This window comes from Sinohyriopsis cumingii, chromosome 13 (genome assembly GCF_028554795.1).
Source record: "Sinohyriopsis cumingii isolate HCF-2022 chromosome 13, ASM2855479v2, whole genome shotgun sequence".
Lineage (NCBI taxonomy): Eukaryota > Metazoa > Mollusca > Bivalvia > Unionida > Unionidae > Sinohyriopsis > Sinohyriopsis cumingii.
This window is the reverse complement of record NC_142973.1, coordinates 15,623,726-15,695,814: the sequence shown is the minus strand read 5'-3', so window position 1 is coordinate 15,695,814 and position 72,089 is coordinate 15,623,726. Positions and strand designations below refer to the sequence as shown.

Sequence of the window (72,089 nt, the reverse complement as noted above, 5' to 3'; positions counted from 1 at the left end):
CGCAACCATACATTCGCAAACCACGACCTGCAAGGGCGGTGACCGCGTCTCCGGTAGCCTCAGGTTCATCCACTTCTCCGTTGATGACACCACGGAAGCCCGTGTCTCCAAGAACTTCTTCTCCAGGGGTGACACCCTCCTCCTCTTCCTTAGTGCCAGTGGCCGCTGCTCACAAAGTACCTGCTCCCAAAATCAAAGTCCAAGAGAGATCGGGCATGTTACAGAGTTTACTGGATTTGTCCAAGCCAGAACTGACTCGATTTAGTCCGTTGCGAACCCCTCCACGACGTGTGATGCCTGCCCTCAAGTTGATACGAAGTAATGACAATCAGTGGCGACGCGTTCCAGTATAAAAATGACCTGAGACAAAGCCTGGGTATCAGTGTTTTTGTGCTCCTGAAGAACCAAAGATGCCACCCCCCAGAAAACATCCCTCTTCTAAACCCCAAGGAAAGAAAAGGAAAGGACTACCTCCTCGTTTAGTCAAACATGGGGACATGTTGTCTGTCCTGTCCAAAGCTTCTCCACTCCTACGAAAAGAACTCATTCCATCAGCCTCCAAAGAGGTCATCGATATCGTGTGCGAATGTTGTTTGAACGTCTTGAAAGGCACGATCCCTTTGTCCAAACACCAGAAACAATGCTTAGGCAAACATCGTCACGTTCTTCGCCAAATGGTTCAAAAGAAAATTCCCAATGGACAAAAGAAGAAGATGTTGGTGCAACGTGGAGGAATTTTACCCCTCTTGTTAGGCCCATTGCTGAAAGGAATCTTGGGAACCATGTTGGGAGGACTGGTGGGAGCAAGATAAAAAGGACCTCTGAAGTCCCAAGACCTCAGAATTGATCCTTGACATCGAATGGAAGGACGAAAACTAGCTTTGGTGCCTTACAAACGATGGATGGAATACCATCGTTGGCAAGAACAACGCACCCCGCATTTACCTCCCAATCCCCATTTGAGCGAGATGTCCCAGTTACAACACGAATTGCAGTCGTTAATGCATCGCCACGATTTGTCCGAAACAGAAAAATCGCAAAAGTATGGTCAACTCTTGCAACGGCTGCAACTCTTTCACCAAAAAGCTTTAGACGAAACATCTCTACCCACTCTGAAAGATTTTAAGACCTTGATGAAAAGTCCATCCCAAACGCCACTACCACCACCAGTACCACCACCATCCCCAGGGATTGTGAGAGACGATACCCCACGAAGGCCTGAGGAAGAAGAGATACGAGAAGTCTTTCAAACACCGTCAGCAGCTCCCATTTCTAGTAAGATTCCAGCGTCCTTGTTGACCCCAATCCCCCACACCCCAACGAGAAGAAATGAAAGCCTGGGTTAAAAAGATGATGTCCACTCCACCTTCGACAGAAGTGAAAAAGAAAGAAGGGAAACCAGAAGTGAAACAAGAAAAGAAGGCCAAAGCCATTCCATTACCACCTCCACCACTACCTTCGACTTCTACTCCCGTAGCCCATCGGACACGTAAATCCGTTTCCAAACCACCCTTTCGGCCCGCCCGCAGTAGCATCGCCGAAGAGTGGGTGACTTATTAACACACACACAAAAATGGAGAAGGTGTTAACCAGCATTTACTACGATCCATCCCATCCTGCAGGTTACGGAGAAGTTCAGAAATTGTATCGTGCTTCCAAAACTCGACTGAAAAGTCTCCGTTTACCTCAAGTGCAACGATGGTTACAAGAACAAGCTACCTACACTTTGCACAAACCCATTCGACGCAAGTTTTCTAGAAGTCGCACCCTAGTGGAAGGCATCGATCATCAATGGCAAGCCGATTTAGCCGATGTCTCTCATTTGGCCACCTACAATCGTGGCTACAAATATTTATTTTGTGTCATCGACGTCTTTTCCAAATTCGCCTAGGTCGTACCATTGACTTCCAAATTGAGCAGTGTTGAAACAAAGCGGTCGTCACCCTCTTCGATGGCAAACGGACAAAGGCACCGAATTTCTGAACCAAGCTTTCCAAAAAGAATTAAAGAAACGTGGCATTCACTTTTTCACCACCGAGAATCCCGAAGCCAAAGCCAGCATCGTGGAACGTTTTCAACGCACTTTGAAAGAACGCATGTGGAAATATTTTACGCATCACCACACTCTGAAGTACATCGATATCTTACCCCACCTGGTGCAAGCGTACAACCAATCTTACCATCGAAGCATTGGACGTGCCCCGCAAGAGGTGACTCCAGACAACGAAGTGCTGGTTTCTGATCGCCTGTTTGGTAGGTCCCCGACGGTGGCTGTCCCCAGGAAAGGTGAAGTGTTAACCGTAGGAGACTGGGTGCGCATTGGCAAAACCAAACGCACTTTTGACAAAGGTTACTTACCTAAATGGACCACCGAATTGTTTCGTGTCACTGGACGAGTGCATGGCCGTCATCCTGCCGTCTATAAATTGAAAGACATGAACGGAGAAGTGCTCAAAGGAACGTTTTATTTGCCCGAGTTACAACGTGTCACCAAAAAAGAAGACGACGTGTACGACATCGAAAGCATTCTCGAACGCAGAACCCGTAAAGTGGGCAAACGACGTGTCAAAGAAGTCAAAGTACGTTGGAAAGGATATCCACCCAGTTTTGATTCTTGGATCGACGCTTCGCAAGTCATCGACTATAAAAAGAAGTGACCATCATGCCCTTTCACACAGACTCAGCTATTGCGACCACTCCTTCACCCAGTTCTTCTCTGCAAGATTTAGAAAAAGAACCCTTGTGGGTGTGGTGTGGAGAACGTGTGCCTAAAACGCAAATGGTCTTTTTCTGCCAAATCTTCGTGGTGTATTGTGTTATCGGTGCAGCCATTGCCAATTTGAGCTTGCAACAAGGAGACAAACAATTGTGGACCATTTTATTGAGCAGTTGCATCGGTTACCTGCTTCCCAATCCCTCCCTGAAATTCTCCTCGAACGGGAACAACGGGAACCTTGTGTCCAGTGCTAGTGCCAGTCACCACTCCAACAACAACAATAACCCCATTTTGGGCGTAGACACTCCTCTGACTTCCAGTAACCCCTCGGACAGTCACAGAACTCTGGAATTATGAGTCACCCTAACCAATTTTACTTAACCTTATCCAGTGACAGTTCTATGGAGGTGTTTCCCAACAACACTTTGTGCTGTTACAAAGCCAAATTACCTCAAGCCATCCAATTAGATCACGAAGCCCATTGGGAAGTGGCTTTAGTGGAAATCATTCACCCGACCCAAGTCCTCAATGTCCTTCCCAATCAAAATTTTTTACGGTGGAAGTTCATGACGAGCAAATGCAAAAGTACTTGAATACCCATGTCAAATATGACAATAAAACCTATGATGACAAAACTCAAAAGTGGACCTACCACTTGTTCGTTGCCCCAGGCTATTATTTTAGTGGTCATCATTTGGTGAGCACCATAGCCTCCATGTTTAATGGCGTGTTTCTTAAAGCTTTGGAGAGTGTCAGAAAAAGTGTCACCCTGGAGTACCACAAAGTAGCTCGTCGCTTCCTGGTGAAATTTGAGGGAGGTAAAACGATGTCTATTTTATTTTGTCCTGAATTGTTTGGCATGTTGGGCGTGGACATGGAGATGAGAAAGAAATTTGAGCAAAAAGGTGAGCTAGCAGTCATTTCCGACAACGATTCTTTTAGCAAGTTATTTCGTTCCCCGGTAGAAATGAGCCAAGGACTGAATTTGATCTTTGTGTACTCCGATGTGGTGGAGTACAATGTGGTGGGACACACCTCCGCACCGTTACTGCGTGTCATTCCTTTCAAAGTGGATTCTGCCACGATCGCTGACGAGAAAGGTGGAAACACTTATCACGTTCACCGCGAATTTGTACATCCTCATTATCTGCCCGTCAGTAAGTCGTATTTGGACACTGTCAACATTGCTATAAAAGGAGATCTGGGACAAAATATTCCATTCACCAAAGGAAAAGTCACGGTGAAACTTCATTTTCGAAAACGGTTCTCTCACGACTCGTAAGTCATGTATCCATTGTACCAAGGGGTTGCTCGACAGCGAGGACACGGTTTAGGAGATATGTTAAAATCGGCCTTTCGTTCGGTGGCTCCCGTCTTGAAACCGATGGTGACACGAGGATTGCACGCCTTGAAAGATGCCGCACTGACGCAAGGTAAAGAATTTCTCCAAAATGTCATCATCGACAAACAAAACCCTAAAGAAGCCTTCTTGAGGGCAGGCAAAAATGTCTTGCTGCAAACGGGTAAAGACATTTTGGGTCGACGAGAAACACCTATAAATGCCCTGAACGCTACCGATTCAGGCATTCCCGCTTCCCTGACTCCACAGCAAGGACACGGCAGAAAAAGGCGACGAAGAAAACACCCCTTCACCAGTCTTCACACTTCTAAGGCTAGAAAGACAAAGAAAAGAAGAACCGTTCGAGACTTAGACGTTTTTGATTACTAAAAATTATTGAGACACAGAAAAATGATGCACCGAGAGTCTTGTGCCTGTTCCAAGTCGGAACTAGATCTCTTTGCCATGCCCCTACCATGATGACGATGCAAGAATCCCAGTGGGTCGAATTTCATCCCGTCTCCTCTTTGACGGAATCAGCTCCCATTGAGTTTGATATCAAAGGTCAACCCGAAGATTACATCGATCTGAATAGCAGTTACCTGTACTTGAAAGTCAAAGTGATCAAAACGGACAACACCAATCCAGGAGCCGATGCTAGAGTAGCTCCCGTCAACAATTTTATGCATTTCTTGTTCAGCGAAGTGGACTTGTACTTGAATAACAAACTGGTCAGCAGCAGCATGGATACTTACCCTTATCGAGCCTACCTGGAAAATCTCTTGACGTACGGAAAAGAAGTCAAGAATACTCATCTGGATGCTTGCGTGGTATGGAAACCTGACAGAGCGGGTGAGAACACGTTTAACGGCACAGTCCTGACAGCAGATGACGATCCTCACAATGTGGGGTTTAATGACCGTCGTAAGAAAATTCTGCAAGGGCGAAGTTTAGAACTGATGGATCGTTTGCATTTGGACATGTGGTTACAAGAAAAGTATTTGCTAAACGGAGTGGATGTCCGCCTGAGACTGAATCGTAGTAGTGCCGCTTTCCATTTGATGGCCCATGCCAACGAAGACAAAAATATCATCCAAGAAGCCAGGCTCTACGTGCGTCGTGTGGAAGTGTTACCTAAAGCTGGAAACGACATCAGTCACACTTTGAGCAGAACCACCGCCAAGTATCCGATACGAAGAGTGGAAGTGAAAACGTTCACTATTCCTGCTGGACAGCGATCCATGATCGATGATCATCTCTTCCAAGGACAATTACCCAAACGTTTGGTCGTTGGTATCGTCAAGAATTCAGCCTTCAATGGACTTCACAACGAAAACCCTTTCCAGTTTCAACATTACAACGTAGCCAAAATCGAAGTCAGTCGCGATGGCAAGACCTTGTGTACCAGACCCTTCGAACCTAAGTTTGGTGACAGGAATTATTTGAGATCGTACTTGTCCCTGTACGAAGCCACTGGTCAGTTAGGAACCAACACCAGTCACGGTATTACGTACGAGGATTATGCAGGAGGCTATGCTTTGTGGGCTTTTGATTTCACTCCAGACCAAGGCAGCGACGAGGGACATTTCCACCCTATAAAATCCGGCCAGATTCGTGTGGAACTTCAGTTTGCAAATCCACCTCCAGATCACACAGTGAACGTCATCCTGTATGCCGAATTTGACAATACCCTAGAAATCAACAGTTTGAGAGAAGTCATTCTAGACTATTAGAAGCATGGAAGACTGTTCTCCCTCTTTACCTAGTGGAGAAGCTTTGAAGATGGAATGTGAGGAGACCGTGGAAGGAGAATCCCAAGACAAAGACGAAATGGACATCGTGATCAAGTCGAGATGTCCAGAACAAGAACAGCAATTGGTCTCCTACTGTGCTACATATCTGGCAGACACAATTACGATATGGATGAAGCATGATTACTATGGATGTCAAAACATCAGTCAAGAAGAAAAATTCAACGAATATCTGGACGAAGCTTGGAGTCTGTTTAAAAAAGACGTGTTACGTTGGTGGTATAAAGACTTGCGTGAACATTTCTGTCCCCCATTAACGACTCAAGAAATCCATTACATCAAAGCCCTCTTTGACAAATTCAAAGAGAAAATCGAGATCGAAATTGATCACTTATTATCAGCAAAAGAACATTTAGTGACTTATTTTGATCGTGATTTTTCTAGAAACGATGAGAAAGTAAATCGTTGATTTTGTGACTAGTATGCTTATTTTGTTGTCTTCAGCTAGGAAACATAGTGTCCATCCATGACTCAATGACTTGCAACAGTGGAAATCTCAGTTTCATTCACCATGTTGTCTACCTAAAAGAGTGTGAAAAAATGTTTGTTATTGAATTGAATGATTATTGTTGAAAAAATGTTTATTGTTAAATTGAATGATTATTGTTGAAAAAAAATTGTGAATTGTTAGTGTTAAGTGATTTGAATAAAAATGTTGTGTTTTGAAAAAAAAATGCCTTTGTCGTTTGTTTTGCTATGGGTATCATGATTCATGCTCTTTGACTTCTCTCTATTCCTCCCATGTCACTAATTTAGCGTTCCCACTCGGTCTGTTGCTGCAAAAGGAAATATCTAGAGCAAAGTGCTTACATTTGTTCAGTTTTTTATTTCAAGCCCTACAAAAGGATACAAGTTTGTCTTGAAAGAGGGTTGAAACTCTAAGTTAAACGGACGTGAAGGAAAACACCCCCTTTGTTCCTACAGTTAGCTGCCAATGTGTTCATTCTAATCATGCTTGCCGTATATCTTTGTTATTTTAGAAGTCATATTTCTTCTGAAGTAAATACACGCATCAATAGACAGACAGCTTGGGTCACGATCCTTGAGGTTCACTATACCTTAGTTTATTTATTTCATAAAAACCCCAGATTCACAATTTAAAAAAAAAAAAACATGCCACTCAGTACACTTCTGACTCCACCTATGTGAGTGTGTATGTCAAAATGTTTAAGTGAGGTAAAAAAGAAATTGACAATTTCAGAAAAGTGAACCAGTACTGTGACCTTTCAGTAGTTGATACGGTTAGAAGAAATGGTACAATACACAACAGAGCGATTCAAGCTCATATTCAGTCTGTCTGCACTGCAATGGTAACAATGCAAGAGCGTAGGCATTATTTTGCCAAACTAACTTCGAACAAAACAAAGCATCGCTCATCATAAACGATTTCATTGGCTAGACTTATTTTCTGACCGCGTTCGCTACGAATTGACTTCAGTATCTCTTCACACAGTGTCGAGATAAGTCGTGTCTCACTGCTAGTCGATTAATAAAATAATTAAAAAAAGTAAAACTAACGCAAGAACAATCGTACCCTGGGCGATCCCGCAGAAATTGTATCAGTTTTATAGTCAAATACATCACAGCATATTTTGGATGAACTATTCTGTGAGAACTTTACATCCACGTTATCAAAAAAGGAGGGAATTTTAGTTGCCTAAATCTGCAGTTCACTCTGGTGATATTTAATAATGGTGAAATTTTTCTATGGCTGTGATTATCTGAGTGGAATGAGTGTTTCTTTGAATCTTTCTTCACGAAATTAGACTGTAAAAACAAACGTAGTGTCTTGATATGTTCTACAGTAGGAATAACTCTCTCTCTCTCTCTCTCTCTCTCTCTCTCTCTCTCTCTCTCTCCGTCATAGTAGTGTTGTTTGAAATCTTAAAGGTATCTGTTCCCGTGTGAAGATACCTCTCCAAAATTGTGACCAGTAGTCACCCTATTTCTGTGAAATGTTCCGTTTGTCATGTAATTTTTTTTTTTTTGAAACACTTACATCCTTACAAATTGTAAATCAGTAAATCGGTGGATGAAATAAAATCTGGAGTGGACGAGCTTGTACAATTCAGGTATCGTAGCTTTCTCTTTATTTTGGCACTGCAATGTGTCACGGAAAAATTCTAACCTTAGATCTACCGTTTTTTCAAGAAAGGAAACAAACACAAGGCTTTTTCAAGAATGACGCGAGTGACATTGCGCTGTATAACCCTGCCTATGGTTAACTCTGAAATCTAAAACCAAAACACACGTTCGGAAAAAAATTGTAACAATGTTGAAGAACGACGCGAGCAGCAGAGAGGGTGAACAGACCACTTAGGGGAATGGTCACCCTTGTGTTTAACCAAAAAAAAATAGTGACCACTCATAGAGGTCAATTATCACGTCTACGATTATTGTTTGTCCCAAACAGAATTGTAGACGCCCCTCTCTGCTGCTATCAATATTGGGAATCATCATCTGAATCATGGGAATCTTCATCTGAATCATCTTCATCTGAATCTTCGGAATTTGTTCTATGTTTCAAGTAATATTCAAGTTCTGATGGTGGTTTTTCTATTTTGGGATTTATGTTCTTTCTTTTTCTGTAATAGTTCATCAAACTTCGATATCGATCTCCACCGCAATTTTTGCAAATCTGATATAATCCTCTAACACCGTTGTTACAACCAACACATCTTCGTGGACCAGCATGAGGGTTTTTCTTTATAAGATAATTATGTTTCTTGCAATATTCTCCACGGCACCTTTTGTTGCATTTATCTGTTGTTCCTTGACGCAGCCACGCACAGTTGTTCATTATATTAATGATATCTGTTTAATTAAATTTAATTTTATCATCACCCCTGTTACCCAAATATTTTATCAATACCCACACGATATCTTGTTCTTGGATCATGTAAATTTATTGTTATAAATCCATGCGGGGTAGCTTGCGCTCGTGAGAAGAAATTTTTGAATTTAATTATATCCATGTCACCACCACACCAAGTTTGATGAATATTTCGCAACGTGTGTGTGTCTACGCCATTAAACACAACTAAAATGTTGCAGTTGTCTCTGATCACTTTTGGTATTTGTGTATATCGTTGAGTAACATAGATCACGTCTGTATTTTTATGTCTCCTTTCGGGAAAATATTCTGGCTGGATTTGATTGTTTATCTAGCATCACATCGTCGTATACAACTAAATTATTAATAAATCCGTCTATGGAATCTACGGATGGTGCTTCATCAATATCGGTTATAAACTCTATAACATCATTATCCTCATCCAGTAATCGCGCGTTTTCATTGAAATCTTTAAGTACATCATAACATCGTTGATCATCAACGGATGGTGCTACTAAATACAACTTATCCCATTTCAACCATCTCATTATCAGATTAAGTAATAATTGCGTCTTACCCGATCCAGATGGTCCTATGATAATCATTCTGATGGAGTTCGGTAGCGCAGGATGATGGTTAACTGGCTCTCGTTGTCGAGTTGCTGAGAAATCAATTATATCCATATATATTATAACATGAATTTATATTGTTTACGCTGTAAAGTTAAAACTCCAACTATTGATTTAGCTACAGTTACAACAAAAAACAAAAAAATAGCGTACGGTGGAAAATGTTCTATGTGCTGTAGAAAGAAATTTTCGTTTTTACCTAATAAGCGCGGTGGTGATATTGCTAATTTGATGTCAAAGTTTCCAGGTGCTCCATGGGCTAAATACAGCGGAGAAAAACATCTACCAGGATATAATTATTGCGGTCCTGGTACCAGACTTGATATCAGGCTCGATGATCAAGATCAACCAAAACCAGGCGAGGAACCAATAAACGCTATTGATCGAGCTTGTCATGCTCATGATGTAGCTTATAAAAGTCAAAATCTACAAGATAGGCATATTGCAGATGTAAAATTAATTCATTCATTAAATTCTATAAAAAATAAAAATATTAGAGAATCATTAGCTAATTGGTTAGTAAGATCCTCGATGAAAGGTAAATTAGCGATTGGGGCTGGTAATTAATAATGGAATCAATTTATTATTCACCGAGAGGATACTGGAGAGGCAAAGCAGCAATTGGTAAACTCGCTGATGCAGCATCGGTTAAACATTCTACTGCTAGCGCGTGGTTGTCCAGGCAGGCAATATGGCAAATTTATCTACCACGTCCTAAACAAATTCAGTACGCGTATTTCGATGTCAGTGTTCCTAATGAAGTTCATCAAGCTGATATTCTGTTTTTACCGCATGATACTGTGCGTGGAAAAACGTACAAGTACGCGCTAACCGTAGTTGATGTTGCAAGTAGATATAAAGAAGCAGAACCGCTATCAGCGAAAACATCATCTGAAGTAGCCGATGCGTTTGAACGAATTTATCAACGAGGACTTGGACCACAAGGTGGTCTACGATGGCCACAGCTACTACAGGTTGATCCTGGTAAGGAATTTCTTGGTCCAGTATCATCGTTGATGAAACAACATAATACCAAAATACGACGAGGTCATACTGCAATTCATCGTGATCAAGCAATTGTTGAGCGATTTAATCGAACACTTGCTGAGCGGTTATTTGGATATCAATACGCGAGGGAATTTATTCAGGATAAAAGATCTCGCGAATGGGTTGCAAGATTACCAATCGTGATAGCTGCATTAAATAATGAGATCACACGAACAACCAACATGAAACCCATTAGCGCGGTCACAAAAAAAAATATACCAACACAACGAAAAGATGCTGGAAAACAAAAAATATTAGGTGATGTTACAGTCAGATATTTATATGAGCCTGGTGAACTTGAAGGTGGTAGCGCGAGAGCAACTGATCCTATTTGGAGTGTTAGAACGCACAAAATATCTACCGTGACAAGATCCACTGGAAGAAATGTAGGCGTTTCCAGACCTGCAATCTACAGATTAGATTTGGCCGCTCCTCAACGTGGATTTACACGTGAACAACTACAAATAATTCCCGCGGATACACAACTACCACCGCGATCACTCCGGTGATTTCGATCACTTAACTGGCGCCTCTACGTCGATTACACTCAAGACAGGTTAACATGGTATTTTCTCGTGTATGACCGCGACTATTATCTTTTCTATCTACGGTAAATTGTCTTGAATCATTACTCGAATACCGCCATAACATTATACAATTACAACTTGCGCAATGATTGTTCTGCTGTTGTTTTAACTCAATAATAAATTCAACATCAAGATCAAAGTCACGTTTATTTTTTTTGTCAGATTGTTTGTATCCGATTAATTTTTTTCTTATTATATCATCATCGATGATGTTAAATTTATCAACGATTTCAGGAATTATGATTCTACGTAATTGAGATATATTTCTGACCCTCGATACCGCTAAATAAACTAAATTTGACCACTCGATGCGATCGTCTACAATCCAGACTCGTGTATCAGAAATAGTTAATCCCTGAGACGAGTGGATTGTCATGGCGTATCCCAACACCCATGGAGATTTGTCAGCGCGTAATGCATCTTCGACCACACTGATATCAACGGCGACAATATCATTTAATACGAGAATCTGTTTCCTTGACTCTGTCAAGGGTCCTGGAATATCAACATTAATATTCTGTTTTCGTGTATCTGATGGTCTATAACACAACGGAACGGGTAGTTCTGAATATTGTTCTTTATGTAGTTGAAATAACTGTTGTTGTAAAGCGTCTCTGATTATTTTTCTACTTGCTACGATCAAATCGTTGGGTCTCCATGAGTTCAAAAAATCACTCATTGATGTCTCTGAGATCACTCCACGTATTATTTCACACTGAATTTTGTTTGATTGTAATCTGATTAATTTTTTAAACTCCTTTAAATTTGCATCAAGAGCTCTATGATCATCATCTATTTCTTCGTAATAATCGACGAAATTTTTTAACCAATCATGTGGAGATGGTCCAACAAAAGGCGGCGGTTGACCATGATCGCCACACATTATTATGGCGGTATTTTTCGTCAACAACCAATCAAGAAACATTTTTAATGTATCCAATGAGACCGTGCATATCTCATCCCAAATAATTATTTTAGGTATATATTTTTCTCCCATTCGCTCAGGAGTCCATGTATCCCCGCGCCATCGGAAGAAACTATGATACGTACACGATTGTACTTGCCGCTGTTTCATCTCACGTGCAAGTCTATGTGTGGGTGTCAGCACGATTATATCTGAATTTCTAAAAACATTAATCGTTCGAGTTGTTTTGCCGCATCCACCAGGTCCATTGAGATATACTGTCTTATATCTGGTTATTGGATCACTCAACGATGGTGCCTTCGACATTTCTGATATTTTATTACCCTCACGATAAAAATCTCTCACTGGAACATCTGCTGATTCTGTGTAATTGTGTAATAGTTCCTTTTTTATTCTCCACGAACCCCATCGTTCATCATTACTTGTAAATTTCATAACAGATTCTAAATATTTACTTGAAATATAAAACGAGTCCGTTGCGACTCTGACTGCGGTCTCAGGAAATCTATTAATCATCGATAATAAATTTATAGAAACATAAGCCAACATGGAAGATCTTAGATGAGTATATTGCGGGGATACGTCATTTATGTAACTAACGATCGTACCTAATTTTGTTCCGTCGGATAAATAAACACTCTCTCGATTTACAAATGTATTTTTCGCCGTTGTATCAGCGATTATAAAATCGTACTCGGCATCATCTAAAATTAATCGTGCGTGATGTCTTTTATAATCATATGCACCACCTTGAGTAAATTTACCTATAATTTTTCTACCGAGATCTTTTGCGGTTTTGAGTTTATTAGGAATATCATCTTCGGAAATATCAGGATATTTTTCCTTAAACTCGCTAATAACTTCAGAATCTGACATGGGCAACCAAACTTTGGTCTGTGCATGATATGATATAATTGCCTCACTGACCACCAACGATGTCAGTATCGCACAATCTAGTATATATCGCAACAAAACTATAGGTGCCCAACGTTTTTCACAAAAATGTCTACCAAACCAAACATAACAAATCTTGTGAAGATTTTCGTTAAACTCGAACGACTCAATACAGGCGAATCCAGTCAGATCAAAATCAGGTAATGGTCCATTAATTGCCACTCGCGTCATCTCGTTTGTTGGATGACCAAATCTTTCAAAGTACACAGAACAATCTTCGTATCCCAGAAAACTTCCTGGATAACATGCAACCATATCAACCGAAATAACATCATTGTAATTGTATTTGGTATTCCATAATCCGCCATGTCCATATTCGACGCAACTTGCGCGTACGTCCTCGAGTAAATCAAATCGTGTTGGTTTCCATGAATTTCGTTCTCTGGCGAAATGAGCCGCAACAGATGGAACGGTAAAACAATTAGTTAGTAATTTGTCAGTATTTTCCGCGTGCTTGCACTGTAAAAACGTCGCAAGATTTTTCATCTCGTCATGGAGGGATTCTGTGCGATATATTTCACCGTTCGGTTTGACAAACTGATCAAATTCACCCTCCTCATTACTTTTAAATAACCATACCGATACAGGATCGGTTTTACTTATTTCGTTGATAAAATCAAACATACTATCTGCCACAGAATTATCTGCCACAGAATTATCTGTGGGGTAAAATCTAACAGTTCGATCACGTGGAAATATTGTTACTGCGTTAGTCCATGCGTGTGCGTTATGATCGATAATATTTATTGGAGCTCCTTTCGATTTATATTTCGACTGGTACAGTACTTCTCCCGTTATTGTCGCCACAGTTATTGGAAATTTTAATATTTTTCCTAACCCAGCAACATCTTTTATTGTAGCACCGGTATCCTTAACTGAATCAGCCCACGAGTTTATTTTTTCACGCCTTAAATCAGTTAATCCATTTCCACGCATCGCGTTTGTAAAGTGTTCTATTACTCGCTCGGCTACACAATTTAACCTTGAAAATTTCATCGGCGCTAGTTTATCAACGTTAGGTTTTTTATTTATCTCATAGATTCCATAAATAACTGCTGTTACAGGATATGCTCGTTCATAATACGGTTTATCAATACCAGTCAATAGACCCGGTCTGGAATTTTTACTTAATATGATAGTTTTATTATTACCAAGGACAGGATCATATTTGTCACGGATAATCCAACTATCTGTTTCTGTTAATACAATAAATTTTACTCTGAAGAAATATTTTTGATTGCCCTCGTATTCAGCGATGTAGTTAATGATAGTTGCCGCTCGCTTGTCGTTCATTGTGGCGTCCGTGACAGTGTTGCGTATAATCTTGAACGTTGACCATGTATGAGATGCACCATCCGTGTAAAATTCTTTCTTGGCGTCGTGAATTTTCGAGATCAAACTTTTATTTTTCGGATCAACCAGATCTCGTACTGGCAAGTCAGAAGATAATCTGTCAAGGTTGAATTTATACTTAACAGGCCTAGTTTGGGATAATCTCTCAAACTCGTTCATATAATTAAAACAAATATTTAAATAAAGAAAATTATATATATATATACAATGTCCCAATGTAGATGGTTGATGATCGGCTCAGTAAATCGATGCAACAAATCCTGTAGAAAGGAATTTTGTTGGATGCACTCACAAAACATACGACGAGGAAGTCTAGGACCAATACCATGTCTACGGTGTGGTATTGGAGTGCGAGGAAAGACAGAATTATGTGGAAAGTGTGGCGGGAAACGGTTCAGAGAACTCAAAAGATATTATGACAAAAAAAATAATAGCGGTGAAAACGCTATAAAATCCGTGAGGGATTATATATCAAGATTTCAGACAAACAATGATTTAAACATATAATATTATTATAATGGAGCAAAATATATTTGTCCCACATCCTGTCATAACAAACTATGAATCAAATATTAATGGTATCATCAGACACTGCAAGTTGAAGAAACAAGTTGGTTATATTACTAATGCTGGTTATCTAATGTTCACATGCGGGGGGGAAAAGAAACATTATCTGTGTCATAGATTTACGTATGAATGTTTCTTCGGAGTGATCAATGATGGTCTTGTTATTGATCATATTGACGGGGACACTCAAAACAGTAATTTATCCAATTTACAAGCTATCTCTCACAGCGAGAATAATACACGCGGTAATACAGGAAGATGTAAGACAATCGGAAAGAGGGCGGTAATTTCCTCAAACATAGAAACTGGCAAAGAAATTATGTTTCGTTCAATATCTTCTGCTGCGAAATATTTTGATATTCACCCGCAATCAGTACAAAAAGTCGCAGAAAATATATATAAAACAGCTTTATCGAAAAAATATAAACAGAAAATTATCTTTAAGTATCAATAACTATCATCACCACATTGAATTAATTTTTTTAATTTATGTCACAGTAGGTCCTCCATACACTACTGAATTTTTGATTACATAAGGGGAGATTACTTTGTAATATATAGTTTTCTTCGTAGATGGTTGGTTTTTTATGATCGTAATTAGTCAGTTTAACTAATTACATCGTAACTAATTACATCGTAACTAATTACTCGTAGAAGTATTATTTATGTTTTTTAAATATTTCCCCATCATACAACACATGATAATGTTATTGATCCGTAGGAAGCTGTGTGTGAAACAGAAACCGTTGCTCATTGTAATCGACCTGCAGTTGTGTGTTCACTGAACTTACATTCTGGAAAGTTCTTTGACTGGTGCATTAATGCCACTGTTATTATTGATTCTCAGTCTACTTAGGAAAACCGCCACAAATACAGAAACTATTATTCAGAAACTGTTATAAATACAGAAACTGTTATTATTCAGAAACCGCTACAAATACAGAAACTGTTATTATTCAGAAACTGTTATTATTCAGAAACCGCTACAAATACAGAAACTGTTATAAATACAGAAACTGTTATTATTCAGAAACCGCTGTTTAGTGTAAATATTGGTTCCTTAGCTATATATTAACTTCCGAAACATATGTTCGTAACAATGTTTGATAGCTCGATCAGTATGGTATTGGACTGTGACGCTCGCGGTCCAGGATCGAATCCCCATGGCTGACAATTTGTCGGTGGTGCGCATAATTGCGATTTTTATAATAGTGGGGGGAACCGCAAGAACCTCCCCGCTCAGCAAATTCCCAACCACAATATTGACTTGTGGTTGATACATATTTTCGTATCACCCACTGGATTAATTATTGTGGGTGTGATTTTGCTGAGCGTACATGTTTGTACTGTCCTTAGTTAGTGCCGTTTCATTCATAATCTGAGCTCGCTAATACACTCGATAGGGGCTCTTCATTCATTGTATATATCCATTCATTGTATATATGTATATCCTCTAAACTTGGTAGATTGCGGTGGCAAGCTACGAGTTTAATGAGGACTGTGCTGTCCTTGTACTGTCCTTAGTTAGTGCCGTTTCATTCATAATCTGAGCTCGCTAATACACTCGATAGGGGCTCTTCATTCATTGTATATAACCATTTCATTGTATATATGTTATATGTATATCCTGTAAACTTGGTAGATTGCGGTGGCAAGCTACGAGTTTAACGAGGACTGTGCTGTCCTTGTGCTGTCCTTAGTTAGTTATATGTATATCCGATAAACTTGGTAGATTGCGGTGGCAAGCTACGAGTTTATGCTGTCCTTAGTTAGTTATATGTTATATGTATATCCTATAAACTTGGTAGATTGAGGTGGCAAGCTACGAGTTTAATGAGGACTGTGCTGTCCTCCCTCTTGGGCCTCTAGACCGTTGTTTGGCGGGTTAGGGGCTCTCGTAGAGGGAATATTTGCCTAATGAACTTGGTAGATTGCGGTGGCAAGCTACGAGTTCTTGGTTGTGCTGTCCCTGAAACATCCCGACGAACACGCTAATACACTCGATAGGTGTTCTGGGATATTTTTTTTATTTTAAAGATTTATATATTATATAATGAACCATGAAAATATCAATGACGTAATTGTCGCTATTAAAAAATTAAAAAAAGATGGAATTAATATATCTGATGAACTTAATCCTGAAAAAATAGTTTCTGACTTTGAGATTTTACAAGAACGTAAAACCATGGGGACACACACACTATCATCTGAATACAGGCTCATGAAACGGATTCAATCGGCAATGTTTCAGTCGCTAGCTACCGTAGAAGATGATCATGTGAAGGAGTTCGTTCCTCTTTCTACCGCCGTAGAAAGAATTAAGTTGTTATTATCCCACGAGTATGAGGCAAAGAAAACGATTAGTACTCGCATAAGACTATTAAGAAAAATTATGTTAGATCGTGAAACGATCCAAGGTAACTTCGTTACTGGTGAAACGATCCAAGGTAACTTCGTTACTGGTGAAACGATCCAAAGTAGTAATTTTGAAGATGACTGAGATCTTTGATCAGAAATATTATTTCTGAATTTGATGGGTTAGTAATTTGTTTTTTTTTTACTGAAATTTAACAAATTTGTACAAATTTCTTAATTTTGACTACCATTTACCCCATCAAAAGCATAAAATTGTACAAATTTCTTAATTTGAGTACCAGTTACCCCATCAAAAACATAAAATTGTACAAATTTCTTAATTTTGACTACCATTTACCCCATCAAAAACATAAAATTGTACAAATTTCTTAATTTTACAAATTATTTATTTCTGAATTAATTTATTTATTTACTGAGGATTTATTTTTTTTTTTACTAAAATCAAGAAAAATGCACAAATTACTTGATTCTGACGGGGTAGTTGGTAGTCAAAATCAAAGAAAAATGCACGAATTACTTGATTTCTGACGGGGTAGTTGGTAGTCAAAATCAGGAAAATTGAGCAATTTCGTTGTATTTTAGTAAAAAAAAATAAAAAATCTCAGTAAAAATAATATTATTAATAAATAAAATTAATTTATAATAAATAAAATTTGTTAGGAACAATTTGACAAGGTTAGAACTTTCTTGATTCTGACGGGGTAGTTGGTAGTCAAAATCAAGTAGTTCGTGCATTTTTATGTTTCTGACGGGGTAGTTGGTAGTCAAAATCAAGTAGTTCGTGCATTTTTATGTTTCTGAGGGGGTAGTTGGTAGTCAAAATCAAGTAATTTGTACAATTTCAGTAAAAATCAGGAAAATTAATAAATATTTTTTTTTTTGTGATAGAAATTTTAATTTTACTTTCATCGACTAGCTTTTTTAGTTGCCTGGGCCGATTAATTTGTACCAAACACAAATTTGTGCCAGTAATAATAAAATATTTTTTTAAGTTGATCGAATTTGATTCTGAAGATCTACAACAAAAGTCCTTAGACAGAAATCCTTACGACGGAAGTCCTTAGACAGAAATCCTTACGACGGAAGTCCTTACGACGGAAGTCTTTACGACAAAAGTCTTACGACGGAAGTCTTTACGACTTTACATACAGATTTATTACAAGCTCTTCTTCACGTATGTCAATCAAGCGATTAAGGTGGTCTGTGAGTTTAAAATTGATTCGCGTTAACATATTATTGTGACACCGCAAATACACGGGATTAGTTGGTTCTTGCACGATTAAACTTCCAGGGGGAACTTGTGGTGTGAACGTGTACAGGATGTATCCTTGTTGAGCTTGATTTGATCTTCCGAGATCTATTTGATAGCTGCCATCGATTACGTCACAAACCAGATTGACCGCGACCGTCGGTGTTATATTAACGATCCCCGGAGATACGTGTCTTCCACCGCCGTGTGGATCATTATCATATCTAAGAACAACTGCTAATGGTGCTAGTTTTTTCCATGCATCGAGTATTTTAGGGAGGTTTTCGTTGATAATTCTGTCTATTTTATCCTTTTCATATTTTGGTAATATAAATACGATATTAACCCCCCCTGCATACTCTTTTTCTGATATTGTATAATGATCAAGAAATGGTCTTCTAGGACGGGGGGAGGGAAGAGCATGTTTAGATGCTGCTTCAGAAAAAACATCATTAATATAATTAAGATCTGATCCTACTTGATTTAGATGCTGTATTGACTCAATAATTTGTTGTTTTATATCCTCAGAATAATGTTGCGATAACAATGAAAACAGATTTTGTATTTTGTCGATTGATTGCTGGATCTCAAAATTAATGGGATTAGTATACAGTCTAAAAACATTTATGTAGGTTATATCATCACTGAAATTATAAACCCAGTACGCATCACCGGCTCTATTCCATGGAAATTTTTCTCTATATTCTGGAGTTGTTATAAACCTAGTTTCGTCCGTGATAAAATCACCCCTCGTTGGTTCTGGTGATCCTTCATGCACCGGGGAATTTCAGGCCATCCTAGCACGGATCTGATTGAAGATTTATAAATATCAACGGCATAATCAAGCGAGTTTATTTCAATCGTCGAGGACAACGTCGGCTCATGAACATTAATTGATATTTTTGATTCTTTTCCCGTTATTGATTTTATTCTACGCGCAAATTCCTCACTGATCTCTTCAATCTCATAACTGCCAGTTGGTATTCCAACAACAACCCAGTCAGGTGTTCCATCGGGTTTGTTCTTGTTAGTAAATACGAGCGAATTATTTGCTGGTGTACCATTAAATGATTTTGATCTGATATTTGGCCAGCTGTAATATACTCGTAATTGTGCTAGTGCTATTTCTTTTACTGGAATTGCAGTAGGAAAATTAATACTAAATTCAGGATTAGTTGAACTTACCGAGATCATCGTTATCTTTGGCGGAGTTGTGTTGGTCACGATCTGCTGGAGTAATTCTGTCATTATTGATACTTGTATCTTTAATACCGATACCTTCGTCGTATATTTTGGTCATCATTGAAAATTCGAAATCAGATATAATTCCATCACTGAGACTCGCTGATAACAACGAGGATAATTTCGAGTATGCTACCGTCGTTGTGTGTAATTTTATTTTGTAATCGGATAATTTTTCGTTCGTACAAGCACATATTTTTTTTGTGATGATACCAAGCACACCTGCAATAGTTGTTGCTGCTGAAATACAGATAGTTACAGCTACTGGTGCCATCGTTGTCAACGCTGATAATATTACACCGGTTCCAGCAACAACAGCGGATACTGAATAAACAATCACATCAACGATAACCAATCGTCGTCGATATTTTTTTACTTTTACTGTACATTGATCAACTTGATCTTTTAGCGCAGCCTGCCATTCACGCGCTTGATTGTATCTGTATTGTGCACCGTCCATATATATTTTTATGCAGTAACCAATTGAGGTGTTTCAGCTACAAATTCCAAACACCACCAGTAAGATGTTGCGGTTAATGTCTTATCATCTGCTTCCAGGATAAATATTTCTTTGAATCCGATATTTAATATAACAGATACAACCCCGGAAAACCTGTCTGTGGAATGACGCCATGGAAACGTTGTAAATATTTCAAATTTTGCAGCACTGAACACAGACAACCTGTACACGCCAGTGGTTGTTGCGATATATTCGATAGTATTATTCTGTTTTGACCATGTTGCGAATCCCGATGATACCGTGTATACGATGTTTGTGATATGCCCGGGAGATATTTCAGCTGGAATTTTAATCAGATTGGTTTTATTGATAATCTCAGGAATTCCCGCTACGATGTCTAGCTGTGTTCGTTTGATCGTGTCTAGGTTACTTTTGATATCAACGAGTTTCATGTCAATGACGGAAGGAGTTCCAAAGAACTTATTTATGGCATCATCGGTTTTTTGAAAATTTCTTCGAAGCCTTGTAAAACCGGTTACGTGAACGTCATACTCGGCCCGCAGCGTGGATAGTTTTCCATCCACGTCGTCGACGTATAGTTTGTTTGCGACGTCGTTGTCAGATTTTGGAGCTGTTACAGCTACTATTTTGTTCCCGTTCATGCTAAGTTCACCTGTCATCGTGTCACCGGTGTTTCTCACGCGATTAGCAACACTTTTTGCAATTTCATCTCTAATGGTTTTAAGTGACATACTTGAATCTCTGATTCTACCACCGTCAGTAAACACGGGAATATTATCCGTAACTGCACCAAGTACTCGCCGGACTATATCATTCCATTTGATATTGCTGGTTTTTAGTTTACCATATCGATCTTGAAAAATAACAACTTCATCTGGGTCAACTCCAGCAAGGTTCATAATATCAGCGAGGTCATCTTTAGTCGCATACTTTGACAGATCAACGTCGGATTTTATTTTCTTACTAGTAGAAGATCTTCCGTAAATGTCAACCATTATAATAAGATCCGTTGTTTAAAATGCTTTACGCGCAACAAATCGGTTGCTTGTATAATCGTGCACGACTTTATGTGGCGGCCTGGATGATTTTGATATAGCGTCGAGTACATTAATTACTTCACGGCCGCATATTGGCGGATCTGTCATTGTTTGTGTGGGTAGCGTTGAATACCAAACTTTGTAACCAGAAGTTGTTGCGTGGAGTGGTGCGACATACTTGATAAATTCAACAGGTGGAGCTAACCCGTACGAATCAAAATAAACAATTCCACGCGGATCAATCGCGTATGATACCCAATGAGTACCAGGTCCAGAACGTTTGTCAAGATTAATAATACCTGTTTCTAGTTTGTTTGGTTGTTTCGGTAATTGATCTCGCATAAAAACACCTCTAAAGGCGGATATTTTTAATTTTTTAGCAGCATCAAGTAAATCAAAATTTGATGCTGGAACGTCTAACGAAATGATCCTGGAAGCCTTAGGCCTCTCCCCCAACGAGATCCCGGTAATCTTAGACCGCGTCCCTTTTTTTTGTATCCCCGCCCTGTTGCTTTCTTTAGTGCCATTCCAGCGGCTGTTCCAACAGCTCCTAACGCGGCCGCTTTTGCTACGGCTGGAGCAGCCGCAGCTATTAATGCCGGAATGGCCGCAAGAAGTGGAAATATACCACCCGTTTTAACCATGTCTTTGATGGCGCTCGGGGAGAGATGGAATTGAACTCCAGTTTTTGATTCTAGGGCTTTATTGAAATGTTTAATCTGATTATTTGTCAACGATAATTTGTTTGGACCACCACTAATATGATCTCGTTTTAGTGATATTTTAGTTCCGCATTTGTTGGCGGTTTTTGATTGAAGCTTTTTTACCTGACCCGGGGTCAGAGTAACATTAACATGACTATACGACATTTTTATATAAAATATATTTTTCTAAATAAGACGATTAAAGATTTTCCACCGGTGCATCAACAACTCTCATTCGACCACTGCCACCTTCAAGTAACATGGCCTTGTCGCTAAGTATGACCGCGATCGCTCTGTAAAAGGCACCACCAGCTGGTGGGTTAGTAACATGAGCTCGAAAGTGTATATCAACAACAGATTGTTTGGATAAATCAAGATGTTCTAGTGAAAAATAATAAATCGGATATAGACCTGTAAAATCTAGTTGTGATATTTGCAAACCAGTATCTATATTTTGATCACGTCCCATGAATGACATTAAACGATGATATGCGCGCGCTACATGATTTTGTGCATAATTTAGTTGTATATTTTCTGTTGGTTCTTGATGTCCATTTATCCGTAAGGAAACTTCATTAACTCCAAGGTTATCAAATATCATATGTGATTGTTCTTGATCATTTATCCGGTTAATATTTTGCAATGCAATAAAAATATGTCGTGGTGCAGAAACACCCTGTTGTGATGCTATATGCCATGTAAATAAACCATTAATATTGCTTTGAGCAGCATCTGTGGTTACTGTTAACCATGATAGCAATGATTTACCGCCTTGATCCATAAAAGATAGTAATTTTTGTTCCTCAGTAATAGATGGAGTTATTACTGGCATCCACAATGAAAGTTTTGTTATATCTACTTTACCAGCATCAGCAACACCAGCACCTCGCCAGATTGCATCATTATCACCACCTTTTCTTACGAGCACAATTGTGTGTTTAGCTCCAAAGATGACTTTTCTAACATTTCTGCAAAATCCAAAGATGTGAGACAGCGGAATTGCACATGAAAAATTTCTATTATTTCCCGACAGCGCTGATCGGCGTGCTGCAAACCCTAAGTTGTAAGTCATGGCAATATCTTTTATGATTTCAAAATCACCTGCTGGTCTAGTTTCACGATCGGGGTTGGCAGCTTCTGCCTGATTAGCAACAGAAACACCCTGTGGTGAAAGTAACTTGATATACTGATTATGGTTGGCGTTGTCGGTGATATCCTTGGCAAACATCATTGTTGGACCAGCTGATCTTGTAAAGTCGTCAGAATATCTCGCCAGACCATTTATTGTTGTAGCAACATCAACATCCTTCTGAATTGATTCAATATTTTTTCCATCAATCATGTATGTGGCGCTATCAAACAGTGCCATAATCCCGTTGTTGACAAAACCAACACGTAAATTAGCACCATATGCCGTATCATCATCCTTTACAAGTATACCTTCTACTTCAATAAACGCTTCAGCGGGCAAGAAATATCTACTTGTATCATGAACCTGTAATTCGATTCTCCCTCGCTGATTTGGTAGTCTTGCGTCATAGGAATAAAATTGATAATCACGTACAGATTCGTACTTAAGGACAGGTGCCTCCATATCAAATACTGGGTCTGATTCGCGCCTGAACATTTTTATTATAGTTACCATTTTTCCAAATGATGATCATCGTCGACGAAGACCACTTCCTGCTATTAAATTTGCTGTTATATTTTTTTCTGCTTCTTCAGATATCGCCGCTAGTTTTTGATTTGCAGCCTGATTTATTATTTTACTTACGTCTGAGGGCATCACCTCAGTACTTGCCAGTTTCACCGGTGGTTGTTGTTTTCGTCGCAATAATCGTGCTAGTCTTTCCTTGATCGCCGAGAACGCCTTACCAGCAACATTGACAATTGCACCAGGAGCTTTATCACGAACAATATCAATAGCCTTCATCGATAATTGTTTTGCTACAGGTGCTACTTTTGGAGCTATCCTCGTGAATAATCCCCGAATGACATCACCAAGTCCATCTCCGTAAATAACACTATAGATTGGTAATCGTGAGTTTACCGCTCTAACCTGTGTGGGTTTACGATGATTATCATGCACAATCATCTTATTTTATTTACCATTTATCTAACAACTAGTCATCAACGAGCTCATCAATAAGTTCTCGGTAAACGCCAATATCCATGATACCACCTTGAAATAGTCGCCGACAAATATCAGCTGCTTCATTGGTTATTTCTGGTGAATTATTTCCGGCACGTTTTCCTCCTATGAGAACCTCTAACCGTGACACGTCATTGATGATATTATCAGGACATAAACCACGTCCTGTTTTAGGTTCATCTTGGGGTGTTTTAAATACTGGTGGTTGCATTACCGGAGTAAGTACTTCAGTGGTGTCCGGGGGTGATTCAGATGGTGAATCTGTCGGTGTAAATGTCATTTTCGGTGCAGAAATTTTACGTAAAGGTGAAGGAATTTTCTTCGAGGAGGATGATTTAAGTGACTCTTTAGCCTTTTTAATTTCCGACATCAACCTTTGCTGTGGCGAAGAAGATTGTTGTTGTTGTTCTATTTGTTGCAGAGGTGGAGGAAGCTGATAATGGAAGGACTCTCCTTGTTTTGGTTGTTCCCGTCTCCCTCTAAGTCTATTTACTTCTTCTTTAAGTCTTTTAAATTCTTGACCTCTAGCTTGTTTTTTATTGTAATATACGCGATATATCCATTTAATGAAATTATCATCATTTGTTTTTTCATGACCGGGTTTTAAAATACTAGATTTATTAGATATATTTTTTGATATCATCTCAGGTAATCTCTCTCTTTCAATATTTCTAATTTCCTCAACAACTCCTTCGTTAAATCTTGCAATTACTCTTAAGCTTTCTTCTGCTGTTTTGGGTTCAGATGCAAGTTTTTTTCTCACATCGGCGACTTCAGCACGAAGTTCTCCAATACCTTCAAGTATTTCCTCACCAACAGGTGGAGGCTGAGCTGCAGCTATGTCAGTTGGAAGGTCTCGTAAAATCTTCTTTGCCTGTTTAGTTCTTCTTGCTATTTTTACTGATACCGGAAGAAGATCTTCTTTGATGACAGTTGCAACTTTCTCAGTAGCTGCAGTGACGGGCTTAAACAGTTTTTTAGTGTCCTCTTCATACTCAACTTTTGCTTCTTGCTGCGCTTGTAGATTTTTTCTAGATGAGTCTTTGACAGGAAGAAATTTTTTAATTGCTTCTAATCGTTCTCGAGCTGTTCTTGCAGTATGAGATTCTGGATGTACCATTTTTATTATAACATAATAATTTAATTAATATCAGCAAAAGAGGAATACAGAAGTTTGATGATATATTATAAACACAGAAAAAACATAAATCCCAAAATAGAAAAACCACCATCAGAACTTGAATATTACTTGAAACATAGAACAAATTCCGAAGATTCAGATGAAGATGATTCAGATGAAGATTCCCATGATTCAGATGATGATTCCCAATATTGATAGCAGCAGAGAGGGGCGTCTACAATTCTGTTTGGGACAAACAATAATCGTAGACGTGATAATTGACCTCTATGAGTGGTCACTATTTTTTTTTGGTTAAACACAAGGGTGACCATTCCCCTAAGTGGTCTGTTCACCCTCTCTGCTGCTACGCGAGTGACATTGCACTGTATAACCCTGCCCATAGATTGTGGTTATGTTTTTTGCTTGTCAGCGTGTGAATAGTATATTGGGGTTTGATTTGGCTGCTTAGCGTGTGTGGATCGTAGATTAAGGTTTGATTTGGCTGATTAGCGTGTGTGAAAAGTATATGACTGGGTTTTGTATGCCTTCACGTACGTTTGTGTTGATAGTATATGATTGGGTTTTGTATGCCCTCACGTACGTTTGTGTGGATAGTAGAGTGTGTGGTTATTTAACCTTCCCCTTCTGTGTGGATAATAGAGCTTGGGGTTAGATTTGGCTTGTCAACTCAGTGTTTGTCTCTTGTCTGTGTTATTTCCATCTCCCATGTTCATTTTCCCTTGACGCTATACAAACCCAAGATATATTCCCATGTTCATTTTCCCTTGTCGCTCTACAGACCCATCCCTGTTCAAATTCCCATGTTAAATTCCCATTGTCGCTAGACAGTCCCTGGCGACAAGGGGAAATTTAACATAGGCAATACACCCTGGTTAGGGGCTTGTGAATAGTAAAGCAAGAGTTTGTTTCGTTTCTAGCGTGATTTTTACCATTGTCCCTAGACAGTCCTAATACCTTTTGTCTCTCTATAGTCCCACCCATGTTAAAGTCCCATTGTCCCTAGACAAACCCACCATGTTACAGTCCCATTGTCCCCCAAGTACCGGTCCTGTATTCCTATGTTACATTTCCATTGTCCCTATACAAACCCATCCATGTTCCATTCCCTTGGGACTGTAGAGCCACAGTGGGAAACTAATGTTATTCCCCCCCCCCCCATGTTCAATTTCCTTGTCCCTATAATACCTATGATTTTTTGTAAAGTTATTTGTACTCTAGGGACTATGGGAAAATAACATTATGTTGTCCCTATAGTACAACGGATTTTTTCCTATAGTCCCTACGGTACAAAACCCATGTTTTTAATGATAAGTCCCCTAGTCCCTACGGTATCCCCATTTGCTACTCACACACACACTAAAATTATGATATAAAATGTTTAGTAAAAACAACAGGTATACTTGGCAACTCATGTGGAGTTTTCAAAGGTCTATGCTCAGATTTAGGTAAACATTTTAACTACAAACCAAAATCAATGATTCGGGTCAGGTAGAAATTGAACTTAAGTTTGGAAAAAGTCAAATCCAACATACAATGTCACATTATCAATAAAAATATAATGAGGTAAAAAAAATGAAACATATAACCCCCCAAAAATGCAAATTAAATATGCATAATATTTACCTGACTATTTGTTTGGATTGCACAATAAAAGCATGATCAGCATTGTCTATAATTATTTTCAGTATGATACGTTACTTGCGAGAGAGCTGGACAAAATGTTTCTTTTTGTTGTGATTTGGCATTAGTAGGTTTTTGATATCTGCCTTTTTATCAAAAGTGTAAAAAATTCAGCTAAAAGTGTAAAAGATTAGTAACATATCTTACAACTTAGGCAGATCAGCTCCCACAGCAATGGGTATCAAAATAAATGGTTGTTTGTTTATTTAATGGTGAATTTTTGACGTCTCTGATTGTAATGTGTCCTTTTAACGTTTGGAAATCGGAGAAAAACTTATATATATTCGGTTTATTGTCATACTATCACATCTTGTTTATCAACTGATGGAATACAGTTATTTATTGCCTCTGTCTCTGTACTGAAGTAAACTTTTAACCTCATTTTAAACGACTAACGAGAGCTTTGTATTTTAGTGTTGTATACGACGATAAAATTCATTTTCAGCAAGAAGCCACTCGGTAACAAAAATATACAATTCCCACCAACAACATAGTCCAATTTCAAACCTTTACCATCAACGTTTCGTCTGTGTTAGAACATTGCTGTCCAAAACACCAGTAGCTCCATTGGCTTTGGAACAGAGTCTGTACTCGTGCACATACAATAGAAACTGCATACCTGGATCAACATTGCGATACCTTCAACTGTCACTCCACTATTATTTTTGTTGAAAAAAGTGAACCAAGGCAGAAGATTGATTTTTGTTTGCCATTAAGTAATTTCATCAGCTGGCTGTATTCTACAGCATTTAACGGTACTAACTCTAGAACTGTCGTGAAGTTCGAAAGCAGATTACATAATAGCAGGTGTATGCTCTTCATAATCATCGTGTAAAGTTATAAGTTCTTATTGACTATCATTATATATCAAGTATTGCAGGGTGGTATCTCCAATCACGCTGATGTGTAATTTTAAATTTATTACGGATCAAATTAAATTATTACATATCCATGATCTGGTTGCTTGATCTGAATATACAGTGGTCAGATGAAGTCATTTTTATATTTTTTTAGTTTTCGCATCTGCATATAAACATAAAAATTGCATAATAATGTGATATTTTTCTCTTGCCCTTATGGATCACATGAAATAAGAAAATTAGATAGCCAGATGTTGCTATCCACAAAATCCCACAGCCAGATGTTGCTATCCACAAAATCCCACAGCCAGATCTTGCTATCCACAAAATCCCACAGCCAGATCTTGCTATCCACTAAACTCCACAGCCAGATCTTGATATCCACAAAATCCCACAGCCAGATCTTGCTATCCACAAAATCCCACAGGCAGATCTTGCTATCCACAAAATCCCACAGCCAGATCTTACCATCAACGCTTCTCAGTTTAGTAGATTCTGATAAATTTGATGTCATACAATGATCATAGAGTAATCATTGTCAACTTTTAAGGTGTATATATAAAAAATGCTTACCGGATTGTCTGTGAACCATTCAGTTTAAGTTTAGTTACTTTTATTTCGGTTAATTTTTTTGATATGTTAACACGGTTAAAGTGAGATAACAAATTTATTCCATAAAACAGAGCTGCAAGACGACAGTAAGGTGAGTTACTGGTTAGTTTTATCAATCTATTTGAAATCACTAAATTATTCTGCTAAAAATGACCATCTTTATTTAGTATCTGAATTGGGCTTTTCTTGTGCAAATAAATTGATAATATACTGATTTTCCACATTCAAAGGTAATTCTCTGATGATTTCTTTCTCACTAATACGTTTATTTACTCCACTCCAAATTAATCTAGTTTATTTCCACAAAGTTTTGCATCTCTGGTATTTTGCATTTTTTTGTTGTTGAGAGTTTTCCTCTCTTTTTTGTTTGTGACATTTTACAGATGCTGTTGTTCTTCAAGACACATCTCTTATGATGACGGCTGCGCCATTTATTTCAGTAATTTTATTTGAATCAATACGAAATGACTGTTCATTGAAAACTCAATATTCAATATCTATATAATTGTACACCATGAAAGGTGTACTCGTTTTTTCTTCATGTACGGGATGTAATAATATCCTTTATGTCAATCGATTTTGGTTAATTTCCTGGTAATTCTTTATGCTTTTAGTTTTCATCCAGGCATTAAAACTGTTCGTAGTGAACATTTTGTCATGTGAAACATATAATTGATTGCGAATTTTTGTGAATCGCTAGTGTATTAATTTTCTCTTTATTGGCTGGCAGGTTGGTTGTTTTGTGTGTTGTTTTAAATTAACTTTGCAAAAGTTAATATGTCATGATTGTGATTATTCGTTCCCTTTCATCTTGTTTAAAATGTCGCAGACTAGCTTTTATGTTCTTTCAGATTGTTTTTCTTTTCAGTTTTGTAGTTAAATTTATATTCTGTTATTTCTTGTTTGATATAATTTATTACAGTGGTAGGACATAACCTAAAATAATGTCGCCTAAAATGTTTTTCACTTTAACCGTTTTGTTGCTTAACTGTTGTTTTTTGTTTTTTTGGGGAATGCGCATTCTTGTTTTACACTAGTTTCGTAATCAATTTTTAAATTTTCATAAATCTTCCAATCTAAATTAAAGAGATTTGAACGAACAAGTGGTTTCTTTATTTGTTTTACTGGGGGAAGGGGTGTCGGGTAACGTACTTAACGTCCCTTATTAGCGATTCGAATTGCGCTAGTTGTATGTGCCCACCACATTTCCATATGGAATCTCCTTGTCGAAAGGACAAGGACAACCCCTAGAAAATGCATGCAAGTGTGCAGGTAACCTTGAATGAACAGTTACGTGTTTTTGTTGTTTTTGTTTATTTTTAGTGGGAGGGTAAATGTGACTTTCCACCCTTATATTTGAACTAGTTGCATACGCCCATTACATTTTCAGGTGTAAATACCCTTTCCGAAAGGAAAATTCAAAAAAATACACGTGAATGTGCAGGGAACTTTAACTTTCTATCCTAAATCAAGCGTTTTGGATAAAGGTAAATGTATTTTTCTTTCTTCTGTTTGCTTTTTATTCTTTTTGTGCTGTCTGTTTTTATGGGGAAGATGTGGTAGTTCGCCCGTAAATTTGGTGTTAATCCTCTTTATAAGCATTTCAGTCTGAACCAGGGGTGGGGTTGGGGGTGGGGGTTCGCAACAATATTGTACTTTCTCTCTATAAGTCTTTTATCTTGCGTCTTTGTGATTCCTTCTCTACATTTGTTTACTTGTTACGCCCTTGTTATCAGAAACATTTCCTGGTTTGAAATGGCAGTGTCTCCTTTTAAAATAACCTTTGATTCTCTTCTTCACTTTTGTCATTTTTGACACTGTAAATATGACTGTAGTTTTTAATCTGAGTTTCAAAGTGTAAACAAGATATTTATTCTGTACTGGATTTATAGTATGCATTGTTTATTTTATTTCTTTACATAAAAAACGGAATTAGTATCACCTGACAGTCTGTCCAGAACGTACTTTTGGCCCATGATTGCAAACCCCTACATTCATTCATGTCTCATGTGATGCATAGCAAAAGGAACCTATGATAGTCACTTCTTAATTTGATTCATTAAAACGAATGTTCTCATCAAAAACAATTTAGGCATTCAAAATATCGTCTTTGTAACATATACTGATGAAAACTGGGGGGTGGGGGGTAATTTGATACCCCTTATTACATAATGTCAATAGGTACATATTTCATACATGTACATAAGTATGACAGATACAGAAAATTGAATAAAACACGAGACAACGTTTCAAATCACTGCATTTATTAAGTTATCTACATATATATAATATATGAGCACGGTAAACAGTTTTTAAATGAAACATTTATTCATATCGTCTATCGGCATTACATAAACGTCGATATTTATCAGTTTGTGTACTTCAAATATCTCCCAAAAAATAGTAAATTATATTCTTGGTGTTTGAGGTTGTCAATACACAATAAAATGAAGAAAAAAGTAAATATTGTTCAATCAATATAACAGTCCATTTATTATATTACAGCCAGAGAACCAGCCTCCTGGTGGAGGCATCAATCATGGAGTACTAAATATTCTGAGATGCACTCATTGGCAAGTCAATGGATTTAGTTTTCTTTGATTATAAATTTCATAAATATCAATCTGTGTATTATAGGTGACAACAAATTATCCTATGTTTAATGTTCAACTGGGAAAATAGCATAAGGGCTTTTGTTTCGATGTTATATTATCAGGTGCAGACCAGAATGCCCCCCTGTTCAGCAGCAAGAGGTTCAAAATGCTGCTTCGTATCGCCTGTCTTGCAAAGCTGATTTCATTGATTTATAACGTATTAACATTAATTAAGTTTTATGGTAACTGATTCAAGGACCCATTCCCTGTGTACTACCTGAAAGGTGAACTTCGACCTGAATGTATGCCCATCTATTGCCACTGAAAGTGGAGCACGTTAATGTTGAGTGTATCGACTTCCACCCTGTGAGATAGTTTTTATGTAAACTCATTTGAGACACTTTTCATGATGTGCCACCAGAACTAATCTCAAACGTTTGAAAAGATCACGGTTTGTATACCAAATTCTTATCTTAAAAAAACCCAACACATTTTAACATTTTTCCCTTATATCTTTCTTTCACGAGCACAAGTTTACTTTAATTTGGAAAGGTTTATATATATATATATATATATATATATATATATATATATATATAATTTGGAGCAGACTCGTCACCACCATCCATCACATTCTTACCCTCCCCACCCCGACGAAATTTGAAGAAAAATGCCTTATATAATACTTTTTCCTATATAATTCTCCAATTACCTGAAGCAAATTGTACTTTTGACTTCGAATCAAATGACCCCTGGCCAATCAATGTTAACTTGTCAACGTTCAACATCAAACCAAATGAAGAGCATATAATTTTTAGTGAAATTGTATTGTAGCAAGCTATATGAACACCAGTTAGATATTATTTTTTAAAGGTCTTAGATAAAACTAAAACAGAGGATAAATAAACATATCAGGACGTCTGATACGTCGAGAAGGAAAGTAAATTGTGATAAACATCAACATTTTTCACCCCACCCACCCCGCTCAGACGATCAGTCCGTTAGTAAAATGTAGGCAGATAATATACATTTTTCTTGTTTCAGATTATGAGTGACTCCTTTTGTCTATCATCACATTTTTTGCAACATGTCCCAAAGATCAATCGTTATGGAATTCACCCAACCGCAAACCCGACTAAGTTCTTGAGACAACCGGGATTATGCCCCAGCATAAATACTATTGTAACATGCCAGGTATTATCCTATTGTAACGTGCCAGGTATTATCCTATTGTAACATGCCAGGGGTCTAAAAATGCTAGTATAAGTTCACATAAAGACCGAGTGAAGAAATAATGTCGAACGCACTGCACGAGTTAGGACTGATGTCGATGTTTCCTATTTCCAAAATCCTCAATTCACGAGACTCTAATTAATGCTGGTACGTACTACGAAATAGGACCCAAACACCTAATGCACAAAAATATTACTCTCTTAAATTACTTAGCACTTATACGAGAGAATGTCTCTAAAATTCCATATTTTAAGAAACCTGACTGGGGCCATTTTACAAAATGTATCCAAGCTATCGTAAAGGCCCGTGAATACAATTCACCTTGAATGACACCTGTACGTAATAAATGACTGATTACATCATTTTGAAAAAATATCTTCCCGACTCCGATTCTCTATCATCAAACAATTAATCACTAGATTCTAGCAAAGCTAGACGGATACATAAAAAATAGCACATGCACTAGGTTTGTTACCATAATTCTTCTGTCGCCAACTCTCAGTATAGATTCATCCTTGATGCAAGCTTCCTATCTCTCACTCACTCATCCTTCATGCAAGCACACATCTATCAGAAGTGACTCATCTTTAATGCAAACTTCATGTCTCAGTAAAAACTCATCCTTCATGCAAACGCAGTATAGACTCGTCCTTGGTGCAAACTTATTTTTCTCAGTATAGATTCATCCTTGATGCAAGCTCACATCTTTTAGTATTGATTCATCCTTTACGCAAACTTCATGTCTCAGTGACGACTCATTCTTGATACAAACTTATGTTTCTCAGTATTGACTCACTCTTGATGTAAACTTACATCTCTCAGTATTGACTCAACCATAATGCAAACTTAATCTCTCAGTAGAGACTCGCCTTTGATGCAAACATACATATCTCATTATAGACTCATCCTTGATGCAAACATATATCTTTTAGTATAGACTCGTCTTTGATGCAAACATACATATCTCAGTATATACCATCATTGATGCAAACTTACATCTCTCAGTATAGGCTCGTCCTTGATGCAAAGTTACAGTTCTCAGTATGGACTCATCTTTGATGCAATCTCCTGCGTGAAGAAAACTATATAAGCTGATGCAATTTTTTTCTTCATATGTTTCAAACGTGTTTTTAATTCCGCAGGTGAATAATCAGGTACTAATTGCAGTACAAAATGTTCCAAAGTCAAGTCAGTAAAACGTACAATTTGCATCAATTTAACATTGTCTCTATTTTTGTCACTTAGAAATAAAATAAGCTCTCTTAAGTGGATGTGCTAACTTAGAGCGATTGTGCAGAGTAAATTTTAGACTGGTTCCCATATTTCTATATAATAAGTACCGTTAGGTCATAATCCTCTTCCTCTTCTTATATCTTTAATAGTTAGTGCTGTTGTAGCGGTCTGAGTTAATACGACTAGGATATTGCTAATCACAACCTTTCTGACAAGTAAAGACGAAGTCTGAATATAAGAAAGTGCATAAAATGTAAAATTGGAATGATTACAATTGCAATTCCAGCCATCACGCCAATGGCTATTCCTGGCTGATTCCAATCTAATACATTTTTGTACAATACGTTACGAGTCTTATCAGCACTCCAATAAATAACACTAAATGCACAGTACAACAGTCCGTATATTACAGCGTCAACAAAGTGGAGCAGTCGCACGGGTCGTGCAACGACTACCGAATCTATCAGTACGAGTAAGGTGTTGAATGCGTGCATATTCAGATCGTTTATATTTGTTCCTGCCATCCCAAGAGTGGGATATATAGCGCTGAAGTAGATGATGGTGACGATGATGGAAAAATCATAGACGACGTTTGCAAGAAGCCATGTAAGTTTCATGTACCATGGTAGCTTAAACGATGAGCTGATACTCAAGGTGCTATTAATTATTGGATCCTTGGAGACAATTCGAACATCTGCTTGACCGGAACAAGTATTTAACGCAGCCTCTTCTATTATAAATGACTTATTATCCAACGGACCCGTTTTTATATGAGACGAATGCAAGTTACAAACTTCGTTTCTATGAGTATCCTTGTACATATGGCAAAATAGAGCCAGGATAGCGGCCAGCACAAAGTACAGGGTGAGGAGTAAATAGGTCCAGATGGTCAGGTATACCATGATGTTGTGATCGCCTGGCTCGCGAATAGACGTTACTATCACAGCAATCAAGCTACCTGTACTGTAGAAAGCCGCCAAAAGCCGATACACAATAAATATCCACGGGTTCCATCGCCACTGGAAAAAGAGAAAGAAAATATAAATGAATTCCTGAAACTCAGATGCCCACCACGATACATGAAATGATCCAAACTCGTTGCGGGCGGATGAGAGGAAAAGGGTAACAATATATTTTCGTAACACTGTTATTGTTGGACATAATAAAGCAGTAATGAAGCAATATTTTTCCATATGAGAATTGTTGCTTATTAACAAAGTCGTTTGAGACGCATAACCAGTCTGCAAATCCCTTTGTTCACATGCGCAATCAACAGTGTTTGTATAGGTTTTTTGGTTGTTTTTTTTTTTTTTTTGGCAACACTACAAACTATACGAAGTCGATACGGTATACATACGTTACTGTGCGGCACAAAAACGGTCAGAAACTGTACGAAGACGAAACGGTACGACCAGAAACCCAATGTGAACGGTCCGAAACGGCACGCTGAATTAGTAGAATAGAATCTATTTGAACGAATGATATTTGGAGATGTTTAGTATAGACCGCTGTATGTGCAGGTAGCGTTAGAGTCACTAAACCAGAAATAACTCGCACATTTAACGATTTTGTATTTGGAGCATTAGAAAGGCACGAAGTGTAAAATATTATGTTGGTCCCTGAAGTTTTATTTTGTATACTCATTTTAATTTCTTATTTTAAATTAATAATGAGTTCCATCAAATTAAAATTGCATTCCCTTAAATTATTAATTTGTTCCCTGAAATTCTAAATTCTTTCCCTGAAGTTATTATTTTCCCTCAAAACAACAATTCTTTCACCTAAATTTACAGTTCGTCCCTTTAAATTAACACTTTGTTTCTTTAAATTCACAATATTGTCTCTCTTTTTTTCTTCCTCAAATTACATTTTCGTTCCTCAGATTTAGAATTTGTTTCCTGGGATTAACCATACTAAGAAATAATAACTGGAACGATTTGTTAATTTACGGGAAATGTATGCTTACTTTAAGGAACGAGTTATCCATTGGAGGGAAGAAATAATATCGTGTGGGTATAATAACAAGAGAGAACATTGTTTTACAATGAGGACACTAAACACTAATTTAAGCGAACGCAAAACATTAATTTGAGAAAACAATTTCGAACTAACAGCTGATTTAAGAGAACAAAATATTATTGGTGACAAGACAAAATGGTAATTTGGGGAAAAGAATTTGTTTTCTAAAGGGAAAGGTATTAATTCGAGTTAACAAAATATTAATTTAAAGAATCAATAATAGATATAAGATGTGGAAAGAAAGTTTGTCTATCCAACATATGAACAAATCCGAGAACAGGACCTTTTACAATGTGTATGATGTGTTGTTCTCCGGGAGCTGCGATGTTCCAGTTGGTAGATCGTGATACTCGTATTCAAGGGTAGTGGGCTCGATACCCGCCCACGCCATTCCGGTTCAGCTGCCTCACTGTGTCCTTGGAAAGCACTCTTAGCTCCCATTTCCTTATTTTTGGTAGTGGTAATTACTTTTATGTTTTGGATCGTTTGTTTTAAATCATTTTTTTCTTAATAGGTCACTGACACTATAACCTATGACTTTTGCACATGGATAAAAAGCCAGAAGTATATGTGTAACCAAATGATTATAATCAATGAAAAGTGAGAGTGACCAAGCAATAGAACAGAATCATGGGGTATCGAGACTGTTACCTATATCAGCAACCAACAAAATACCCTTTACGACACTACTATGGTGGACACTATTTTTAATATGAGAATGACCTGCGTGGTGAAGTTTTCAGTCAGGTCTATATTATTGATTGTGGCTATACCAGCAGAAAATATTTTGTACCGGCAGGGAATATTATTACATTAAAGACTTGCCATAGTAAATAATGACGAAAATTCACAGACAGATGCGTATAGTATTTTGAAAAATATATGGAAATATCTAAACGCGGTATAATTTTGCCAGATGGTTTGAGTATAAAAAAAAGTTGCAAGAAAAGATTAAATCGCTGTTTCTTATGAATACATCACACATATTTATCAAAGAGGCCCTATAGATATTATATGCGTTTCGGAACATTTTCTTCAATTACCTGACTTAGAAATTATTTTAGAACAACAACGAAATGAGCATGGTAAACAGAAAAAAAATCCGACAAGTCATTATTCAATATTGTGCAAGAAAAAATAAAGGAACAAACGCTAAGTACATATGATGAAGATGACGTGGGTCATTTTTAAACATCAAGTGAATGTAGCCTGAGTATAGAAGATCACCAAGGGTAAATGCTTTTGATTATATGAGATGGTGCCTGGAGAACAAATTATTTTAATGCCCTTTATATTTGCTTACAGCAGAGGTTAAAGCACCCTCAATTAAAAACGTATGTGATGAAAAACCACAGATGATTTTTATCATAGACATGAAATCTGTAAACATATAAGAAATTCAATGTCATTAGGAAATAATACGTGTAATGGCGTATGCATGGGAAAATATGAACAATGTGGCAGAACATATCATGATAAAAACTGAAAATCACATTTGCTGGTATTATGTGTTGGTACAGATGAGTGACCATGTCGTAAATGTGGCATCGGAGTCAAATAACATAATCGCCTTTGCGGACCATGTGGATCTGTTCGAGAATATTATCTTGCATCATTGTTCCCAAAAATACCCGACGATGTTAACACCGTTGAAAAAATCTAAAAATGTCAAGAAGGTCGATGAAGCAATTATAATTAAATTATTTTGGTTTACTCTTGATGATAAAATCGGTCAAGCGTTTTCGTTGTGTTTTGATGCGAAATGAACTTGCATTGATGGTGCGATGGTACCACAAACACGTGAAACCAGTATTGTTAATTTGGATTTGACAACAGGACCTGGCACTCATTAAGTTGCATATGTGGGGAAACCTAATAATTTACCGTATTTTGACTCATATGGACTTGCACTACCACTTGAATTTAGTGACTATTTACCTAGACGTAGACATGATTTCGTCTACCATTATTTCATTCAATTATAACTGATACAAACTTTGTTGCCGGCCAGTACGCGGCCATCTTGTTGTTAAAGCGTTGCATGTATTTTTGGGAAGCAAAACTTTCTCAAGACAAACTCAACCAACACTTGTTGATTTCACATAACAGTATGTTTAATATTATATTTTATTTCAATTACAAAACGCGGTGATAATGTGGATCTAGGCAGGTTTACAAACAAAACGGATATGACAAGTTTACTGGTCGGATTGTTGTTGATGTTGACCCTGATCAGCATGTGATTTTTCTACATCCTACTGGTAAATTACAAACGTCTAACGTAGACATGCAAGTTATTGCTATCGGGTTAAGAACCTGTCTGAAATTACTGAAAACGGTTGATCAATGGACCCATTATATCGGTTGCGTTTATTAAAGACTGTTTATACCATTAATGAGGGCATACAATAATATGGGGATGAACAAATCACATATGTGACCCCATCATCGCGTGCAGTAACATCATCGAGTTGAATTCAACGAATATTAATTTAAGAAGGAGAGGTAAAACACAGACGCAACTTTAGCAAATTACCGAATTGTATTCGGTTTCTATTGCAAATGGTTTTGATAGAAGTAAACGTCACATCTTAAAAGTGCGCGTGTTCGGATCATAATTGTTTGTCATAACTTGAACTAAAGGCTCGTGGGGTCGAGTGTGAATGTTGATGAATGATAAGTGATATTTTGGTCATGAATGTGCAACACTAATGTCACGCACTGAGAAACCGAGCAGTTTCGAATTTTATACATTTGCATTATCAACATCATTAGTCACCGGAGATGAAATTCAGGTCGAATGATGCAATATTTATCAGGAAGGGTACTCAGCTGCTTTTGAACACCTTTGTATTTAAGATTACATTATCATTATATACGCACTAGATTCTGACTGCGGTGATGAAGTAGCAGAATATACTGACAATAATCTACCAAAAGATACTAACATTGATAGCAGTTTCGTTACACTTGTCGAAGAATATCTGCTTTAAAACGGTGTTAACAAACTATCATATACATTGACATAATTTTATTAACAGTCAACTAATTAACAGTCAACTAAAAGTCAACCGTTGGGGCCACCTTTTATTTAATAATACCAACTCGAAGCTAAGTTGGAATCGTTGCATTAGCACGCGAAAGCGCATAATCATCGACTGCACCACCAGATGAGAAATTATGCAGGGATTGTTTCTAAACGATGAAGCAGAATTCACTGCTGCATCCAACCCGATTACCTTTTCCAATTAATATTTTATACAAACATTAACTAAAATTGAGACAAAAAAGATCTCGATTATTATTCGTTAAAGGCGCACGTGATCGGGTGACATTTATTGTGCAAAGTTGAAAGCGATTGTTTCATGCACCAGACACGGGTGAAAGCAGTATATATTTTAATGAACGTAATGCTGGGCCCCATTAATGTAGAATGTTGATAACTTAAATGTTCTTCTGGCAGGGATTTAATGCGTGATTGTATGACAATTGTGCCGGTAAAAAAGGGTATTTGGTCGAATGTGTGTGTGTCTGTGTGTGTGTGTGTGTGTGTGCGTGTGTGTGCGCATTTGTTTGTGTTTGTATGTTTGTTGCACCTGGACATGATGACTTTGGACAGGGTGTGTCTGACGTGCAATTATACTACGCGATTACATTATTATTAAAAGAACTATAATGGATCCTCAGCGTTACCAACCTGAAAAAATAATCAAAAGGAAGCGACAACTGTAAAATTAAATCAACAAGAGAACCGCGTTGATCTTGAAATACAAACCCATGTGTTTAGTCATAGGTGCTATGTATGGTCTTGCCGCGACAACAACTATTGGTTTTGGTGTGACCGTAATCACGGCAACAACAACCATCATAGGCACACCAATCGGAATTATTGTCGAGGCTATATGGCTAGTAACCGGTGTGTATGGTGTTCCAAGCAAATTAATTTCGATATGATCATATTCACGAACACGTATTTATTCAGAACCTCTCGCGGCAGCACAAAGTTCTCTCAATATGGTTAGAGGATACAATAATTAGCATGGCCGAGTTCGAGTTCGGCAACTCCGAGCACAGATAAGGAATTGGGTCGTAGCGGATTGATAGACAACAAAAATCGTATAAAACAATTTATCATGTCACAGTCTCGAAGACGCTTACCAGTGTTGTGTGATAATATGCGTTTTGTTGGTTACTAATATAGGAAAAAAGACTCAACACCCCATGAATCTGTTCTCTTATTTGGTCACTTTCACTTTTTACTTTTTATAATCCGTGGGTTGCACATACACGTGTGGCTTTTTACCTTGGGAAAATGTCATGGATATAGAGGCAGTGGCCACCATAAAAACCGGTTTAAACCAAACGGTCCAAAACATACCATTAACTATTAGTGCATGACATAACCAAAAATGTATTACAAGATACATTAAAACCAACAACAACAACACCAATAAAATCTGTATTGGGCACGTAATTACCTTGTGTTTCATACTCAGGGTATTTGCCATCAGTGCGCTTTCAAAGAAGCGAGGATTTTAGGACACTGTCCGTACAGTCGTATGTGTGTAATGTCAATGAACTCTCCAAAAACTGTTAGAGAAAGACGCGCGAAACTTGGGTCAAAGGTAGTCTTATATGTGTAGATTATACCTTTTCGAATTTTGATCACACTCCTTGTTTGGAGTTAGGGAGTGGGGTGATTTTACATGTCAGAGAAATTAGAGCTGTCATTTTTTTTTTTTTAATAATTAACCCAAGTGCCGATATTTTTCTGACTGGGACCTATCCCCGAGAACGTAGCCCCGGCCTCTTAGCATGTAGACCATCAAATTAGCATGTATACACTTGCTAGGAATAACAAGACAAATTTATTTATGCAAGTAGATATGTACGGCGTACTATTACCTATCAACAATGGCTATCCCACTGAATTTTCAATTATTTTAAAATGGCGTTATGAGATTCTTTGTGATCTATAAAAATACGATTTTGAAGACTGATATCTTGGTACGAGAACCACCATCCGCATTTACATTAAATAAATAAATAGTTAAATAAATAAATAAAATAAATAGATAAATGAAAGCTGGAAGCATCTAACTCCATACTATCTATTGTGCTGTCTTATATTTCTTCCTTCTCCGTCTTCTTGATCAAACTAATACCATCTGAAGATGCGGATTTCTCGCTTTTCTTCTTTTTGCATGGAAACATGAGCTTCTACTGTAACAGCCACATTGTTCGACTCTGTATTCATTATTTCCGTACGCATTTTATAAAAGCCCCAACAGCCGTCAACACTTCTCAATTCAGTTTGACATAGATTGTATTTGTTAAGTCCAAATGTTTGTCACCTAATTTATAAGGCAGAAAGTTGTGTTGTTAGATGGAAAACGCTCCTTTTGAATTCCTGGCATTTTTTATTTTTTTTTCATTTCATGCAGTAGTACTATTTTAATAAACATGATGGCAAATATATATATATATATATATATATATATATATATATATATATATATATATATATATATATATATATATATATATATATATATATATATATATTGTTATTAAAGTGATGAAGTCTGCAAAAGATAGAATATGAAGTGTCATAAAAGAATCAACTAGATTTGCTTACTTATGGCTTTCGTTTTGTTGGAATTATCTTTGTAGCAACTTGCGATTGATTTAAGCGATGGTAAATTTACAGAAACAAGAAGTAATTTTGGCACCTGTTGTATAATTAATTGTCAAAATATTTAAGGAAATGGACCTATCGTTATCTGTATATATGAAATTCCTTTGAAAAGCTGAATGATACTTAGGTACTTAAAAGTAAAAACTTATTTTAAAAACGTTTACCGGATCTTGCATTTGCAAAGATGATAATGAAAACGCTACAAATGTTATGAAACCCTTCAATCAAAATTGTTTTGTTGGAGGTCTTCATGATTACGGCGATAAAAAATATACACTAAATATATACATTATTTTTGTTGAATTTAGATCAGCATGCATAAATAACTACAAGGTAGGTCCAGGAAATTATTTAGCAGACATTCGGTAGTACATAATGCGAGTTTAAAGACAAATGGTGTTGAATTTGAGTTATAAATATTTTACAATATACTTGTAATGGTTGGATCAAGAAGAACTGGCGGAATAAGTATGACTTGATCCAGATACGCACAAGCAAACCATGCGTTTTACTTTAGAGATAAAGGTGAACAAGGCGTTCGTAATGATAAATAATGTAGGAACGCACGACTGAAATCGCGTCTTGCTTGTTTAAACGCAGACAAATTACATTGTTGGAAACAGGCAAACCAATGCCTTTAAATATCTTTAGCTGGGGAAGATGTTGTTGTAGTGTTTAACGCCATTTTTCAGCACACGATAGGCTATACATGGCGGGAAATCCCCGGAAAGAACCACCGACCCTCGAGAAGCTACTGGCATGCTTTCTCACATACCCACATTGGCCGAATCCGAGACTCGAACCTACGCAGACAGAGGTGAGATGGCAGTGATCCGTAACGGAGAGCGCGTTAGACCGCTCGGCCACTCGGGGCCCCAGCTGGGGAAGAAAACAACAGACAGCACATATTAAGGAAAATGTAATGCATTGGGAGGATGGTGATGACGAAGAATTGGTAGAATTTTGGAAGTTGATTTAGAAATTCTCTTTCATGCGTGTTTGAAAGGCTATTCACTATCACCTGAAAGATTTGACTCAGATTTGTCTGAATTAGCCTCAAATTTGTCTGAATTAACCTCAGATTTATGTGAATTAGCCTCCGATTTGTCTGAATTAACCTCACATTTGTCTAAATTATCTCCATTACAACATAAATTAATAGTTGAAAATAGTTGCAGATAATTTGTTATGTACACTTTAAAGTAAACTAGTATTACTAATACCAGTGTACCTTTTTTATTAAAAAAAAATATTTCTCCGTTTTATAACCCTGGGAATAAAACAGGTCGGTAAACCGTCTAAAGTGATCGCTATTTCATCTTTGCTGTGCTAAATAAATTTCATGAACTTTCTTTCTTTTAGAGAATAGAAATTCTCTTTTTACGCTCATTCTAAATGACTCAGATTATTTACATTTGTTAAGGTTTTATTAACAGCAACATCTCTCTCTCTCTACTGTAATAGTCATAAAAGAAAAGAAGAGAGAGAGAGAGTGTTTGTAGCACCATCGTAGCAGATGCTTTCTCTGATGCAAATCTTGAATTCCGAGGAAGCATGCAATAATAGGTGGATAATTATCTGTTACTCTTTAGAACTCAAGTGGTATCTTGAAATTCTTACCATAAATTATAAACTGCACATTTTCCGTCCTGTATTCTACGCATGGTCCATAAATTATAAACTGCACATTTTCAGTCCTGTATTCTACGCATGGTCCATATATTATAAACTGCAGTTTCAGTCCTGTATTCTACGCATGGTCCATATATTATAAACTGCACAGTTTCAGTCCTGTATTCTACGCATGGTCCATATATTATAAACTGCACAGTTTCAGTCCTGTGTTCTACGCATGGTCCATATATTATAAAATCTACAGCTTCATTCCTGTATTATACGCATGGTTCATATGTTATAAACTGTATAAATTCAGTCCTGTATTATACGCATGGTCATATATTATAAACTGTACAACCTCATTTCTGTGTTCTACGCATGGTTGATATATTATAAAGTGTACAGCCTCAGTACCAGTATTCTACGCATGGTTCAAATATAAACTGTTCAGCTTCAGTCCTGTATTGTACGCATGGTTCATATATTGTAAACTATACAGCCTCAGTACCAGTATTCTGTGCTTTATCTGCTCCTGATCTTAACGTTCGTGGTTTTTCATTCACTATTCTGTTATATTTGTTCTCACAGCTGTTGCTAAGTGCAAATTTTTAAATATCATAACATTTTATAATCATTTAGACTAATAATATCATCACTACTATAAAAAAATATTTTATCTATAAAAAGCTTTCTTCTTAAATTGCTTACAACTTATTTATTTGCCACTACAATGACCTTCATATTAAAGAAATAAAACGTAGCAGATATGATCACGATATTTGGCTGTAATCTAGGTATTATCACCGCCAAATATTGATCAGGTTTAATATCACTTGGATTATGATGTTTTATATCTTTTGTTATTTCTTTACTGCTGATGAGGAGTTAACTATTTTTTTATTATGTTGCCATTTATTTAGTGAATTGGTGACGATTCAAGAACAAGAAACGTGTGTACCTGCGGACTTTGTGATTCTTATACGACATATAAATAAAACTTAGTTACTTGTGTAAATGCTCACTAATTCTTATACGCAAGACTGGTAGTAAAACAGATATGTGTGTGTGTGTGTGTGTGTGTGTGTGATTTGGATTTTTAACGTAGATTTAACAATTTCATACCAAATGACTTATAAAAACGATACTAGAAGCTACTTCGCTTCGCGCCAAGCATTAAGATGCTAGTGTTAGGACTGGTCGGTCTGGTTTCAGAATAATGTGACCAGGGCGGACATGATGCTACATGTCTATGGCATGTCACAGAGATAGACATCCTATAAACTGCCACACTGCAAACATCGTAGCAATATGACTTAAAAATTGTTAAAGTGACGTTAAAAATCCATATCACAAACACACGCACACACACATGCACACACTTATCGATACCCAGTTCACTAAGGCCATCTTCGTTTAAGCTTGTTATCTCGCTATCGCTTTTCCTCCACTGGTGCTCGCTATCTACACCCATTATAGTGTGTGAAATAGGCAGCTAAACATGACTTTGTTCCCACTGCTCACGTTTCTATTTCTTAATTTCTTAGAAATTTCTTCTGTAAAAATTGCCTAGTGGCATACATACATACATACATACATACATACATACATACATACATATGGTGCGTTATCTTCGTGCGAGGCCTCAGCTATAGTGGCTAATCATTTACAACGTAATGCATGTATTTATGTATGTATGTATGTTTGTGTGTGTGTGTATGTGTGTATGTATGTATGTGTGTGTATGTATGTATGTGTGTATATGTGTGTATGTATGTATGTATGTGTGTATGTGTGTGTATGTATGTATGTATCCATGACTGACTGACTGACTGACTGACTGACTGACTGACTTTATTTCCTCTTTAAAAAGAGATTACATCAGATTAAACAAATTCAGAATAATACGAGATCATAAAATAGTACAGAAAAGTGACAAAGATACAGTAGTAATACAATTGTAATACTCTGTCAGCTACCGTATTGACAAAACGAAATATCTCAATACCTGCAATTATGCAGATCTGCAATCATTTGGCGGAGCATGGCACTGATCTTTTAACAGTTGCTTGATGATGATAATATTTCGAAAAGTTAATACGTCTATAGTGTTATGTGCTTAACATTAAGTCCGAGATAGCAACGAAAATGAAATGTAAAACTTATAACAGTGTAATTCTATATGTAGTTTCTTTTCTTCATATGACGCATTTATTTATGCATATATATACTTGTTTGCGCGTATGCGTGCGTGCATGCATTTATCTATGACTGACTGTCTAAATGACTTAGCAACCTCTACAACAAAGAGTATATCAGGTTGCTAAGATACATATTATACATATCATAGAATTATGAGACACATCATAGACGAGAACGCAAGCATGATATATACATCGTCAACTAATGCGTTTACAAAATGAGATATATAAATACAGAAAACCATATAGAAATCTCTTGGAAATAAACAGAAACAAATACATAAACAAATACATAAACGCACACACAAACAGCTGTCAGACAACAAAATTTGCGGATTTGACAAGAAGACTTTGGCCTTTAATTGTTTATATTTAATGTTAATTTACTACTTACTTTTAATATCATGTTAGGGCATGTTAGTTGATAGTAGGGCACACATTTTATTGTAGAATGAAGCTATGCTGTTTGCGGTCACCAACATGAGCCTTTCTGATACGTCATCGTCAATAGACGACATGCAGTCAACCCTGCTTCCAAGAAGTGTCTCCAACAATATATCGTCTTCTTGATTGAATAAGTTAACCCCGTCTCTCACTTCTAAAGAGTCAATCACTCTCTCAAAGAAAACATTTCGTTCCTCAAGCAGCATTTCGCAGCCTAAAATAAGATGTTTCGCTCTGTCGTCAGTCTCTTTTCCACAGAGTTTGCATACCATAACTTTACCAACAGGCATGATATATAGTTTCATTACTTCAGAGAGAGGCCATAACATGGATGGATATTTACGCCCAAGAAACCATATATTACTTGGTTTTAAGTCCAAATGAATGTTTCTGAAGTGAATTAAATCATCCCTTAGTTCCATATTTGCTCTCCAGGTAGTTTCTTCATGGTTTTGGATAATATCAGTAATATGTCGATTCCAGATGAGTTTTTCTTCAGTTTGTATACTTTCTGCATAGTCTAAAAGAACATTTCCCATACCATATTTCTTAGTTATTTTGTCAATATCAGGTATAAATCCCGTCTGTTTTAGCGGGTTGTTCAGATACTGACATAGGCGCATAATTAAAATCTTTTTCCAGATAAAAGTCCAATCGCCCTTACATAATCGGTTGAAAAGGAGCAATTTCATCCTATCTATGTATGCTTCCATTGACCAGAGTCCTAAGGTACTACTTGTTGCCTCCGTAGGCGAATATTTATCGAAAGCTTGCATACGTCGCGCTGCATATCTCTGGCATAACTCAAGTTCTTCTATATTTGAGTTTGTGATACCTGACCATAGTTCACATCCATATAGGACCGAGGGTAGAATAATTCTTTTCCAAATCTTCAGACTTGTTAGAGGGTTCATTCCTCCATGTATGTATGTATGTATGTATGTATGTGTGTGTATGTATGTATGTATGTATGTGTGTGCATGTATGTATGTATGCATGCATGCATGTATGCATGTATGTATGTATGTTTGTGTGTGTATGTATGTATGTATGTACATGTATGTATGTGTGTGTATGTGTGTATGTATGTATGTGTATGTATGTATGTGTGTGTGTGTGTGTGTGTGTGTGTGTGTTTTTAAGGTTTAAAAGAGGGTAAGCAGAATTATGGCTATATAGTGCCAATCAAAAACAAATTCTGAAGATGAAAAGATAAAAATCTGCACACAAAATACCAACGTTAGGGGTCAACGTTTTGTCACTGACACCTTAGCCAGATAGACTAGTCCAATGTGTGTGTGTGTGTGTGTGTGTGTGTGTGTGTGTGTGTGTGTGTGTGTGTGTGTGTGATTTGGATTTTTAACGTAGCTTTAACAATTTTTCAGTCATATCACTAACCTCTTAATGCTGAGCGCCAAGCAAAGCAGCTGTTAGTACAATTTTTATAAGTCCTTGGTATAACTCGGCCGGGGATCGAACCCATGACCTCCCACATCCGAGGCGGACGCTCTAACCACTAGGCCACCGGAGCGGTCGACTAAGCCAATGGAAACTTCTAGACGTTTCACAGAGCTCAGTTGTGTAATCGTTGATTACACAATGAGTACATTATTCACCACTTCTAAAAAAAATTAAAATGCATTATGTTTCTTTACGTAATGTTTTACTAACGTTTGAATCCGATATATATATTTTCATCATTCTTCAAGAATACATGAAAACCAATTACTTCTGTTTGTTTGTACGAAATTGTCTGATTTGTAATATTCACAAGTAAAATATTATTTTCAAAGAAAATCCTTTCCTTCCAAAAGGCTGGATCGTATGTACTTTTATGTATGTTTACTTACTTTTCTGCCATGATAAGCACAAATTGTATAATCAATGAATCGATTTTATGCCAAGGTTTTGACAAAACTATTTTCTTTGTGATGAAATCCTTTGTGCACAATGTAATGTGTTTAGATACCTGTAACATGCTATGCTTAAGTCATAGGTAACAATTTATCAATGTCAGTGAATGACAACATGGCAGGTTATCTCTGATAAAAGAATATACAAACTGCGGTTTTGTTGATCCAACATTTGTTCACTTGTACTTTTCGTGCCAAGTCAGATGATGGTGAATGAAAAATTCAAGAACAAAAATCCAGTTTGGGAACTGACCATTTAAAATAAAAAAATTTAAACCGTGCAGCTTAATCTTATTCCCTTGTAATCCACCCAAAACACATATGTGTGCAGTCTTTGCATTGGGAGATGACGCATTCCACCCAAAGCACATATGTGTGCAGTCTTTGCATTGGGAGATGACGCATTCCACCCAAGCACATGTGTGTGCAGTCTTTGCATTGGGAGATGACGCATTCCACCCAAAGCACATATGTGTACAGTCTTTGCATTGGGAGATGAAGCATTCCACCCAAAGCACATATGTGCGCAGTCTTTGCATTGGGAGATGACGCATTCCACCCAAAGCACATATGTGTACAGTCTTTGCATTGGAAGATGACGCATTCCACCCAAAGCACATATGTGCGCAGTCTTTGCATTGGGAGACGACGCATTCCACCCAAAGCACATGTGTGTAGTCTTTGCATTGGGAGATGACGCATTCCACCCAAAGCACATATGTGTGCAGTCTTTGCATTGGGAGATGACGCATTCCACCCAAAGTACATATGTGTGTAGTCGTTGTATTGGGTGTCGTTCAAGTTTAAGCATGACATGGAAGATTGATAACTGACGCACTTAAGTACGATAATATCAATATTTATCAAATTTTACAGAACAATGTAACATCAAAGTGTATGAAATGTTTTGAAGGTCAACGTACATTGACGCTGGGCATGAATAACTAGTACCTACTCGAAATAATGTTCTATATTGATGTAACAATCAATAACAATGCACGAAATGAGCAAAAATGATAATTAAAGGGAAAAATCCACTGGGTAGCAAATTCTCGAAGAAATTTGAAGCGAAAAAGAAAAAGAATAAAACAAAATCACAGAATCTGTCAGGAATAACAAGAGATCATTTAGTTATCAAAACAGCTGACATTGAATTTTAACAAGTGGTATATTTTAACTTTTATGATATTTTTGTTGCCAAGCTAACTTTGGTACATCAATGATTATTGACTTTAGGGAACATAAGTGTGGCAGTTTTCTATTTACAACGTTGTGAAAGGCAGTTGATAAAATATGGTTCTATTGACTGATATCTGTGAGGGCTGTTGAGACAGTGACATATCTGCATGTATACACTCAAAAAAAATTATATGGGGACTTAAAGTGGGTATAACGTTTATATTGGTAGTATGGTCCTAAATGATGTTGACTGGAGCTATCTCAAATCCAGGCATGGATCAAAGTGGTCCTAAATGATGTTGGCTGGAGCTATCTTAAATCCAGACATGGATCAAAGTGGTCAGACATGATATTGTAGTCTTTCTGACAGTCTCCTTCAGATTTTCTCTCCGTGTCTTTAATCTGTGCCAGTCACAACCATACCCATTAAGGGACATGCATACATATTACTGTCCGTACGTCTGGACAAGGAATGGCCATAAAAATTATTCAGATAAACGCATCTCTTCTATAAAATCTTTCTTATAATTCACAATAGTTTCCCTTTTTCGTGGAAATAAATATTCATGTTCTACCGATTCCATCGAAACCGCCTGGAGGACATCAATCTTAATAATTGAGGTTTAATTTTGGTTTTAATTAGAATTTTATATTTGGTTTTAATTAGAATTTTATTTGTGCTTTTAACTATACATTTTATATTTGGTATTAATGAGAAGATTTATATTTTGTTTTCTTTAGAAGTTTAAAAAAAACGTAACCATATAATAAGATCTCGTGAAGATGGTTAACAGCTGAATATTAAAAGATGTGTTTCATTATCAACTTCACAAAAACAGGAATCAAAGGACACGTCTTCTTTGCATTCGGGTGCTCAGCTAGGGAGCCACTGTAGTCTTGAAGAGTGTCCATAATATACACGTATTTATTTATACTACATGCCTCTCAACAAAACAATCACCCCACCCCCGCACACATGCATTTCCGATAAAACTAAGAGTGAATATAAGAATGACAATATCTTTACACACCCAATAGAATGTCTTGAAGCTATTCACAATAAACTGTTAATTTGCTCCTTTGGTGCGATTCTGTTTTCACTCACCCTGGTTAAATGCGTAAAGGAGACGCATTTGTATCATTTGATCCCTGGCGAAATAAAACTATCATGTTTTGTTTCCTCTCTCTCAGTTAGTCAGTGTGTCTATCAGTTTTGCCATCACAGATCCAGAGAGAGAGAGAGAGAGATCTGGATCCATTGGGATAAAACTGATAGGTTGATTCACGCTCACGCACGCCATCGAACGATACTTTCAGGCATTTGAATGTTTTAGACAGTTCATTTAAAACATTTTTATATTTTTATAAGAATAATGTGTTTGCCACTTTAGCAAGAACTGTACACATTAGATCGCTTTTGTAACTTTGTATTGGTATCGTGTATCATTGGTATCGTGCAACATTGGAGACACAACCCATGGAAAGTCATGGTCGTCGATTCACTCAAGGAGCAACGAAGCTTATCGATGACTTTTGGCAAACGACGATTACGCATGGATACATATGTTATCATAACTAATCGGATTCTTGTGGTTTGGTTACTGCGTGTTAATTACAATTATTTGATAATTACAACACGTCCAGAATGTTGATCTCTCATTATCATCACCAGTGATGTTCAGTATCTGCATTGACGTATCCGAAATGTGGATCTCTCATTATCATCATCAGCGATGTTCAGTATCTGCATTGACGTATCCAGAACGTGGATCTCTCATTATCATCATCAGTGATGTTCAGTATCTGCATTGACGTATCCGAAATGTGGATCTCTCAGTGTCATCATCAGTGATGTTCAGTCTCTGCATTTACGTATCCAAAATGTGGATCTCTCATTATCATCACCAGTGATGTTCAGTCTCTGCATTGACGTATCCAAAATGTGGATCTCTCATTATCATCATCAGTGATATTAAGTTTCTGCATTGACGTATCCAAAATATGGATCTCTCATTATCGTCATCAGTGATATTCAGTTATGCAATGGCGTATCCGAAATTTGAATCTCTCAGTACCATCATCAGTGATATTCAGGCTCTTCATTTTTCAGCCGTGTACATAATTCACCGGATTTTACGTACTCTGAATTATTTTGTATAGGACCTTCTTTACGTGTAATTTATTCGACCTTCATGCCTATTTTATTTTTATCCATCTTCCCTTCCTTCTTTCCTTTAATTCTCTCTTTAAGAAACAAAGCAACATAAATTGGAGACCATAACGTAAAATATGGGCTTACATTAATCCAGTAAAATGGTGACCAATATTGAACAATTTCTTGACATACCAATATGTGCTTCATTAACACGTTGGTCAGATATTTTCTTGGTTGATAAGATTATCGACATTTGCCATTCATGTATGTTAAAGTATTTCAAGTGTTTGTTAACATGCGTTTTGTTCCTTTTGGATTATTAATACATTTATAATATAATCATGTCTCCCAACTGTTATCAGTGTTCTGTATGACATGCATCCATTTATAACTATTATCTTTAGCCTTGGCCTAGTAAAAAAAAAGTATTTGATAAAGGAGTCTAGATAGTTTATCCCATTTACTATTGATAATACACATCCAAAATCCCATCGTTCTAGTTCTGAATAAAGCATGTAAGCAGAAGCACTTTTCCTGTTTAGAATGTTTCTTAAAAAATCCGAAATCCAAATTTTCAATGATTGTGATAATTTCACATCCCCAAACACGTCCATATAGTAAAATGGGTAACATAGTAATATCGAAAAGATACAATTGCATGTCTATATGAAGATTGAAGTATCTGATTTTTTGGTAAAATAGACGTATGGCCTTTCTAGCATGATCAACGCTGTACTTCACTGACTTAGCAAAGCAGGCTGAACGAGGCCGCTATAAAGAGGTCACTAATGACCTAGCCTTTTGTTCTAAGTATTCCAGTGCTTACACTGGAAGGCGAGCCCATATCCACTTGAAATACCCTCTTGAGCGGCTACGGCGTTCAAAGTGGGAGATTTAGTGGGCCAGAAAGGTATATGGAGCTTGTAGTTGGAAGCAACTGCGCAGTGTCGTAAAGTAGAGTGAGGGACAGACCCCCTACGTGTCTAGCAAAAGGTTCTCCCTTGTTAAACCTTTGAGAAACCTCATTGATCGTAACTGAGTGAGGAAGGAGCAAGAGATTTGGTCGAGAGATTGCACCAGAAAGTTTCTCTAAATTAGAAGGAATTTTGGAGTCACCAGAACCTGATACAGACAGTTCGACAAAAGGCGGTAAACCTGGTTTACAGCTTTATCGAACGATCATGATTCTGCCTCCTTGACATAAGTTTGAGAAAGGGTAGTGGATCCGAAGGGAGGGATTACCGCATCAAGCCCGTTGGCTCCAACAGGGACAAAATGGAAAATTTCATCCAGCACTCTCTCCTGGAAGGCACTATTACGTGATCCAGTGTCTCTCTGCTTAAGGGGAAACTCGGCGGGAGGAAAAACTTTATCTGGAAACTCGTCCCGCGTAGATAATAAACCGTTTAAAGCGATTTCCTCCGCTAATGGTTTAGGGCCTTTCTGCGCCCGCCAAGAGAGTTTTGAGGAAGAAGGTATATCCCCTTCATCCGTTTTAGATCCAATCTCGCAAGACGAAGTAGGTTTACGGCCCGCAGTTCCAATCACTTCCCCGTAGAGAAAGTCCCACCTCTCGTAGGGATTTAGAGAAATATTAGGCAAGGGGGACTTTACCAGTCCGCCATGGGATGAAATGGTATTCACCGGGCCAGGAGCATACAGGCGACTTTACCAATTCGCCATGGGATGAAACGGTATTCACCGGGCCAGGATCATACAGGCGACTTTACCAGTCCGCCATGGGATGAAATGTTATTCACCGGGCCAGCAGCATACAGGCGACTTTAACGGTATTCACCGGGCCAGGAATATAGAGGTGACTCATATCTGCAATAAGATCCATCCCATATTCGGACTGACTTGGATCTTAGCACTTCTTTTGACAGCGAACTAGGTGGCGACGATAACAACGGGATTCCTGTGACTGAAGGGGTGCTGCTACCTCCTTGTTAGAGGGTGCTACTCACAATCAACCCTTACCGAGCTGTGGGAGAATAAACTATGCTGCTACCCCTTGCGAGTGGGGGGGCTCACTAACTGCTCTTCGGACTCGTTTAGACCCGAGGAACTCATAGAAAGAGAACCTGGAGAACTCTAACGAAGACGATGATGCTTTCTTCCTCGCTTTGTAGGTTCATCGACTCTCCGTGAGATCCCATATCTCGTCAGAACAAAAGCTACAAATGTCCTCTTATTGTGCGCACAGGCAAAAAAAAACAAGTAGGGCGTCTGTCTGAGGGAGATTTCTTGTGGCCATACTTCCCCACACGTTACTTAAACATTGTTCTTGAAATAAATATGCTGAAAGAAGATTTGATATACAAAATTCTTCGAATATCGTATGCACCATGTTCAGCGTGGACTAAGTCTGGGCCAATATAATTTATTCACGGAAAAGACCAGTCTTAAAAACAGTAAGTGAGAACTAAAAAATATTAGAAAAGAAACAGTAGGTTACGATTTCTAGTTATAAAGAAAACTTTTGTAAGACTATCCAAAACTAAAAATAAAAAGAACACAAGTTCGATAAACGATTGAAAGATAATTTAAATGAAAATTGGTGTGTGACCTACTTTCCACGTATAGAAAGGTCACAATTCACTATATGGATCATAAGAATAAAATGCCTGACAGGCGAATCCGTAGATTGCAAACGGTAAGGATCGGAAAATTAAAATAAATTACCTACTCTTGCAACTTAGAAAATGTTATTTGAATACAGATTAAACAACCAATTTAAAATACTAGGACCCTTATTAAGGAAAGTAAAATGTTAAGTTGTACATCGTGCATGGGGAACAATTGTCTATGAAAAAGACTGTCAAGTGGCTCAGTGAGCTTATTTAAACAATAATAAAATCGATCAGGGTATGGTCCTCACGTTCACAAAGAATATTCAGCATACAAGACGATAATAATTCGCTCGTTGAGCAACGTAAGCGGCGGCTAATCTTCTTGACGTAAACGATATGGTGAACGAAAAAATTTGTGAAGAGAACCATCATACATGCCCGAGATTTTTTGGGGGTTCTCGCAAAGAAAAAAGGACTGGTTCAGTGTTCTGGAAGATTCTGGTTCACTCTAATAGGAGGACGGAAGTTTGGTCCCTCGGTCGGGTATTTTCCTCCCGGAAAAGTATAACTATGCAATGACAACATGAATGGTATTACGGCTGTTAAAATTAATTTTTACATGAATAAATTGAGAACTTCTGCGATTTTTCCCATTATTATCAAATCATTTATTAGAAGTTAATTAGCTGATTTAACAATGAATAACTGTTATGCTTGCTCGTGTATATGTTTGAAATAGAAAAATTGGAAGTTTCATTATTGAACATGTATGCACGTATCATTACATGAAGAGATACTCCAAAGTGTTTGCCTAGACTCACATGAGAAGATGGAAGATAAAAGTCGCAGATAAGTATACAGTATGAGTAACTTTATTTGTTTTGTACCAGCTCCAACTCCATTTGATTTGTATTGTATTTGTATTTGATTTGTATTCTCATTTTAATGCCAATGTCTGATTGTCTTTATTGTCTCTGCACATTCAGTAAGTATTCTTTTATGGTATCTATTTCGTTTCATATTTTTAATCTCTCTTAATTATTGTATAATTATCCTACTCATGCAAACTTTTTACTTTGCTTACATCATCATTGAAGATATTTGTTTCAGCAGTGTACTCTCGTTTAAGAATAGGTAAAATCGGATCCTTTCGGGCCTAATCCTCTTCATCATGCCTTTGTTGATCTCTATGCTGTTTTATTGTCATCAATTTTTTTCTTTATCTTGCTCAGATCCGTTTTATACCGTAATTCTACCCAGCACCAAGCGGAAGTGGTTCAATCTGTGCCAGAAGATCCGTATTGGATTTCAACATAGACAGTGCCCCTTAATACCTGCATGTTTTGTTTTGTTTCACTTTTGGAAAATTTGTATTCCCACTTTTTTTACATTCCTTGCTTGGAATTTAAGTATGATATAAGCTAGTTTTGTCTCCCCTGTACCAGAAGCAGTTTTGAGTGTGCCAGGAATACACATGTAGGCATTTCCAGTGTGTAGCATATCTCTTGCCAGAAATATGTCTTTCATGAGAGAAGGTTCGTTGTGTGCTTACATATATGTGTTGAGTGGGCGGGGGAATTTCCCACGTCCATGCAATTAAAATAGATTTTTACTATTTTACCCAAACATCAAGGGGAAATAGCAGTTTATTTATATTTATTATAGGTTTTATATATATATATATATATATATATATATATATATATATATATATATATATATATGTGTGTGTGTGTGTGTGTGTGTGTGTGTGTGTGTGAAAGAAAACTGTTTTGTCTGCTCTGCAACGCAAGTAGCTTTGAAACAAAATAGAACTTGTTGTGCGGATTCACATATCTTACTTGCAATTCATCACAATATATTCTGAATTTTCTGGGGGCCGTTTTAATACAATTAAACTTTGTTTTTGCCCCCCCCCCCACCCCCCACCCCCCGTAGCTCTAAGACGAGGATGGGGCTTTTTCATCCACAGTCTCCTCTAACACTTGAAAATATTGCAGTTTTCTCACATTAGACTTGAACCAACATATCGTGTGAATATTACTAGCATTGCTTATGTATATGAAAAAGCTTTATTTTCTCACATTAGACTTGGACCAACATATCGTGTGAACATTACTAGTACTGCTTATGTATATGAAAAGCTTGATTTTTATATCCTTGGCATCAGAAGTATTTTTGAGTGTCTCAGGGATGCGCATGCGAGAACGTGTAGTTGGGGACCAGATCTCATGCCTTTTCTCTCACATGAGATGAAATCGTTTTCTCATATTAGATTGAAACAAATATGATATGTTTATACTATCTGTAAAACATTTACATGTGAAAAATAACGTTTTATCCTCTCTGAACCTGAAACGCCTTTCAATGGGCGAGCAGCAATGTGCATATGAGAAAAGTGTTTTCCACTTATCTTGGGATAACCTTGTCTCTCATGTGCATATGAGAAAAGTGTTGGTCCATTTATCTTGGGATAACCTTGTCTCTCATGTCTTCTCCATCTGATTATGGGCAATGTTCTCTCCATTTGATTATGGGCAATGTTCTCTCCTTGTTACTTATTAAAAGGCATTTTTTAAATCATACCCTCTGCTGAAGTCCTCCTCTAACTATGCCATGAAGCTTGGTATCGGACTTCTATGCAGGCTTTGTCTAAGCTTGGTATTAGACTTCTTAGTAGAATATGTCTAAGCTTGGTACGGGACTTTCTGTAGACTATATCTATGCTGTTACGGGATTTCTAAGTAAAATAAGTCTAAGCTTTCTGTAGGGGACTTAAAACTATGTCTCTTAACCTGCTAGTACTGTCTCTTTTGGGAAAATAATCTCATATGATACCAAGACAAACTTGTGCCAATATTACATGTATTTCATATATTTGAGCAAACACACAGTTAGTCTCGTCTGTACTATCAGTATTTATGAGTGTGAGAGAAATATACTTGTGGCAACGTGTAGTAGGATTCCACACCACATGCCTTCAATCTGTGTCTCATGACGGAACATTTTATTTTGCCAAACTGGGAAATGGACATGTTCTCTCATCAATAAATTAAAATCCTATTTTTATCACACTTACGGCAGAAGCTCTTACTGGGCCAAGCAGATCGATATGGGACTTCGTAGGAGATTATATGTTCGTACACCTGCTAATCTCATTTAGAAAACTTCGTTTTCATCGTAACTTGTCTTGTGCATAATGCTTGTATATATATATATATATATATATATATATATATATATATATATATATATATATAGAGAGAGAGAGAGAGAGAGAGAGAGAGAGAGAGAGAGAGAGAGAGAGATGGGAGTGTCAGACCTTATCTCTTGGCAGATGTTTATTTATTTATTTCACATGAGAGAAAATTTTCTTTCTCTAATTTGTATGGCACAAAGTTGTACACGACAAATATAACTGGGGCGTGGGTAGGCAAGTTCTAAATTGCTCGTTTTATTTGATCAAGCCAAGTCTAAGACAGTATAATGTTTTGAATTTAATTTGAGGAATATATAAATTAGATTTGACTAATATGGAACTCACTTCATACGGTGGGTTCGACATTCGAATGTCATAACACTGCTAACCTCTCCTAGTTGAGAAACAAAAACTCCTAGTTTTAAACGGATCGATCCGTGATTAGTTAATGAATGTGCCGAAAGAGAGATGTCTCGTTTACTGATCCTTGTATTGTTAAAATGTATGTTTTGGGCTCAGTCGAAGATATGATGACAAAGCGTGGACTGCACGATTATGGAGATGTGTGTGTCGTTATTGACACAAAGCGTGACATGCATAGGCTGTCACTACAAAACAATGCACTCATGTGACTAACCCCATCCCGTTGTCACCAGTACTTCAGTGAAAATGTTGGATGTTTGCTAATGGCGTAAACGTAAAGGTTTAAAGAAAGTAAAATTTCAAATACTTAAATATAAATGGAGAAAGAGGATTGAGTCAAAAACGAAATGAATATAATTCAGCTGCAATGGTCTTTTGTCACGCTGGTAAAACAAAACAAATGTAAAAAAAATTAGCATAATGTACATGTAGTCAAGAGTCTAGAAGAAGTCGAGTGATATTTTGTGTATACAGTTGATAATACCCCGCCCAAACTTCAATCTATCTATAGAATGTAAGTCCATGTATAAAGGAGATAAAAATAGCGCAAAACCTAAAACGTGAAACTTTTGGTACTTTCGTGAGCATTAATGATGATATTGTAGGCTGATAGATACATTAAGGATGATATTGTAGGCTGAGAGATACATTAAGGATGCTATTGTAAGCTGAGAGATACGTTAATGATGATATTGTATGCTGAGAGATACGTTAATTATGATATTGTAGGAGAGAGATACGTTAATGATGATATTGTAGGCTGAGAGATACACTAATGATGATAGTGTAGGCTGAGATACATTAATGATGATATTGTATGCTGAGAGATACGTTAATGATGATATTGTAGGAGAGAGATACATTAATGATGATAGTGTAGGCTAAGAGATACATTAATGACGATAGTGTAGGCTGAGAGATACATTAATGATGATTATGTAGGCTGAGATATACATCAATGATGCTATTGTAGGCTGAGAAATACGCTAATGATGCTATTGTAGACTGAGAGATACATTAATAATGATATTGTAGGCTGAGAGATATATTAATGATGATATTGTAGGCTGATATACATTAATGATGATATTGTAGGCTGAGAGATATATTAATGATGATATTGTAGGCTGATATACATTAATGATGATATTGTAGGCTGAGAGATACATTAATAATGATATTGTAGGCTAACATGCAAGAGTTGTACATAGCAGATACATCATAAGCCATGATATTTTTCACATTGTCGTCGTACGTGAGTGTTTTCACCATGCCCAAATTCAGTTATCATCTCAAATTTTCTTCTTCAAATTGAGATTTTAAATATTTTTCGTTTTGCTTCGTTTCCAAGTTGCTTTTCACTTAACATCAAGCAGGCATAAACGTATAATAATTATAAAAAACAGCCATACAATCACGAGTTTTGTTTTTATCTCAGAGAAACTTTAAAGATGTTATCAAAAATGAGGAATTCTTTTTTTCAGAATAAAAGTGTTTCCTGCTGAACAGTTTTCTAACTCTAGAGATAGTTTTCATTGTCGAAAAGTATCGTAAAGTATCGTAAAGTATCATAAGCAAAGTAACATAGAATATCCATTGGTCACATGACTACTGCGTTATTTACATTAATATATGCATATCATAATTTTCATATATTTAACACGAGTAATAATACTCAAATGACGTCATAACGTTATGCAAGTGAGAAGCGTAATGAACGAAGATTTCAAAGTCATTGGACTACTCTTTTGTACAGTTTGGTCAAATAAGATCACTCCTTTTTGTCACGCGAGCGATTGACTGTAACGTATATAGTCATGCGAAATGAAATTTATGAATTTCGTCAAATAATTTCAAACTTTTATTCGCCATGTCTCGTTTGGATACATTTGTGAAAAGGTAGGGAGACCGTAACCAGCGCATTAAAAGTAACAGTGACATACCGTTTACAATATGGGAGACCGTAACCAGCGTATTAAAAGTAACAGTGACACCGTTTACAATAAGGGAGAACGTAACCAGCATATTAAAAGTAACGGTGACGTACCGTTTACAATAAGGGAGAACGTAACCAGCATATTAAAAGTAACGGTGACGTACCGTTTACAATAAGGGAGACCGTAACCAGCGTATTAAAAGTAACGGTGACGTACCGTTTACAATAAGGGAGAACGTAACCAGCATATTAAAAGTAACGGTGACGTACCGTTTACAATAAGGGAGACCGTAACCAGCATATTAAAAGTAACGGTGACGTACCGTTTACAATAAGGGAGAACGTAACCAGCATATTAAAAGTAACGGTGACGTACCGTTTACAATAAGGGAGACCGTAACCAGCATATTAAAAGTAACGGTGACGTACCGTTTACAATAAGGGAGACCGTAACCAGCATATTAAAAGTAACGGTGACATACCGTTTACAATATGGGAGACCGTAACCAGCATATTAAAAGTAACGGTGACGTACCGTTTACAATAAGGGAGACCGTAACCAGCATATTAAAAGTAACGGTGACGTACCGTTTACAATAAGGGAGACCGTAACCAGCATATTAAAAGTAACGGTGACGTACCGTTTACAATAAGGGAGACCGTAACCAGCGTATTATAAGTAACAGTGACATGCCGTTTACAATAAGGGATTCGCGCTTAAGATAGTCTTGTGAAATAAATAAAAAATTAAAATCCGTTAAATGTTTAACATTTGTACATTGTTCCAATAAAAATTAACAAATATAGAAGTATGATCAAAGAACAAGGCAGAAGTTAGGGTAATTTGTCCCAAAAGATTCTGGTTTTGAACCTCAACCTTCAGTTTCCTGAATACAAAATCTGGTGATATATTTTGCATCTTAGTTTGAACTGAATCAACATCATATAAGACATATTCTTCAAAGTTTGGTCAGTGGTCGGGGATGGGGTCGGGTAGCGGTAACGAGTTTGCTTCAAATAATAATAATAATAATAATAATAATAATAATAATAATAATATAATAATAATAATAATAGTAATAATAATAATAACTTCATTGTGAAATTTATCCATGGAGTACTCAACTGTATTCAAACCGTACATGTCACTTTAAAATCAAAATGAAAAAATTAAATGCGGTTTAAGATTTAAATTGATGTTATGGTTATTTCGTCATTCTCTGATTGGCTCATTTCAAATCTCTCTCTCTCTCTCTCTCTCTCTCTCTCTCTCTCTGATGACTTATAAGGATGGTATAATGACATTGATGCTCAGTAGGATCTACACCATTAAATTCCAAAATATAGTGTATTCCTGAAAGAGACTGTTTATGTAAGTGTTATGGCAGACACATTTCCTTTATATAGAGACATTTTACACCCATCTAGCAAACAAAATGTTTTGCCTGTGTTTCGATTTGCTTGGAACAAGAAAATTAGGCAATGTATGGCAAGTTTGCAAAATTCATATGGTTAAGATATTTAATGGAGAAAAAAAAGGATTGATTCAATAAAAAAATATCTTCTATGTTTTCAACAGCTTGAAAAATCCAAAGGAGTAGGTTGTCCAAAGGTGTTGGTTGTCCATGGACTCTACACTTTTCCTCCACCTCAGAGGTCACTTTACACCGACATCTAAGCTGTCCGTCAATAGGGCTTTATATTCACTGTTAAAACTTGTGCAGTGGATTTACAATTTATACAGTGGGTTTATGCATGTTTGATACACTTCTTTCTAAACAAAGAGAGCCATTCTTTATTTGTTTTCTCTTGCATACAATTAAAAAAAAAACACCTATCGGTTGAAAGCTTTTTGGTTATCAAGTAGTAGGTACCCCATCATTCCAAAAAATTACATGTTGCTCGCCGTCAAAGATTATAGTACCAGTGGTGAGCATTGTTTGAATGTGGAGAGTCTATGTATATATTATGTGGATATTATCCCTTTTTAACACACACACACACACACACACACACACACAGGACGTGATAATACAGCATTGAGCAACGAAAGTGGCAATTAACTCACAAAACTAAACCGGTTCAAAATGATTCTGACGTGTGCTAATTAAGGATTGAAATTTGACATATCTAATGAGCGAATGATCTTTCTTTCTTTAAAAAAAAAATCCATTTTGTAGGTAATTTGTAAGAAAAATATTTGTGTGCTTTGTATTTCTGAAAATTATCGATCTAACATACGTTCAAATATATGCTGGAGAACTCAAAAGATGCTATGAACCCATAGGTTTTGGTCTTGGTCCTAAGTGGTTTTCTAGTACTTCAAGAAACCATTAAATTTCACCAAATCGTGTGTTACGCCTATAATTTTAATTATGCATCCAAGACAAAAAGAAACATTTAACAAGGTGCAAGTACAGCAATATTCATCTGTTTTAAATCTAACATTTCTAAGGACAAGATGCAAACAATCAATTGTCAGCAATCGATTGTGTATTAAACAATTTCGAATCAATTGTCAGCAATTCAATTATATCAAATCGAAAGTGGAAACTCCATTGATTATCTCGGCCCTTGAATTGGTGAAGATAAAAGAAAAGACAACTGTACATTTATATGAGGAAGTACGCTACCTGTGTTCTGTAAAAGTCCTCCCTTCTGTCGTGATAAAACCACAAGTTTCTCAGTTTGAATTCTTCCAAAATCAGTCGGGTTTCGCATGGCGCCATTGTCCTGACCCCAGTTTATCCTTTGTGTATGAGTACTTGGTATGATATATATTGCTTAAAGTTAGGAAAAGACAATTTATCAGAAGCACGTGGTGGCTAGTACTTGACTCATTATGTAAAGATCGGATGATTGGTGTGTGTTTGGTCATTATCAAATGGTATCTCCAATGGCCTGCTGCAGTTCGTAAGCCACGCCCACCTTCTAAAGTAGTACAACGTGCAGACGGCTCAGAGCAAGGGAAGGTAACAAACATTAGCTTTCCTAAAATTTTGCTTGATGGCAGTGTTATAAATTCATTGATTGATTTGGAAATACACTTTTTTCTTATTTATATATAAGTGGCAGGGTGGGAAGGTGTGTGTGAAGTGGGACAGATAATCTGCTTAAACCAGGAGTATTCTCATAATTGTTTAGTAGGTATGGAGTTTCGCTCAAGAAAGATTAAGTATTTCCTTTAAGAGGAGGAAACAGTAACCTCCTTTCCATACTAATGTAATTCTAAGTAAATGTTTCAGACTCAGTGGCATGCACATGTCAGACGAGTTAGCATTACCGAAAACTACCTACCTTACCGATCTATTGAACATTTATCCAACTAGAGCAAATCTAATATTTAGTGCCTCGCGGTCAAAGTTTACTTTAGTTCCTTTGATTTAGATCCTGCAAATTTAATGGCACGCACCTTTTTTTTTGTTTGTTTCTTTTTAAATTTTCGAATGCAAAAATAAATTGACATCGCATGAATTTGCAAAAGTCTACTGGTATATACCACAAAAAACTAGAACAATTTAATTCTTCACCTGTGTGAGATTTATATCTTATTAAGCCAAGCGAAAATGCCCAAAGGAACCCTACCCATATTCCCCACCCAAATCGACATGAAACAATACTTTAGGACTTCTACCGTTAAGTCCGTTTTGTCGCGTTAGCCAATTAGATGTGCTTTCTTATTACGTAATTATTACACTCCGTATGTTGACAAGAGGCAAATACGGTCTACATGACTGGGAATTATTAACTTTATTTGATCACTCTTGAGCTGCAGTAGTGTTGTACACAACGCTAGGGATGTCTTCAGTGATATATTCATATCTATATTGGGTACTTTTTTTGTTATATTAGTTACTTTCATCATTATATACATATTTTCGTCATTACGTGTGATGATATGTCAGTTCAGTCATTATAATGTTATGTATATTTAATTTGTATGTTATGTATATCTGTATTTTGTAACTGACCTTAGTCCAAAATCAAGTTAATGGTCTAGCTGATCAGTGACATTTATTTTGCAAAGAGCACAATGCATAGCTAATATTTCTCAGATTATGGTTTAAATATTCAGATAATTATCAATTGTAAACATGTTTACTTCTATATTAATGAAGGATATTAGTTTTTCACTTGGAAATTCCAAAACTTGCCGACAGCTTTGAATGTTTTAGAGAGGAGGCTGACCTACATTCTGGCTCTATTATTGTGTCTTATGTTAAGACACTTTGGTCATAAACTAAGTAACAGAAACAAGCAAAACCAACAATTGTGTAAAACGTAACAAATCATTAATTATCAAAGTTATAACTGAAAATGTGAGAGGATCTTACAGTATTTTGAAGTGAATCCAAATTAATCTAGATAAAGTAGTATGAAAGTCCTAAAGAAACATGAATTTTAAAGACCGGAAATGTACTTGTCCTCCATGAATCGTGGCATTGTCAAGATGGCGTTGTCCAGATCTCATTTGAATAATTCACAACAGTTCCAGAACAATATTATAATCCAAATAATGAGCACTTTCTATTTCTACTGAAGAGTTCAAACAAATGTTTTTCCTCTCGAATAATATCTAAGTACAACATAAAACACGTCTGCAAACTTATAACAGGAAGTGACTCCAAATACTCCTTCTATTACGACTATATTTCACAAAATACCTCACGTGACGGATCTTACTACTCAATTTATCTCTAACTTGCCTATTCATGTGACCTGTCCCAAGTAATGGGAAGTTGTGTGTGTGTATGTGTGTCTGTGTGTGTGTGTGTGTGTGTGTGTGAGAGAGAGAGAGAGAGAGAGAGAGAGAGAAATTTGGATTTTTAACGTAACGTTAACAATTTTTCCATCATATCGCTACCATGTCTGCAGTGTGGCATTTTATAGTGATGTCTAGCACTGGGGCATCATGTCGCAGACATGTAGCGTCATGTCTCACTCAGACACATTATACAGACACCAGGCCGACCTGTCCTAACACTAACCTGTTAATACCGATCACCAAGCGAGGCAGCTATTAGTACCATTTTTTCTATTTAAAATACACAATTCTTCTGTAAGTTGTTTTGATCCATTTAAATATTGTAAAATACCAGAAGTAAGCAGATGGGAAATTAAATTTTTTTATCACATATATGATTTAGATTATTATGAGGAAGAAAGTATGGATGCAATAATACATTCTCGTTCTGCTGATAATTTATCTAATGACTGATTTCAAACATCTCAATAATCAACTTGATAAACTTGATTGTAGCATGGACAGTGAATATAAATTAATTACAACTCATTTACAAATTGAATTAAAATAATAAGCCAAGAAGTAAGTGAGCGACCTATACACATTTCTAAAAATGGCATTCCAAAAGAATGTTAGTACATAACTCTAAAGCTACGAAAACAAATGGAAGTGACTTTCTAAAGTCTTTATGCTGGACAATAGAAGGAAAGATATCAAAGCCAACAAGTAGCAAACAAACTCTCAAAAAAAGACTTTTGAATCCTACATTTGAAGATGAATTTCCTTCATTACTAGACAAGCAAGAAGCCCACTGCCTATCCATTCAACTGTTAATTAACAGGCAGGCACAAAACGTAATGAAGATGAGTTGGAAGAAATTGTAAACGATGTAAGTGAATTACATAGTAATTGTAAAAACAGAAATATTAACTTTGTAAATAAACTTTGAAAAGACAACAAAAGTCATGAACAGTGGTTATACAAAGGATACAAATATGAATTTTTTTTCTTCCGGAAGACTAAAGAAAATTTAGAGTCAGATTTTAAAGTGTGAATGTCAAAAATGGTCAATGACCTGTACTGCAATAATTGTCTTATATTTAGTGTATTTCGTATATTTGTAAATATTTGTGTAATTCCTTTATTAACTGTGGTGTTAAACTGAGTTGCAGGGCATGAACAATGTGTACTGCTGTGTAATTCTTTAAATTTGAATTGAATGATTCATTTGTCAAAAAAAAAAATTAATGCCTTAAGAAATCATGACCTACATAAACAGAATTTGTATACCTATTTTAAATAGTTCCTTTTATTTTGTCTGGGTTTATTGGTGCACTTATGTCTCTATGCTATAACACGAAGAGTGTCGGGGCTTCACCAAACGCTTTATGGTAATTCTTTTGTCCTGTGTTGTTTATTTTTGTGAGCTGAATGTTGGAATTTGAAATTGCTCTTTATTGAGAAGAAGGTTTATATGCACTATATTGCCACAAACTTAGGTTAAAAACTGTTGCGGGCTTTTATACTGGAATTTGAGTGTTAAGGTTTGAAACTACTCTTTATTTAGTAAAGAGGTCATACGCACTGAATAAAAGGAAATATAAAGCGTCTAAACAACTTGGATTTTAAAATGTTGTGCTTTTTGTGTGTGACTTGGGGTGTTTAGATTTGAAAATACTGTTTATTTGTAGAGCGATTATACGCATTGACTGTAAAGAAAGTTAAGTTTTCAAATCATAGACTTGAATTTAAAGTGATAGAGTTCTGGCGTTAGAATGTTGAGGACTTTTTCTTGCGAGTTATTACTTGAGCTTGATTTATTTGCAAGTTTAGTCAGAAATTGTTTTGATAACGATTAAGCTGTGCCATTTACTTTTCTAAAGGTGTGGCGATTAACTACAGATTAAGTAAACGTTTCATGAAAGTTCGTTACAATAAATAACTCATTTGTTTTCTACTAAACTTTCATCACCAGTTTACATGTAAATTTGTTTTAGGAAAGAAATAGTTTGTTACATTGGCTCAGAGGCGGTGGTCTAGTGTAAATCAATGAAAAAATATTGCGTGTTTGAAGTTGAGGATTTTAATTTAATAGTTCACTTTGTTTTTGCTTGGTTTATGTTATTTTGTAGTTGTGTTTCTTGTTGGTATTTTAATCTCTAAAGACTGCTTAATAGAGGAATAAAGTGTGGCGTTTGATTTGAGTACAACAGTTAGCGCATATTAAATGATAATGTAAAACATATATGAAAAACAAGTGAAAGACGTGTGGTTGAAAGTATATACCATAAATGCCGTTTTTCAATAAATTACCATTTATCATATTATCCAAGTTGTCATACGTTTAGACAACATCTGGTAGATAGTGGGGTCATGACTGTCTTAGATTTTAAGACACCTGGTGAATACAAAGGTCACGATGACCTAGAATGAACTCGTACATATGTAGTCTTGATCACAATATACTCATTTGTCCTTTATGGAATGTTCCGAATACCACACTAAAACAAGAGCATGAATACATTGCTGCTACAAGGCGGTATGGATCTTGAACCCTGCACGCAGGACAAGCGAGGTTTAAATATCAACCTATAGGAGTAAATAAAATCACCTGTCTTATGAAAAGAATGTCGACAAATGCTGGTCTACGGACAGAAAGTTATTCAGGTATAGCATTCTTCCAAATCAAATAAAACAAATATTCGGTAACAAAAATATTAAATCCGGAATCATGATACTCAGCAACACGTCAAGTCTATATTTAGTACAATTTCTGCATAAAGTAATCACCCATTTGCACGAATATCCAATAAATAGAATCATAATTTTTTCTGCCGTATCCAAACCGCATCCATGGTGAATGTCGATTGTAGAATCGACACAGTCTCATAAAAATCTATGTACATGGCTCGCCAATTACTCCAGCTGACCTGACCCGAGTGAACTGTGATATCACACAAAACTTCCATCGGAGATCCAGTGTTGAAGAATGTTGTTGTCTATGTCATATGTTCTATTGATTTCGAAGGACAGTTGCTCTTTGAAATATAATTTGCACAGAAGAAAAAACAAACAGAAAAATAATCCATCCTCAAAATTGTACTGGTTTTGCGAATTGTTTATTATTTATTCAACTCGCGTCGGCTACTATTTTTTCACGTACAAGCATTTAGAGGTGACACGGTTAAGCCAGGATTAATTGAAATACAGAACATCATTTGTTCTTGTTTGTTGTTTGTATCTAAAATCTTTCGAATAAAATAAAAAATATGATAAACAGAATCTCAAATGGTGTAATGATTTAATATTACATTTATAGAACTCGTTGAATAATTGTCTGGTTTTTGATCGCCAAGGCTTGCAAAAACTGGGAATTATTAAAAACGTTTCATGAATTCAATATTAAATCATTACCCAATAGAGCTCCACTACATTCTGCTAATTTCGATGAATGCTTTTCTGTGTGAAACGTTAAGTGTTGTTTCTGTTACCCTTCTGTAATACTGAGTAAAAGCTGGAAGCAGATAAACATGTTAACAATTATATCGTCTTCACAATTGTCCGATACATTCTGGTCAATGCTGTTCGATTTTGCTCGTAGGTTTGCCCAATAACTGACTAGTATTATTTGCTTATTTTTGTTGTGAACAAACTAAAAGTCATAAAAGATTAACTTCCCTTCTCCATTGTTCCACATATGGTTCTTGGTAAAAAGTTAAGTCTTAATTATTGTCTTGTTAGTTCTTTAATGTTATGTTCATAACAACAGTTGCTTACAGTCCATCCGATCTTTTTAAACCATTTTACTTTGTCATATGACTGCCAAAATGTACCTGCATGCTGAATGAACATGTATGCCATATGTACCTGCATGCCGAATGTACATACATGCCATATGTACCTGCAAGTATTAAATATAGATTATCTAAAACATCCAGTTGGGTGAACTGATATATTTGTTATGCTTGATTATGCTGTTAAACTGCCAAATAAATCTGTGTAATTTTCAAAGCAATAAAAACAGTCTTTATGAAAAACACCTAAGGCAGTATATAACTACGGTGCTGTCGTTCTCCACTAGGTAACTATTATAAGATTTTACGTCAGTTTTATCCATAGTAAAATTATTTGTTAGCTAAATATTGTGCCATCTCTGCCTTTTTAAAATAAAAATGTAAAAAACAAACTATTGTCTAAATCTTGCTTTATATTAATATCCAGAAAGTAATATGACCGTTCACTATCTTTTCTAAAATTCCATCAATCATCTCCTTGTACAATACCAATTCTACCATACAGAGAGTGTTACGGTTCTATGGTCATAAACTAAGTTACAGAAAGACGCTAAACCAGCACGTTTTGTAAAACTTGAGAGATAATTTAATTATCAAAGATATAAATGAAAATGTAAGAGGAATTTACAGTATTATGAAATGAATCCTAAATAATCCTATAAAGTTCTATTGAGGTCCAAAGGAATCGAATGTATCGAATAAATTTTATATCCTCGAATGTACATATCACAAAGGCATCGTCCAGAAATCCTTTGAATAATTCTCAATAGTCCCAGAATAATGTTTTAGTCCAATGAGTCCTTTGTAATTCAAATGAATGAACCCAACAAATATCTCCTCTCAGCTTAATTCAACACCACTTTAAACACACATGCAGGATGATTTTAACATATGAAACAAGAATCCGAAATAGGAATGAACTGACTGCTCAATTCGCTCATTATGTACGCGTTCAAGACTCTATGTCGCAACAAGCCCCACGTGACAGGTCTCACTACTCAAGCTAATATTTCACAAAACTATTCATGTGACATAACACATCTAATGGGAAGTAACTTAATTCTTCTAAGAACCCACCTGACCCCACCAGCCAAAGACAAATTACACCATGACAGGACCAATACCAATGTCACCCATGTCTCCAAAATTAAACATTTTAACATCATCTGTAACAGTTTTACATATTTAGGATTCTGAAATATTTTTTAAAATATTGGTTTTTTAATCTTTACACCATGCAAGTTAATTTGTTAAAATATCCCCAGATAGTCTTTCCACCTTGTTCTCTTTTGACTGTCACCTGTTGGCCTAGCACCGTACTGGTCCTTCCAAAATAATTTATTAACCACTATTTTGTCACCGAAACGCTTTGTAGTAGCGTCGGGGCTGTAACTTTATGCTCCCTCTGTGTTACATGTGTTACAAATGTTTGTTAAAAAGTTGTTGTCCATAGCATTTTCTAACACCAACCATACACCCTGTATAGAAGATGTTCTCTTGCATTTACCTGTTTTAATACCTTTTTGTTAATTACACTTTACACTTCCTTCGCCATTTAGACTCTTTCGATTTCAGTTTATAATTCTGTATTTATTGTAATAAATTTGTTGTAGTTTAAACTTTAAATCGGCTTAAGAATGATAAAAATAACTTAGTTACGTGCCCTTGGGTAGTTTTGGTTTTTAAAAGAAGCAGGTAAAGGATACTTGGGTGGATAGGTACCCCTTCCCAGGCGCTGTATATGATTTTTTCAATAACAACATATCGAGCGTGTGATAACTTTCGGGTGCAATGTCACTGTTTTGTCATTTTTAGCGAAATTAGATTTCTATGGGAAATAAAATCAAATGTCGTGGATATTAGTGTACGTCTATACGGATTGTATCACTTCTTAAGAATAAATTTTTGCAAAGTTTATGCTTACGCTAAAGTATGAGTGGACTAATGCAGTGATGTTACCTGGTGACATGACTAATCAAAAATAGTAACTAATTATTTTATTTGTTGTTGTTGTTTTTAGAATGGGTCAAAGGTAGTTTCAAATTTTTCAACCATTGACAAGTATCGATACTAATTTTTTACGTCACTAGCACCTGACAGGCAATGAAATAAAGGATCTGAATTTCATTAAAGTGAGGTCTAAAAAGGCACTTCTGTTTCTAAGCCAAATACATTTTTGATGGTATACCATTTCAAGAGGTTAAACATCATTAAACTACTACACAATGTGAAGTGGGCGTTTTGCTTTTGGATCAAATTATAAAAAAACAACAGCAACAACAACAAAGAAGCAAGCAAAACAATAATGAAATCTCCATCTTATTTCTTTGCATAAATTTGCTGAACATGGAAAATTACAACACTTTGATGCATTCAGAATTGGTTGATGGGGATTGGAATATTATATGGACTGGTGTTCGGTGACTGACTTAATTATAAATGAAAAAAGAGCAGGGATACATGGCTATTGTGCGCAAAATCTCGTTAAAATATTGGCTTAATTTGTCCCAGAACAATGTAATGCATATTCTCTCTATATTGTTTAAAATTATTTGCATCTAATTGTAATTCTCTCATAAATCTGTAAACGTCTATTTTCTAAAGATTATTCAGTTATCCAGCGAAGAATAGTAAAACTAATGTTTGGTTGACAATGAGTATTGCTCCTTGAAGGAGGTGTTGGTTCAAAGGTTAACGCATTAGTGCCCAATCACAGTTCAAACCCCAATTGTGGCACTGACCTTGCTCCCCCACCCCAGTCAACGTTAATATTACCGTCATCGATGGGCATATAAGGATCCATTGCTGAATAATATTTCATATATTGAATGGATTAAGACGTAATAAAGACAGTGCCCGGTACAGGAAATGCAAACAAGGTACAGCTAAATCACACACACACACACACTCACATGCACTCACACACGCACGCACTCACACACACACAAACAAACACACACACACACACACACACACACGTTCTAAACATGGAAAGAAAGGCATCAAAGACGGTACATGAAATACAATCACGGTATATTCAAATCTCTCTCTCTCTCTCTCCGCCCTCCTTCTCTCTCCTTCACATACACACACACGCACACACACACACACGCACACACACACACACGCACACACACACACACACGCGTATTCTAAACATGGAAAGAATCGTCACAGAAAAGGTTCAATGATGATTATTTCCGTACTTTGTGGTTGATTCTAATATGGAAGCACGTGATTTTGACAGAGCTGATCTGATGCCTACCTAATATTTGACCCGTAATACCGCTCACCGTGAAAATATGAAAAAATCTTTCGTGCTGTAATCTTGTTAATTTTACGATACCTTGATACTCCCAGCCTTGGTAATCTAATCTAATGGTTGATTTAAACTTAAGAAAAATGGAATGCAGGGCAAACTGTTTCACTGCGCTATTTTTCTTTCCATGTAATGTAATTACATAATAAGAAAACTAAGCAATGTTGTAGTACAGGAAGCACGTACTTGCCAACACATGGCTCATTTTAAAATGGAATACTTCGCGTGAGAAGAGAAAAATCGTACTTAAATACAGTACTAGTTCTGATTTGGGTCGTATAGACAAAACTATTCTTCATAATGGTTTGAGGTATTAGCATAAAGAGTTCACGGAACTATGCTGAACCGAACAACGCTTGGCAAAATGCCTAATAAAATGAATTCAACTACGATGCACTTTGGTACATGGATGCAAATTATTTGATTCATGATTTTAAACTGATCGCAGTGAAGCCTCGAATGTTCATAGTGGACAATTCGCTAGCAACGTTGTGTGTTGTTCCAAAACGCAATACAAAAATCTTTTATTTTGAATTTCTCAGAAATCTACTCTTATGTCAGGTAGAATAATATTTATAGACATACTGACACTTTACGGGAGGTTTATGACCTCAATACAATAGACTAAGTGCATCTGTACCTCATTGTAAGTGACAATTTATTAAGTACAATAGGAAATAAATGCATTGAACAGTTACCCTATTTTACATTGGTAGCAAGTGAAGCACGTGACACTTCAACTCGCTGAATAAGTACATACATAGAGGGCTTTCTAACGGATGGTTTGTTCTAACACAAACATCTGAAGCTCCGTGATAAGTTCGAAGCAGTTTGCTGAATTTCTTTTCTTATCTAGTTCATAATATAGAATCAAACATTTTTAATACAAGAGAAATTTGTATTTGGCATCGAATGGGCTACAAAATTTGTTCTCTGTGCTACGTTTCACTGACAGACTCTAGTCCAACATATTTATCCGACCTCACCCATGTGTATACACCAGCAAGATACTTACGCTCCTCTTCTGACAATCGTATACTCATTATTCCTACTATGAAAACGAAGTCCTATGGACAACGTTCTTTTGCATACCAGGGCCCAGCAACATGGAATGAATCGCCCACTGAACTTAGACACAAAGACTCAGTGATCCCATTCAAGAGTGCTCTTAAAACTTACTTATTTCGACTGCAAGAACAAACTTAAAGACCTAATAATGTTTCGTACCTTAAATATTTTCAGCATGTTTTTTATGTTTTCTAATTTCATGGTGTTTGGTTTTTGCAATCATATCATTATATATGTTTTTATGTTATAGGTGTTGTCTAATGTAAAGCGCTTAGTGCTTCTAAAGATTATGCGCTATACAAAGTCATCATCGTCATTATTATTATTATTATTATTACAGTGCAAAAAAAAAATATGCACGCATTTGATCTTAGCTCTGAAATCTCCACCATTATATGAACAGAAAGGGTCTGCCAGGCCAAACGTAGCCTCAGCTAGTGTTCTCCATAAAATTA

At 36.6% G+C, this 72,089-nt stretch overlaps 1 protein-coding gene across 1 annotated transcript; it reads right to left on the bottom strand.

The window, feature by feature from the left end:
* Window positions 1-30,542: 30,542 nt before the first annotated feature.
* LOC149784982 (protein rolling stone-like) lies at window positions 30,543-61,540 on the bottom strand. The gene is made up of 2 exons (XM_089978651.1): window positions 61,343-61,540; window positions 30,543-34,374 (listed from the first exon to the last, which is right to left on the bottom strand). Exons 1-2 carry the CDS (start codon window positions 61,436-61,438, stop codon window positions 33,553-33,555), a joined length of 918 nt encoding a protein of 305 aa, XP_089834777.1. The 5' UTR covers window positions 61,439-61,540; the 3' UTR covers window positions 30,543-33,552.
* Window positions 61,541-72,089: the final 10,549 nt, after the last annotated feature.

Excerpts from the sequence above, each read along its gene's own strand:
- LOC149784982 (XM_089978651.1), bottom strand. The coding sequence starts at position 61,438 with ATGGCGCCATGCGAAACCCGACTGATTTTGGAAGAATTCAAACTGAGA. Across the intron at positions 34,375-61,342 it reads AGGACTTTTACAGAACACAG|TGGCGATGGAACCCGTGGAT; the intron begins GTAGCGTACTTC and ends CTCTTTTTCCAG.